Source organism: Talpa europaea, assembly GCF_964194135.1.
Source record: "Talpa europaea genome assembly, chromosome: 5".
NCBI lineage: Eukaryota > Metazoa > Chordata > Mammalia > Eulipotyphla > Talpidae > Talpa > Talpa europaea.
The window spans coordinates 47,237,446-47,298,393 of NC_140071.1; the positions used below are offsets into that span (position 1 = coordinate 47,237,446).

Genomic DNA, 60,948 nt, shown 5'->3' on the forward strand with positions numbered 1-60,948 from the left:
ACTTCAGTAACATTCTTAGTCCTAATCCTGTATTTGGGATCTTGACCCTGGAGAGTCCTTCCACCTCAGGGCTAACTGTGCCTAGAGATATCAAACTCTCCTGCTATGCTTCCTGTCTGTATCTAGGGATATGTGAATTTAAACTTCTTCCTTCATGACAGCCTTTTCAGTGTCTTTGTATTTTACCATACCTGTTTAAAACAAATTGTTGCCACATTTTTTAATACAGTGGTTGATAATGGCTGCTCTCATGAAAACTACATTCTAGAGGTAGAAAAAAAAAAAAAGATGAAGGCAAGGCTAGTAGGTATCCACTTACTATACACCAAAATGCCTCCAAATGTCTTTAATGACTATTACAACCAACACTCATTTTGAATGGTCAATTTCATACCATACCAAGTATTAAAGATTTTGGTTAGCACATCTAGTCAGTAAACCCTAATCCCGTTTTTCTTACCAACAAAATTTCTATAGAGAATAAGAGGTGAGGCAGTATCTAAAATCTTAGTATTGGGATTTAAAATACAGCATTCTTCCTCTTTACGATATAATTCTAAACTACTTCTTAAGCCCTTTTGACTTAGTTCATAATGTCTTATATCTTCCATGGCGATTTCTTTGTTGTCTCCAGGTAAATTTCATTATTTTTTTCTTTTGTGATTTTTTTATTGCATCTATTATAGTATTTATTTCACTTCAAACATATGTCTTATTATCCTCTGGGCTGTTAATGGTCAAGAAGATATTTGTATTGTTATACTCAGTACCTAGCATAGCACTGAACATTAAGGATCTTAGGAAACGTTGAAATGAAATGACTGACTAATTAACAGGAGACTTGTGCAAGGGCTTGCTCTTTGGAACTAAAGTCCTATTTATAACTTTCCTCATAGACTAGTATAAACTTGTATGTATAATAGTAAATGATAATATTTACATTGGCCAGCAAAACAGAGTATAGCATTTTTTAATGTATTCTAAGAAATGGAAAATTGATTAGATGAATCATCTTCAACTTTCTGTAGCTCAGACCTTGGTGATGCAGGGTCATTGTGATTGTGAAATCCTTGAACAAAATTTTGACCATAATTATTCATTCTTGTCAGTACAAATGAAAGAAAAAAATATTCATGGACCCATTTCTCACTTGCACTAAGATGGTCTACATGAGTTGGGCTAGAAAATCCTAGCAAGTGGGTTATACTTCTCATTTTCATAATTTAAACTTCTGCTGTTGAGCCTATAACATAATACTCCATGAGCAGATACAATTTGGTTTTGTTATCAGGAAGCTGTTCATTAATTTTGGTGACTGGTAAAGATGGTACAAATGAGTAGACACTTTGAGTTCAGGATAAAGGGTTGAATCTTGGACCAGCTGTTCCTTTTCCTGTCATGGAGTTGAAAACACTAGTTTTTTTCTGACTCAGGTAACCAGTGCAAAAACCACTTAACTGGTAGGATGTGGCGGAAAATAAAGTCTTTATTACTAGCTGTCTGGACTAGTCATCCCTGCCTCTGAGCTGTGCCTATACAGAGGTTTTTGTGCATAATACAGAGTTCACTGACATCAAAGCAAACAATGCAGTAGCTTTCCAAGAGAGAAAGCTTTATTGTTACCTTAGGGTCCGACATTACTTTTGACATTCTAAATCTCAGTGTTTATGAGAAACATCAATAATAATAACCACCCTTTGCACGGGTATAGCACCTTTCTCCCCAGGCTCTGAGTGTTTCATAAGCATGAAGCGTTCTGTGCAGAAAGGGAAGATGGAGTGGGAGAATCTGGCCCCAGACAATTAGCTGCTAAAATTCTTCTCCACAGTGAGCATAGAACATAAGGGGGACAATTTAGGATAGGAAATGAAGGATGTTGGATCCAGCTGAGACTGTAAGGGGAATTTAGCAAGACAGTAATGACCTGACTCATAGAGTTTGTCCAGCTAAAATTAACCATGACTCTTAAAAAAAAAAAAAACCCTCAGAAATCACTGGATCCATGAATATGTCTGGCATTTGCCCACAAGAGTATTACCAGATCAAGTTGGTTGATATAAACCAGATAAAGATAATCATAACTTTAAAAGTATTTTGTCTCAATTTGCACATTTTACAGAGTCAAAATATTTATTTTTGCTAACAAGTAACAACATTAAAAACACTATTGCTACCACTACCACACGTTATTCCTAGGACCTATTCCTAACTTCATATCAGTATCCCTAGTTCCTAGACAGTGCCTTATCCACATTAAATGAGTAATGTTTTCTTAAATTGAATATTGTAGGTGCTTCATTAAAAACTGTCTTTCATAGTGTCTGATCAGTTACCTTGGTTCTCTATTTTTGTTCATGTAAAAAAAATTTTCCATGTATAATATAGATGCAAATTGTTTTAGAATGTTAGCTGTAATTTTATGTTTTGAATGCAATTTTTCTATAAGACCTATGTAAATTTGAAGATTCTGATCCATAAATGAATGATATACTAATAGTTTATGATATTTTTATTTCTTAAATTGTATTTTGTAGATATTTTTACAACACTGTATATGATTTAGAAAAATAGTCTCACACCTCCTGAGATACATGCCACCATCCACGCTTACCACTGAAGCGCATAGTTGTCCTTTACCGTAGGCCATTGGACCCCTCCTGCTTTGTTCCCATTCCCCTCCCTCTCCCCCTCTGGTGCCTCAAATCTGCAGTGATAATCCTATAGGGTTGGTTTTGGTTAGGTTGTGTCAAGTCCTTTGTTTTGTTTCTCTATATTCCATATATAAGTGAAATCATCTGTTATTTGTCTTTCTGTGAGATGATTCTTTAAAAGCAAAGAATACTGTATTTAATTTTAAAAGCAATAAGTGTGAAGAATTTATTTAAACTTGTATTCTTGGAATAAAATCTTTAAATTCAATTGAAATAGTTGAAATTTTCACTAGAAATGTTACCTTGTATTTTATAGGTTAATATTCATGTAATAACTAATAATCATATGCTTTTGAAAATTGCATATAGATGATAGTTTTAGAGCACATTTCTTTGATGCCCCCTAACAGCTCTACAAATCGATTTGGAAAGAGCCCTCTGTACTGACCTGATGGTTCTGTAAATTAGTAAAAATAACAATATTCACATACTGTCTTGCTCTTTTGTTTCTTCTTTGGACCTCTGAAGAGTGTAGGATTGAGTTAATTATATTTTTCTGTTCATAGCATACTAGCAGCATCATCTAGTCAGGTCTCCTCTTTTATGTTTTTTATCTTTCTGTTCCCTCATCCCATTCTCATTTCTCCTACCTATAGACATTCTTCCTGTTATGTATTTGGTATATGTACATATATATACCAAAATGTATATGATTTTACCTGGGTAAGGATGAAGATTTTTAAAAATGCTGTATATGTGTTTTATATTTGCATAATGGGCATAGATAAAATTTTATTACTTTCCCCACTCATCACTGTTTGAAAAGATCAGTCCACGTTACTATATGCTCCCTTTAGTTGGAAGCTTCTGACTGATACCTATATTTCCTTCATATGCATACCTCAGATTGCACTTATCAGTTCCTCTTTTGAACACTTAGGTTGCCTCCAGTTGCATACTACCAAAAAATAAAAAATGCTGCAAAGAACAGTCTTGTGTCTGTAAGTGAATTTCTCTGGGTAGATAGCCGAAAGTGACATTGCTGGTGACAGGCAGTGTACCTACTCCATTTTATTGGCAATACATGGTGACTTGGAGTGATTGTGGTGGTTTGTACTCTCACTAGCAGTGTATGAGGGTCTTATTTCCTTGCATTCTTGCTACCATGTGTGCACTTTACCTTTAAGACTTTTTAAAATTGCGAAATATGAAATAATACAGGAATGTGCATAACATTAAGTGTAAAAATTAGTTATTGTAACATTAAAAATGTATAGACAGAGGCCTCCCCGGTGGCGCAGCGGTTGAGTGCTGGGTTGCGAAGCTGCCCGTGGCCTCTGCGGCGCTGGTTTGATCCCCGGCTGCTCCCCGGCCACCGGAGGAGGGTCCCACATGGTGCGCAGACCTCTCTTGCCGCCCGCTGCTCCCCTCAGCAGTGTACTTCGGTCCTTCTGCCTGCTCTGTTCCCTGCTCTGGCTCTGGTGAATTCTCTCACCCTCCCCCACTTCTGTTTGTACCCAGTGCATGTATAAACAAACAAACAAACAAACAAACAAATAAATAAAGCATGCCTCTATAAAAAAAAAATGTATAGACATCCAGCTAAAGAAATAGAATGCCCTTCAGTCCCCTGAATGCCTCTTCCCAATCATAATCTTTTCCCTTCTCCCAAGCACAAACACTATCCTGATTTTTATGGCAATCATCTTATGTTTTCTTCTTTCACCTTTACTGCCCAAGTATTCCTCCTTACTCATTATTATTTAGTTTTGCCTGTTTTTGAATTATGTATATATCCTTTTGAGTCTGGATTCTTTTCATTTGATATAATGTTTAGGAGATTCAACCATATTGTGTATTGAGTTAATTCATTTTTACTACTATATAATATTCCATATGATGGTGTATCATAATTTTTCTACTAGTGATGGTAATTTGGGCTTCCAAAATATTTTGGATACTATAAATAAGGTGGTTATGTAACTTTTAAATAACTGTATCTTTTTTTTTTTTTTACTAAGGTAATGTTGGTTTGCCATACTGTCTGTGATTTAGGGGTATAGGTTCACATTTCTTCAGATGTATGTTACCACGCCATACCTAAACATCAAAGCTCCCAGTTGTTATGGAAATTCTTATACATGACTCTTGGTGCTCTTATGTACTCATTTCTGTTGGAATTATACCAATGAGGAAAATTACTGAATCAAAAATAACGTTATAATCAACTGTAGTAGCTGATGCTAAAATTTTCTAGAGTGGTTTATTTACATTTCCAGTAGTCATATTTGTGAGTCCCTATTGTCTAAAGTTGCAGTACATAGGCACATATTATTTTATCATGCTTCACAGAGATATATTTTCACAAAACAAAAGTTTTGGGAAATCCTGCAGTGAGCAAATCTGTCAGTTATCATTTTTCCACAACATGTTATTACTTTGTCTCTGTGTCATATTTGGTAATTCTCACAATATTTCAATCTTTTTCATTATTATTTCTGTTGTGGTGGTCCATGACCATTGATCTTTGTTGTTAATATTGTGGTTGTCTTGGGGTGTCAAAAGCTGCATCCATATAAGATGGCAAACTTAATCGATAAATGTGTATATTCTGATTGCTGCACTGAATGACTTCCCTCATCTCTTTCCCTCTCCTTAGGCCTCCCTATCCCCTAAGACATAACAATAGTGAAATTAGGCCAATTAATAACATTACAATGGCCTCTAAATGTTCAAGTGAAAGGAAGAGTCACAGGCCTCTCACTTTAAATCAATTTAGAAATGATTATGCATAGTGAAGAAGGCATGCCAAAAACTGAAATAGGCCAAAAGCTAGGTCTCGTGTGGCAAAAAGTTAGCTAAGTTGTGAAAGCAAGGGAAAAGTTCTTGAAGGAAATTAAAAGTGCTATTCTATTGAACACATAAATGATTGGAAAGGAAAACAGCTTTATTGCTGAAATAAAGCTTAGTGGTTTGAATAGAAGATCAAACCAGCCGTAACATTCACTCCTTTATGCCAAAATCTAATCCAGAACAAAATCTTCTCTCTCTTTTTAGTTCCAACTCTCTGTAATTTCTCTTCTACTCTGTGAAGGCTGAGAGAGGTTTGGTAGTGAAACTGTCCCTGGACTTTGCTTTTGGGAAACTTTAAATGTTTTCAATTTCCTTGCTTATAATTAGTCTGTTTAGATTTTCCATTTCTTCTGATTCAATCTTGGAAAATTGTATACTTAAAAAATTTGTCCATTTTTTTCAGATTGCCCAGTTTATGGCATAAAGGTGATCCTAGTGGTATCTTGTGATCCTTGGTATTTATGTAATAGCTGTTGTAACTTCTCTTTCATTTCTGATTTGTAATTGCTAGAATTTGTCTCCCTTTTAATTTTTTTTAAGATTTATTTTTATTTATTTACGCATACAAGAACTGGGGTGTAGGCCAGAGGTGTAGGGGGTGAGAAGATTCACCAGAGACAGAGTGGGGAGCAGAACAGGTGGATCCACTGAAATACACTTCTGAGGGGAGCATTGGGAGAGACAGGAGAGGTCTGCTGAGCCATGTGGGTTAGCACCCTGGCCGGGATCCTCATGCTGCAGTGACTGGCAATAACTTGATAGCCCTGAGACTTTAACCCCTTCAACCAGCAGGAAGGCCCTCCCTTTTAAATTTTTTTATGAGTGAGCTAGAGGTTTGCCTATTTTGTTTATTTTTTCAAAAGACCAGTTTTTGGTTTCATTGATCATTTGAATTGCCTTTAAATTTTTATTTTATTTCTGCTCTGATTTTTATTTCCTTCTGTCTATTTTTGATTTCATTTGTTCTTTTTCTTGTTCTTGAAGTTTAAGGTTAGATTATTTATTTGAGATTTTTCTTTTTCTGGATGTTTGGGTAGCTTATGTCTTCATTTTTGTTTGTCTCCGGTATTTTTAAATTTCTCCCTGGATTTTTTTTCATTAATCCATTAACCATTCAGTAATACGTTGTTTAATCTCCACATATTAGAGGCTTTTCCTTTTCTTTGAAGCTGATTTCTAGTTTAATGCTAGAAATATCAAAGAAGATATTTGATAAGTTCTATCGTCATGATTTCTTGTTTTGTGTCCCAATATGTCATCTCTCCTTAAGAATGTTCCATGTTTTTGTGGTTGGATTCTGGAGAATTGGTATTATATTATGATGTATCATATATGTTTCCCATCAATTTATATTACTGATTGCCTTATTTCTACCTCCTTTTCTATAATTTTTGCTTTATATATTTGAAGCCACATCAGGTACATATTAATATAAACTTATCTTCCGTGAGAATTGAAGTGTTTAGTTTGGTGAAGTATCCCTTTCTGTCTCTAATACTGTCTGTTTACCTTAAATACTACCTTGTCTGATAGTATTAATACAAATAGAGTAGCTTCCTTTTTGGGTAGGTATTTGCATGGTATAAGTTTATCTTCCATTACGCCTTAATAGTTTCATATCCTTCTTAACATGTGTATGTGTTGAACAGCACGGTTAAGTTAGTTTTCTTTTAAAATCCATTTTGATAGTCTGTGTTTTTACTAGATCACTTAGCCTACTAATAATTATTTATCACAATTATGAATATCTGTTTTTTGCTTGGAAGACCTAAAGTTAGACTTCTATTAACCTAAGGCTAATGGAGTGCCATTTTGGGGATATTTACTGGACTTACATATTTCATCTGTGTCGTAGGTATCTGAAGAAAAATTCCTTGCTTTAATATACTCTATGAAAAAGGAAGAAGACAGTGGATATGGTTTCAAGCCAAGCTTTATGGAAATTTGGTTCCATAAGGAATAGCTGTTAGAAACACTGGGCAAGAAAGGCTTTATGTCAACTTACAAATATAGCCAAACTAAACCTTTACTTTGGCATGCCTCTGGATCACCTACTGTGTTGTAAACCAATGTTACATCAATTATAAAAACAAACAAGCAAAAAAAGATGTCAGTGGCAGGGGGATCAGGGTGAGGGGGGCTCATTTCATCTGGCTCAGGGTTCATAATCAAAATGTCAAGATAACCCAGGGACAGGAGCTGTGGAACCAATTCAAGAGGCTGGTGATGTTGAAGGCTGGGGGATGAGGGTGTCCCACGGGCATTTACAACAGTGCATCAGCAGAGAGAAAGTCAGTCAATGTTCATCCTGTGGCTCAACTAGCATCAAAATCCATGGGCCATGAACTTGAGAAGGGGAAGTAATAGGAGGCAGTTCAGAAGTTACTGGAATGGTGACAGCAGGCTGTTTTGTTATGCCACCCAGTGCCAAGACTGCTCTTCATTCCCCTGGTTATAACAGTATTTTAATAAAAGAAAATAATACAAAAGAGAGATTACTAAGATAATGTCATTGCACATTTATTAGATATTTTTCAAGTTCTTATGTGTGGATTCTAATTTAGCAAATCTAATTTTATTTAACCAATCCATTCTAATTGGGTCTGGAACCCAGTCAGAGAGTGATCTTATACCATAAGGACAAGATAGATTATTATCCTGGCTTTCTCTTCTGACTGTTCTTTCATTATGCAACTTTTCCTAGTGAGGCACTGCATGCTCTAAAAACAAGTCTAAGTGACTTAAAGGAAAAACTTAGAGCCCTAGAAAGTTTTAGATATTTTTCTTTTACTTATTAATAATACAAAATACTACAATAATACAGACCTTTAATATACTGGAGAAGATTTTTAAAATAATATAATATTTTCTCTGAGTAATCAGAAATTTAGTCTTCTGGAATTTTGAATATCATAGCTTTCCTGAGTGTGTGTGTATGTGAGACATAGCAGAAAAGACTCAATACCTTTTTTTTAAATTTTAAATTTATTTTTTTACATCATTGTTCATTTTTTTTTAATGAACAATGCATACAAGAACTGGGGTATAGACCAGAGGTGTGGGGGAGTGGTGAGAGGATTCACCAGAGACAGAGCGGGGAACAGAACAGGCAGGCTGACGAAATACACTGCTGAGGGGAGCAGCGGGCATCAGGAGAGGTCCGCTGTGCCATATGGGTATCTCCCTGGCCGGGGATCGAAGTCATGTTGTAGTGGCTGTGGGCAGCTTCACAGGTTGCATCTCAACCCCTTGTACCACCAGGGAGGCCCTACATCATTGTTCATTTTTGTGGAATATTTGATTTCTCCCTTCAGGTGTAATTTCCTTAGTTCTTCCACAACCACAGCACGTGTGATCCATCACCACAGTCGCTTGTGCTCTTTTTGACCCCTCTGTCTTCTTCCCCTTTTGTATGCCTCACAGCTCAATGGTGGGTTTGCAAGTTTTCTCTTTTTCATGGCACTTTGTTCAGTTTCCCTATATTCCTCCTGTAAGTGGAAACCATCCAATATTTCTTTTTTCCTTCTGACTTATTTTGCTCAGCATGCTCCCTCCAGCTCCATCCATGTTGCTGCAAATGGCATGAGTTTGCCTTTTTTGATTGCTGATCTGTACTTTTTGTAACCACAAAAGTTGTCAGTAAAACCTCAAGAAAAAATTTAAGTGAATGCTTAGAAATGAAATAATTTTGTCATGAACTTCATATTTAACATAAAATACTGTTTTAGAAATGGTTTTTTATTCAATATTCAAAATGAAATTGAGATTTTTTAAAAAAAATCTGGTTTGAGTATTCACACAATCTATTTTCAAGTTACTTAAATAATTATTTCTTAATCTTAATTTTTTCTCAGTAGATGTAATTTTATTTGAATCAGTACATTAGAGATAATTTGATATTTACAGCAATGAGTAGATTAAATTTGGAAAGGAAAAAGACTGAGTACTTGAAGTTTAATCAAAATCTGAATTTAATTATTTGTTTAGTAAATAAAGTAAATATGAAAATTAAATTCTTATGAAGTCATACTGTAAAATTGATTATGGTATCTACTAATCAAGTATAGTTTTGATAAGTTTGGTATATATTTTCAAAGTAATTTGTAGACAGTTTAGGTGTAAAAAGCATATATATACAAGCAATATATTACTAGATAAGGAAATATACCCAGTAAATATCCAGAAAATATATTACTTGTATATATGCAAGCAATAATTTAAGCAAGTTTATTTTATAAACATAAATAATTGGGTATAAATTTTTGGGTATCACATTGTAACAAATTATTTTCATATTAGTACTCATTGCAGTAATTTAGTTTTGAATTATATCACTTGCCTGCAATGTATATTGAATGTACAAGTTCTGTTATTTATTATTAACTGAAAAGCATGGTATTTATACCTATTCCTAACATTTAGCTTAAGTTCTTAAAAGTTGTTTTCATTTTCATAAATTCAGAGTAATTGTTTTGAATTCAGAGAAACTGTATCTATGAAAATCAACAATTTTTAACAGAGGTCACAAAGAAAAGCAGTGATAATTGGGAAAAAAGCACCCCTTCACTAAGATTATTCATTTGGGATTAAATGTATAATATGCATATATTTATTTAAACATATACTCTTGTTTTTTTTTTTTTAAGGATGATTATTCTTTACCATACTAATAGTGGATTCTTATAATACTTTACCTGAAAAAAATTCACATTTTTCCAGGATATTTTCTTAGGAACTATTTGATTTAGAAAATGTGTTGTCTTATTTTAATCAAAACACATTTCAGATTCATAGGTACTTCAGAATTAATTAAGAGACCTTACTGAAAACAAAGGAGTAAACAGATTAAGAAAATAGTATTTTTCATATTAGTTTTATTATCGGTGTAAAGGAAATTTCATGTTAAAGTAGTTTCTGATCTGTGTGCCATGTGAAAACAAATGAGTTAGAAAAACAAGGCTATAATGCCATCTGGGGGCTTATAGGGACATCACAGTTCACTAGAACTAAAAAGCCTTTGTTGTTTACAGTTACCTCCATTTACCCTTCCAAACAATAATTACCATTTATTTCCCTCTTTTTACCGATTTTATAGTAAGTACACAGAAGGAATAATGACTCAAAATATCATAGCTTCTATAATCTACCTTATAAGATATTTCTTTCCTGTAGCCTGGCAAATTTTTTTCTCTCAAGAGGCAGGATATGTCCAACAATGAAGTGTATAAAATTTTGTATTCATTATGAGATGCAATAGGATTACAAGGTGAAACCAAGAAAGAGCAAGCTTAACAAAAGAGAAGTATTAATAATGCATCTATAGTAGTGAAACTGGTTCCTTTTTGTGTGAGTTTGAGTATGCTAACCTTAAAAACAAATAGAAAGGATGGTCGTACCAACAGAGCCATATTAGACAGGTAACATTTGAGAAGTGGTTCAACACTCATTTTTGAGGGAATTCATTTGCATTTATCAATTTAGTATCTTAACTGAATGCCTGTTGTTTGCTGAATACTGCTGTCAGGATGTAGTGATTATATACAATACACGTGAGATAAAAATATATAGACTGCTAATATCCTTATTAATAATACTTTTTTAAAAACTTTTTTTTAAATTTTCTTAACATCGTTCAGTTTTTCAACAAACTATTTTTTACACTTCTGAAAATGATTTTACCTATCTGACACTTTTTATCTTTCCCATTGGGTGATTTCCAGATCCCTGTTGTTATGTACAATGCCATTTAATTAGAAGCTCATTAATCTAATTTTTAACTTATTCATTTGTATTTGTCTTTCTGCTAACTACTTAGTAATCTGATATACAGTAGATATTCAATACATGTGAATAAAAAGTCAGTATTTTGGAGCTAGCTTTCTGACTGTCCCAACATAAAATAGATATCATAAAAGAAAATGTTGATATTATTTATTTATTTTTAAAAGATTTTATTTATTTATACAAGAACTGGGGTACAGGTCAGAGGCACGGAAAGGTGAGAGAATTCACCAGACAGTGGTTTGCAGAACAGGCAGATGAACTGAGGACACTGCTGAGAGGAGCAGTGGGTGAGGCAGGAGAGGTCTGCCACGCCATGTGGGGGTCTCCCTTGCTGGGCTGGGAAGCGAACCTGCGCTGCAGAGGCTGTGGACAGCTTCACAGTGTGGTGCTCAACCTACTGCACCACCGGGGAGGCCCAAAAGAAAATGTTGAAACAGACAGTGACTGCATTTGTGGTTTGAAGGATTTGGTTCATTGTTTGCAGCCTGACTCTTTGGCTATTTTATGCACATGTTCAGAGTACTTAGAGTCATCTAGCTGTTGAAGAAACATTTAAAATGAGTAGAATAAATTTGCTACAGAATCTGATTTATTTTTTAGTTAGCTAGTCACCATTGTGTCTGGTAAAAGCTCTGATTAAGAGTTGACATTTATTGGAGAGATAGCCCCTGCTCATGGATTGGAAGAATAAACATTATTAAAATGGCCATCCTTCCAAAAGCAATATACAGATTCAATGCTATTCCAATCAAAATTTCAATGTCATTCTTCAAAGAAATAGAACAATTATTGATGAAATTCATATGGAATCACAAAAAACCCCGAATAGCCAAAGCTCTCATGAAAAAAAAAGAAGGGAATGGAGGCATCACACTCCCAGACTTCAAACTATACTACAAAGCCATAATCATCAAAACTGCATGGTATTGGAACAAGAACAGACATACAGACCAATGGAATCGAATAGAAAATCCAGAAATAAACCCACAGATTTATGGTCAACTAATCTTTGACAAAGGAGCAAAGAATATGCATTGGAGCAAAGAAAGTTTGTTCAATAAATGGTGCTGGGAAAACTGGGTCGCTACATGCAAAAGAATGAAGCTTGACCACTACCTCACACCATACACAAAAATCAACTCAAAATGGATTAAAGAACTAGACATAAGACCTGAAACCATAAAATATATAGAAGGAAATATAGGCGAAACACTACGTGATTTGCACATCAAAGACATCTTTACAGACACATCACCCAAAGCAGTGATAGTGAAGGCAAAGATAAACAGCTGGGACTACATCAAATTAAAGAGCTTTTGCACAGCAAAAGAGACAATAACAAAAACAAAGAGAAACCCCACCAACTGGGAGAACATTTTTGCACCCAACACTAATGATAAAGGACTGATCACAAAAATCTGCAAAGAGCTGATGAGACTCAACAACAACAAAGAAAATAATCCAGTCAAAAAATGGGCGGAAGAGCTAAAAAGAAACTTCTCTGAAGAGGAAATGCAAATGGCCAACAGGCATATGCAAAAATGTTCAACATCACTTGTCATCAGGGAAATGCAAATCAAAACTACCATGAGATACCATCTTACACCAGTGAGAATGGCACATATTAAAAGAACTAGGAACAACAAATGTTGGCGAGGGTGTGGAGAAAAAGGAACTCTTCTGCACTGTTGGTGGGAGTGCAAACTGGTCCAACCACTGTGGAAAGCTGTGTGGAGATTTCTGGACCTACTAAACATAGAGCTTCCATATGATCCAGCAATTCCACTCCTAGGTATTTACCCAAAGGACACAGAAACATCAATTCCAAAGAACACCTGCACCCCTATGTTTATAGCAGCACTGTTTACAATAGCTAAGCTTTGGAAACAACCCAAATGCCCAAAAATAGATGACTGGATCAAGAAGATGTGGTACATATATACCATGGAATATTACTCAGCATTCAAAAAAGATAAACACATGCAATTTGCAGCAACATGGATGGCGCTGGAAGGGATCATGCTCAGCGAAATAAGCCAAAAAGAAAAAGAAAAATACCGGATGGTCTCACTCATAGCAGGAATCTAGAAAACTTAAATAAGGGACCAGGAAAATGAATAACTATAAGAAAGTGAAAATCAAAATCAACAAAAAACTATGAACCAGAGACACTTTTAGGGGGGCAGGGGCGGGAGGGGAGGGATTGGGGTCAGAATGGGGGGGCTGCAATTGTATGGGGAATGTAACAATAAAATTTATTAAAAAAAAAAGAAATAAAAAGCAATAATGTGCTGCAAATTAAGGTGACAGGTAAAAAAAAATAAAATTGGGAAATCCTTGTTACTAATAAACAAAAATAAAATAAAATAAAACATTCTTATAAAAAAAAGAGTTGACATTTATGTTTAAAGATGAAGATGTATAAATTATTTGTAGATTATTTGAACTTTATTATGTTATTGTGGTGGATTAACAGTAGTTCCTCAACATACATCTTTGTCCACAGCAATAGAACTTTTATCTGGGCATTTGAATGCCTAAAGTAGAGGCTACATTCCTCAGATTTCCTTGCCTGTTCCCACAATACTAAGTTCTAGCCAGTGCATTGTAAATGTCCCATTTATTTATTTATTTATTTATTTATTTATTTATTTATTTATTTATTTCTGTTGAGTTGTATGAGTTCTTTTTAGGTCTTCCATATCAGCCCCTAGTCGGATATATAGTGTGCAGATATTTTATCAATTCAGTAGGGTGTCTTTTTTTATTTTAGTGACAGTTACTTTCGCTGTATAGAAGCTTTTTAGCTTGATGTAGTCCCAATTGTGTATTCACTTTTGTTTTCCTTGCTGTTGGAGATGAGTCCACAAAGACGTCTCTAAAACCTGTGTCACTGAGTGTTTTGCCAGTTTTCTGCTACATATATCTTGGTTACACATCTTATATCTAAGTCTTTTATTCATTTTGAATTGATTTTTGTGAATGGTGCAAGATAGTGATCTAGTTTCATTCTTTTGCATGTGGATATCCAATTTTCCCAACACTGTTTATTGAAGAGGATTTCCTTCAGTGTATATTCTTGGCTTCTTGGTCTTAGATTGACTGTCTGTATAGGTGTAGGTTTATTTATGGGCTCTCAATTCAATTCCATTGGTCCCTGTGTCTGTTTTTGTTCTAGCACTATGCTGTTTTGATTATGACAGCTTTGTAGTATAGATTGTAGTCTTGGAGTGTAATACTGCCATTAAATCAGGGTTCCTTCAGCTATTTAGGGTCTTTTTTTTGTTCTATATCAATTTCAGTAGTGTTTATTCTATTTCTTTGAAGAGTGCCATTGGAACTTTGATAGGGATTGCATTGAATTGCATGGATAAGATGGTATTGCTTTGGGTAAGATGGTCACTTAACTCTAATCCACGAGCAGGGAATATCTTTCCATTTCTTTGTGTCTTCTGTTTATTTAAAAAAATGTTTTAGTTTTCTTTGTATAGATCTTTCATTTTGTTAAGTTTACTCTCAGGTATTTAATTCTTTTTTATGCTGTTGTAAATGAAATTGTTGTCTTGATTTTTTTTCCTCTTCTGGCTCATTATTTGCATATAGGAAGGCAACTGATTTTTGTGTATTGATTTTGTAACCTGTCACTTTGCTGAATTGATTTGTTGTTTAGGTTAGCTTTTCAGTGGAATTTTTAGGGTTCTCTGTGTATACTATCATGTCATCTGCAAATGATGTTAACTTCTTCCTTCCCCATTTGCATTCCTTTTATTATTATGTTGAGGTAAGTTCTTTCCCCAGTTTTTCATCGTAAGTGGATATTGAATTTTTTTTTTTAATAGAGGCATGTTTTATTTATTTATTTGTTTGTTTGTTTATACATGCACTGGGTACAGTCAGAAGCGCGGGAGGGTGAGAGAATTCACCAGAGCCAGAGCAGGAAGCAGAGCAGGCAGAAGGACCGAAGTACACTGCTGAGGGGAACAGCAGTCGGCAGGAGAGGTCTGCGCGCCATGTGAGGGGAGCAGCGGGCGGCAGGAGAGGTCTGCGTGCTATGTGGGACCCTCCTCTGGTGGCCGGGGCGCAGCCGGGGATCGAACCGGCACCACTGAGGCCCCTGGCAGCTTCGCAACCCAGCGCTCAACCGCTGCGCCACCGGGGAGGCCCAATATTGAATCTTATCAGAGCTTTCTCAGCACCTATTGGTTATATAATTTTTTTGTATTTCCTTTTATTGGAGTGGTGAATTACATTAATTGATATTTGTATCTTGTGTCCCTGTAGTAAATCCCAATTGGTCATGGTGTATGATCCTTTTAATGCATTGCTGAATTCACTTTGCTAGTATTTTGTTGAGGGTTTTTACGTCTATTTTCATCAGGGAGATTGGTCTGCAGTTTTTTCTTTGTGATGTCTTTGTCTGCTTTTGGTATCAGAGTAATGTTAGCTTCATAAAATGTGTTTGCAAGCATTCCTCTTTCTAATTTTTTAGAAGTGTTTGAGAAAGAGGTATTTGCCTTTCAAGATTTGGTAGCACTCACTTGGGAGACTGATAGTGGCCTTTTTGGTGGTGGGCAGGGGAGACTTGATTGTTTCAGTTACTTTAGTTGCAGTTGGAATGCTCAGGTTTTCTATTTCTTTCCAATTCAGTCTCAGATGGTTGCATATTTCTGAGAATTTTCCCATCTCTTATTCAACTTACTGGCATACAAATATTTATAGTAATCTTTTATGACACTCTGAATTTGTTAGATGCTCTGGCCTAGCTAGAGGTTTGTCCCTCTCTTTTGTTCTTTCATATCATGGAGTGTTTTGTGATTGAGGATGTTTTCACTTTTACAGTGCAAGAAAAAAAATTTTGTAAAACAAAATATAGAAATGGTTTGAAGCAAATCATCATTCATAGAGAAAAGCCTTCTGTGGACATGTACAATGGGTGTAAAAATTTGGCTATTCTCACTTTAAGTGTGGAAATATGAAGGTTTTCTACCATTCACAGGATCTTTTGCAGTCAAAGGAGTTAAGAAAATTAATTGGGCACATGAACATTTCAAAAACATACTTAAGATCTGACAAATACGATATGGAAATATTGAACAGGTTTGGGAAATTGTTCTGTTAAACTATTTTTAAGATTCTATGAAGGAAAGAATGGGCAACTTTTTTTTTTTTTTAAAGATTTATATATTTTATACAAGAACCGGGGTACAGGTCAGATGCGCGGGAGGGTGAGAGGATTCACCAGAGACAGAGTGGGGAACAGAACAGGCAGAGTGAGGAAATACACTGCTGAGGGGAGCAGTGGGCGAGACAGGGGAGGTCTGCTTGCCATGTGGACCCTCGCCTGCCGGCCGGGATCGAACTGGCGCTGCAGAGGCTGTGGACAGCTTCACAGTGCTGTGCTCAGCTGCCTGCGCCACCAGGGAGGCCCAGGGCAACTTCTTTATGTCAGTTTAGTATTTGTTCAAGTGACTTTTATACTGTTGCTGAATGCAAGGAGGAAGGAGGCAGATGGATGAATGAGGAATAGTAATTTAGTTCCCAAGGAAACCCTTTTCTAATTAGAAAAAAAGACAGTTTCAAGATTTGTGACTATGGTGATGTAACTAGACAGCTGTGAATTTTTCTGCTGTTATTTTCTAATTTTGAAGAAGAAAGAAATTGTATTACAGTTTTTTTTTTTTAAGTCTACTAATTTAGTTACATGGTGAATGCTGACCAGAAGTAAGATGAGAATGGCAGTGCCACTAAAGAATTCAAGTTAACACTGACAGGCACACAGATCTATGGAATGTCAAGCAGTAATAAGACACTGGAATTTATGAAGTAATTAAGCTCAGGAATCTTTCTAAAATTTCATTAAACTGGTTTTAACAGAAAAGGCCATGTTAAAAAGTACACAGCCATGTAATATACATGTAGTTGCTTAACCAAGAATTGGAACAAATTGGAACAAATCCATAAATGCTCAGAATATGCCAATCATAACCACTGTCACCTCAATAAAAGTGATACAGTTAAAAAAATATGCCAGTCACTTAGCTGTATTTGAGTCTGCATCTATGGAATAAAATCATTATTATTTAAATCCAGCCTTTAGCGTTCACTCAGGTAGGGAAAACATAAGCCTTTTTATTCTCTCTAATCAGACATTTTCCAGTTACTTCCCTGAAGACTTGAAGCATGGGCTGGCATATAGCAAGAATGTTATGTATGAATGTTCAATAAAATAATACATGTGCATATTAATTACTGACTTCTGTTTTCAGAATTTAAAAATCATTCCGTTACTAGGAAAACCAAAGTCCCCAACCCAGTTTTATGTCTAAAAGACTTCTGTTTTTCCCTCACTTCATAATTGCTCCCAACATGCATGCACATGTGCACACACTTTTTGAATTTTTAAAAATGTATTCATCTGTAGTATTAATAATTAGGGTGGCTTCTGAATAAGAATCCAAACTTAACTAATGTTTCTTGGTAACCTAAATGAAGATTTAATATTTAGGGAAGTTTTATTTATGTACCAGAATTACAAATAGGCAAAATGAAAGTAACAATAAAGTAATTAAGCTCATCTATTGCAACTTTCTAGCTGCTGACAGTGAACTAATCTAAGCTGACCTCTACTAATAGAACCGCAGAAAAAATTAGAGAGCTGCCCCATAATCCAGCAATCCCACTTTGGACTACATATACAAAGGAAATTAAATGACTCTCTTGAAGAGGTATCTTCATATTCATTACAGCATTATTCCCAATAGCCAGTATAGAAGCAATCTAAGTGTCCATACATGATGAATGGATGAAGAAATATGATATATAGATATAATGTACTATTAGCCATGGGAAAGAGGAAACCCTGCTTTTGTGAGAACATGGAAGGACCTTGAGAACATTAATGCTAAGTAACGCAGATAGAGACTAGTACTGTATAATGTTAAGTATATGAGGAATTTTTTTAAAATGAGTTTAGGTTTTATTTTTTTAATATTTTATATATTTCTTACATCATTTTTCATTTTTTGCACAATGTATGTATATCAGGAGTTTTTAAAAGGCGAAGTGAGAAACATGGAGTGGTGGTTAATGGTGATTGAGGGTGGGGGAAGTGGGCATGTTGTTCGTAGTTGACAGACTTCCAGTTGTAAGAGGAACAAGTTGCCGGCATTCATGTCCAGCGTGGTGAATCTAGTTAGCAATACTGTATGACATCCTTGAAAGTGGCCAGGATACGAAATCTTCAGTGTTCTCACGTTGTACACACAAAGGTAATTATATTAGGAGATCGATATGATGGAAGCTTACAGTTGAAAATTCAGGGTGGAAATTTTCACAAAGTCAAAAACAAGGTAGGGGCAGAAAGGATTATCAGATTATCAAGCCAACCCACCCCCAAAGTGAAAATTCTTAAAAAGTCTCAATAAAATGATATTATCTAATGATCCTGGATTACAACAGCTGACCAAAAGACCAGAGTGTAACAATATTTACTATACAACTCAAGTTTCTTGGGCCTCCCCTGTGGTGCAGCGGTTGAGCGCTGGGCTTCGAAGCTGCCCGCAGCCTCTGCAGCGCCGGTTTGATCCCAGGATGCCGGGGAGGGTCCCACATGGCGCGCAGACCTCTCCTGCTGCGCCGGCTGCTCCCCTCAGCAGTGTACTTCGCCAGTCTGCCTGTTCTGCTTCCCACTCTGGCTCTGGTGAAGTCTCTCACCCTCCCGCTCTTCTGACTGTACCAGTGCTTGTATAGATAAATAAATTAAAAAATCTTCAAAAAAACCCCCCAACAGTTTCTTTATAAAATGGAAACTGTAGGGTTACTATGGGGATTTACGTTAAAGTCTTAATTAGCACAGCACGTAGTCTACTGGATGCGCAAGGCTGAGCTACACCTCTTACTCCTAGTCCTTAGGAAACCCTGAGAAGGGTGCAGAAACTACCCCAGGGCAAAACTGGGACCCTTGGTAGGCGCTGTTCGCTGGGCGGCGGCGCTACGCGCGTCCTCCACCAGGGGCCGCTCGAGCCCCCAGCTCCGCGCGCCAGCCCGGCACCGCCTCCGCGCGTGCATATTAGGTGTTGCGCGCGCCTGTGCATCCGCGCCGCAGCCCTGGTTTTCGGCGGCTGCTTCCCTGGCGGCAAAGCAAGCCCGCTGCGGCTGGCTACGGGAACTTTTGGGGGACAAAAATCTTCCCCTCCCCATTGGGCTCTGTTTTGTACTGCTCCGTTCTGTGGGAAAACCTGGGGCGGCAAGTATTAGTGACTCCATTGCGCTTTACCCGGGAGGTTGGAGGAGCCGAGCTCGGCGGAGTCCGGCTGATTGAGGCCTGGGCTTGGGAGCCGCTGCCGCTGCCCGGATGTTGCGATGGCTCATCGGGGGAGGCCGAGAACCCCAGGGACTGGCGGAGGTAAACCCCCAGGTGGACCCAGCCTGGCCGGGCAGGGGCCGAGCTTGCCAGGGCAGAGGCTTTCGTCTGAACCTGACCCTGGGACCCGGGCAAGGCGGGGCCTGCTGCAGCCGGCGAGGGCGGGGTCGGGCGGGAGTGGGGGCAGGGCTTCTTTCTGGGGCCACACTTTGCCCGGTGTCCCAAGACCGGGAGAGGTAAATACCCGGCTCAAAGAGGTGAAGAAATTGTGCTCGAAGCGGTTCAAGGATGAGCTCAAGGACACGCAGCTAGTCTTGTGGCTACCGAAGCCAGCCTTCTTTCACTTTCAGAAAGTATCCCACTTAAGAGAAACGAGCAAGTAGTGACTGCAACTTCCCGCTTTTTTGGCTTGTTTAAATTGGTGTCTCTTCCCAGCATCAACTGATGCTTCTTGGGGGAGTATAAAATTAGATTATTTATCCAAGAACAGGAAAGGTTATGGTTATTTTTAAAATAATAATTTGCTTCAAAGTCAAGAAAATGAGTTTCTAATTAACTGCTATTTTGAGTTTGCATAGTCACACTTTCTTCCTAGGCCTAATTGAATAGACTAATAAGATTTACATTTATTTGCAAATAAATCATTTCAGTACTTTAAAGTGTTGAGATCTGGAATTTACTTCATATGCTACGCAAGAATAGAGTTTGTATCCAATTCTTTTTTCTCTTAGAAGTACTTAAAAAAAATTTGGGTTATGGGTAAGGAACCTCACTTCTCAGTTGTAACTTCCTTATATTTTTGCAGTTAAGGCATATGATCTTTTTTAATAATGCATTTCCTATTTCAGATTAGTCTTATTTTAGATAGACTGAAACCCAAAAGATTATGGAATACTGGAAAATTCAGTAGTCCATATATATGTTTTAAATGACAGTTTAAATCCGATTATTTGATTAATCATAGAATTTGATTTTTTCTGCTATGCCTGGCAGAAACTTTCAGTTGAGGGAAGTGGTATAGAGTGCTCAAACTATTCACTGTTCCTTTTCTCATCACAATCAATGCTAGAAGGGAGATGGGATAATTAAAATGTTGCTCTTTTGGGGTGATTTTTTGGAAAACATTCATTTTATACACTTCATTTAAATTCAATTGTGTAATTAACATGAATCTGTACATTATCAGAACTAATGATTTCCCCTAATTATATAAGAACTTAATATCCAGATTTACACTTTAAGCAGTGTTTCTCAGCTCAAATGCATGTACCCCTTTCAGGGTACATTTGGTAATATCTGGAAACATTTTTAATTGTCATGACTTGGCATCTAGTTTGTAGAAGCCAAAGTGCTGCTAAACATTTACAGCACAGGGGGTAACCCTCAACAACAAGTAATTATCTGGTGTCAGAACATCAATATTGTTGTTTGAGAAACTGCAGTTCAGAGGTTAAGAACAAAGGTTTTATCTTGAATTCGTACCAGGGGGCAGAACTGTGTGAGTTCTGTATCATTTGCTTTGCACAGTGTCTGTGGTATTCTGTTAAGTGTTAGCAGTTATCTTTGTCGGTATTGTTGTCCAAAGCTGAATACATTGATTTCCTTAATTCTAAATGATTTCATTGCTTCTTTTACTCATTCAGCAAATATGTATTGAAGGCCTAAACAGTAGGCACTGTTTTAGTCTGTATTATGTTTTACCAGTTTGATCTGTAGTAGTTTCGTTTCTACCGAATATTTATTGAAAAAATCCATTCTAAAATATTGAGTTGGGTTGCCCAATCATTTTTTAGCTCAGGTTTATTGAGATATAATTTCCATAAAATAAAATTCACTTTTTGGGTAAAATTTATGGTGTGAATTTTTGGTAAGAGAATTTTTTGTTAAATCGTTAGTTGATTTTAGGGTAAATAATATGCAGTATTAGAATATGGTAACAGCTTTTAAAATTGTGTATTGTTTAAAGTATACCATGCAATTTTATGCCTGTATGGTCTTTTATCATCAAGTATTTTACTTCTTTTTCTCTTTTGCCCTCTCTGCCTCTCCCATACAAGAAATCTCCTTTACAGACAATAGGTGAAGAACAAACGCAGAACCCCTATACTGAACTGATTGTGCTGAAAGCGCATCATGATATTGTACGATTTTTGGTGCAGTTAGATGACTACAGGTAAGAAACTCTAGTTGTCCAATTGACTTTTGAAAAGTTTTAGGGTATTTTATATTAAAAACAACTCATTGGTGGCTCAGTGGGTCAAGTCTCAGCACTATCAAGCTGTCAGTAGTCATTGCAGCATGAGTTCGATCCCCAGCCAGGGAGCTAACCCACATGATCCAGCAGACCTCTCCTGTCTCGCCCACTGCTCCCCTCAGCGATGCATTTCAGTGGATCCGCCTGTTCTGCTCCCCACTGTGTCTGGTGAATCTTCTTACCCCCCACACCTTTGGCCTGTGCTCCCGTTCTTATATGCATAAATAAGTAAAAAAAGTAAATCTTAAAAAAAAAAAAACTTCAAACTTACTCTAAAAATTTCAAAACTGCTCATTAGTAGTATGTAACAGAATTGAACTCTACATCTTGATGAAATCCATATCTGATGTCTTTTTGCCCAGATCAGGGAATCATATCTGGTGATTTGATGGTTATTCTTGTGTGAGGTTTTTTGGTTTGGTTTTCTGGGTTCTCAGAAATATTCCTGTTGGTTTAGAGGAAATGTATGACTTTAAAATTTTTGTGGGGGTTGTATTAAGGTGAACCTAAATTTGAGAACAAATATGGTAAATGTTTAAACATCAGGTACATACCAGGAGTGTGCTATTTTGGGTAAGGTAAGTATTTTATCTGATTTTTTTGTTATTAATGACACCCTTTTAATTGGCAGTATTCTGTACTTCCTTGCTAGCATGTTTAGTATTGTATTTACTACATTTGTAAATAAAGATAATGGTGTATAAGTTTTAGGACTTATGACCATCCTGTATATTTGTTTATTAAGCCCTCTTCAGCTGTATACCTACCCTTTGTAACATGTCACAGTAACAATTTTGCTATTACCTATATAATATTTGTTTTCCGCTCTGGAATGTAAGCTTCATGAGAGTGGGGCTGTGTTTTTCATAGTCACCATAGTAGCCTTATTACCTGCCCAGTGCCTACTATAGTAGGTATTTCATGAATAGTTTTTGAGTGAATGAATGACTCCCCAGACTATTGTGTAAATACTGCATTTCCTCCTACCTCCTTAATCCCATTTCTGATGTTCCTACCAATTCTTTCATTTTTATCTCTAATTTTCTCTTTTGCTTTTGCTCCCCCCCCCCCTTCATTTTTGACTTCATGGGTGACTGCAAGTATGATTTATTCTTAATTCTGGTAATCACTTCTGATATATATATAAACCTGTCTACTCTTATTTTCCCCCCTCTTTTCTGTAAATCCCCTCCCCCCCCCAACGACTTACGTCTTTGGTATTTAGTTGCTTTTCACATGTGCAGTGCAATTCTGAGGCTAACTACCAGGAGTTAGGTCAGACTTCACAATATTCCCCTCACCTCACTCACCAGCTGCAACCATCAGAGTTCCAGGGCTGTCCACACTATGACTAGCTACAAATTCCCGCTACCACCTCAGTTTGATAATTTGCTAGAATGATTGACGGAACTCAGGAAAGCACTTATGATTACAGTTTGATCATAAATGGTAAGTCAGGACCAACTAAATGAAGAGATGCTTGGAACAAGAATTAGGAGTGTCTGAATGCAAAGCTTTTGTTTCTTCAGGATGTATTTATTATCCTTTCAGCATATCTGTAGTATCACCAAAAGGGAAGTTTACTTGAGCTCTGGTGTCTAGAGTTTTTATTGGGGTTTCATTACGTGGGCATGATTGTTTGACTAATTTGCCACATGGTTGAACCCAGTTTCCAGTTTTTCTTGGTTGGGAGGTGAGGCTCAATACCCCAACACTCTAATAAAAAACATGATTTTTCTTTCCCTCATGGCCAGCCCCCATCCTGAAACTGCCTGGGGCCTACCATGAATTATCTTAGCGTAAACTCAGATGAAGTCTAAGGGCCAGGATCTCTTGCAGAATCCAAGACACATTCCAACCAAATTATTATACGTAACACCATACTCCACTACTTTTTGAAAAGATTAGCCTATCACCACTATTTTCTATTGTGATGTGAATTGATCAAATCATAGCATGTTAATCTATATAGTAATTTTGAGCAATTTTGGTAACAATCATTCTTTCTAGAGACATTTATTTTAATGATCATATCTTTGAAACTAAACATCTCTGGAAAGGTAGGATTCCGGGCAGGTAAAGTTTTATGTAATATGTAATATATAACACTTTACTGAAGTGAGTTACAAGGTAGGTTAAAAAAAAAAAAAACCAGGGCCTCCCCGGTGGCGCAGCGGTTGAGCGCTGGGTTGCGAAGCTGCCTGCGGCCTCTGCGGCACTGGTTCGATCCCCAGCTGCTCCCCGGCCACCAGAGGAGGGTCCCACATGGCGCGCAGACCTCTCCTGCCACCCGCTGCTCCCCTCAGCAGTGTACTTCGGTCCTTCTGCCTGCTCTGCTCCCCGCTCTGGCTCTGGTGAATTCTCTCACCCTCCCGCGCTTCTGACTGTACCCAGTGCATGTATAAGCAAACAAACAAACAAATAAATTAATTAATTAAACATGCCTCTATTAAAAAAAAAAAAAACCAAATAGGTTCTTAGAACATAATCACTAATATTTGGGCCCCAAAGAATCCCTAAATCATTTTGTCTAAGAAAGTTAAATGAAAGAATTGTAGAATACTTTCAGGTTGGGGGGTGGGGTCGATCTTTAAGTATTTTGTAGATTAACTGTTAAGATCCCATGTTCATTGCTTTGTCTTCTGAAATGGCCTCTTGTCTATTCTTATTACAAAGAAGAATCATCTGCAGAAAGGAACATCTTGTAGAATAGTGATCATTGTACAAATGCTGAGAAATACTTCCACAGTGGTTTGGTGATACAGTAAATATTCTGTAAACATTTATTTATTGCTCTGTCAGATAGCACCCTGAATTTGGTGGTTTAAAACAATCATTATTTACCTCACCATTTTGCAGGATGGCAATTTGGAAGAGTTTAGATGGGTGGGTCTTTTTGTCTCTGCAGGATTAGCTGGTCTTGATTAGGTTCACTTATGCATCAGTAGGTAGATCAATAGGTAGATTGAGTCTTGCTATTTCACAGTGGTGCTATTTCGGGGTCTTCTCCATGTGCTTTCTCACATTATTGACTGTGGAATTCTTATGGCAACAAAAGGACAAGTCCCTATATAAGAGCACTTTTCAATTCTCTGAATGATGTTTGCTGCTGTTTTCATTGACCAAAACAAGTTGGGAGCTGGCATGAAATTAGTGAGTGGATAGATATATGAGCTCTATCTCTTGATGGAAGAAGCAACTAAGTCCCATTGCAAATGTATATAGAGGTAAAATAATTTTTAGCCATGTTTACTATTTACTAAAGTGAATCTAAATGTCTATAATAGATGGAAAAAACTACCTTTTGGCTTCTGCAATAAAGTGAAGATATTACTACCTTAATCACATTTAATTCTTTGTACTCATTACTATATCAAATTGTACATGTAATTAGCTATGAAGTTTTTCAGTCATAGACATGTAAAACTTTCAATCTGTGTTTTGTTTTAAAATGTTTAATTCTGTAGTGTACTAAAAATAAGAACTAAATGAATTATTTTTGGTAAAAAGACATTAAAAAATCTACAACCTGTATGATTATATTTATTATAAGTAGAATTAACAGCTCTACATTTCATTCTTAGTAGTTTAAGTTCAGAATTACCTTTGCAGATGTACATTGTTTATGCATTATAGAATTACAGAAATATCCATCTAGTTTTAAAGTAAATATTATAGTTTTTGTTTTCATTTAGTTTTTGTAGACATTACATTCTGGGTTTTTTTGTTTGTTTGTTTGTTTTTTGTCTGTTGTAATCCAGGTTTCATGCTTCAGGTCTTTGGATAATATCATTTTATTGAGAATTTTGCAGAAGGATTTTCTTGTTTTCTTGGTGGCTCAACTAAAATCAGTGAGTGGAAAATTTTCTCAGATTGCTTTTTGAAGATACCAAATAAATCCTGTATCACCTAACAGACAGCTGCCTTTTCTTTTCTTCTTTTGTATTTTTTGAACATGAAGTGAGGGTCATATTGATTGGGAGATCACTAAAGAAGGCTAAGCCTCAGCAAGAGTCTTCCAAAAAATGGACTGTGCTAAAATTGCATTTAATACTCTAGCATTTGACACATTAAACTAAACTGAGTTCATAACACATTTTAAGAATAGTTTTCTCTGTTACTCATTTGATCATTCCTTGCTCCTTGAGGAAACAGACAAGGTTATGTAGGATAGTGATCATGACTGGAAAAGAATCAGGTGACCCATGAAATACCAGACTGGAGAATACAGTATGTCCCTTGATGGCTCTTGGAGCTGTATGTTCACTGGAAAGTAAACAAACTCAGCAGTATGGTAAGATAATTTTCAAATACAAACAGTATATTACACCTTTAAGAAAATAGCATAAACCAGGAATACATTATCTCATTAACAGTAGAAATCAGTCAAGATGATTTAAATCTTTCTGATACCTGGGTTCCCTGGGTAACAGACAATAAAATGGAGTTAAATATACAAAAGGCTTATGCGAGAAAAACACCAGTGAATGGAAAAGGTAGGGAGCAGGATTGCACTAGGGGAGCTACAGCAGATTATGATGCAGATCTGACAGTGTCCGTAGACCACTGGCGAGGTCTGGAGGGAGGAGCCTCCTGCAGACTGTGTTGCATGGAAATAACTAGGGCTTTGTACCCTGTCTTGCTTATTTATTGGCTGAGTGTCTTTTAAGAATGTGCCCACAGCTTGTGCTACTTTACTTCAGTACTAGTGGCTGGGAGCCAGGTAAGATAGTATGACTTTGTCTTCAAAGCTGAAGTAAACCCTAAAGCCTACAGTTGGAGGTAGACAGATAACCACATTCCTCACAGCAGCCCCCTTTTCAGAGGGTATCTGGAGGTGTTTTTGTATCTCCCACAACTTCCATCATTGTACATTGGTCTATTTTATTTTTAAATTGTATGAATGAACTCATTGAGGCTATGCCTTTTGAAGCTTTTGAAGAGGCTTTATGTTAAAAGTTAATGGTTAGTGGTTCTCTCATTTGAAAAAATTAATATAGTTTTCACAGGTATCGAGGCACTTGTATCTGGCAAAGGGTACAAGAAATTCTTTCTATCATGAGTTCTGGAGCTACGGTACTAATTATACAAAGGCACTAAGCAGTTTGCTTAGTGCCTCCATCCAGTCACACTGAATGTAGACATCTTGATTTTATTACGACAGATTTTATTAAAATAAACCTATTGCAAGAAAACTCCCTATTTTGCCAGACTCCTAAATCACTTTCCATGGTGAATTAGTTTAATTTTTGTTGGTTTTGTATAGACTTACAAATCATGTGAAGGAAGAATTGGCAGTGTCAGCTACCATATGCTACCCTTTCTTCTTTTTTCTTATTCTAATTTTGCTCATTTGACTCATTTGAAAATGTAGCTGAGTTTTGTTTGTTGCTAAGCTGTTTTAAAATCTAAGAGGAGTAAGTGGAAAGGTAATTGCTGTTTCATGTAGCAGCATATAATCAAATTTTGTATCAGGGACAGCAAGTGCATAACAGAATTTCAAATTCTGTCACCTTAGTAACCAATTTCTAGGTAAAATCGGGCCTTCTCAGTTATACAGTATCTTTACTAGGCATTAGAAAATTAATTTTTTGAGCATCTTTAAAATGTAAAAAATCATTAACAATTTTAGCGTGGGTATAGTTAGTACCTGCAGTGTCACATGCTTCAGTTCATGAGTTCATGATTGTACTTGAGTCTCTACCTTTGGCAATGTTAGGGAACTAATTATTTTGAAAATTGGTAAATAAAGGGGCAAATTCAGTATATTGTTTTCCCTATACAAACTGTATTTTGGGATCAGTGATAATAAACATGCGCTGTGAAGCTCTCCACAGCCTCTGCAGTGCCAGTTCTATCCCCGCCAGCTGTGGAGGATCCCACATGGCGCTGCAGACCTCTCCTGACTCGCCCGCTGCTCCCCTCCACAGTGTATTTCAGTCAGTCTGCCTGTTCTGTTTCCCGCTCTGTCTCTGGTGAATTTTCTCAACCTCCCGCACATCTGGCCTATACCCTGGTTCTTATATAAATAAATAAAGCTTAAAAAAAAATGGTTCTCATGATTAGGGAAGGAGAGGCTGGAACATTGTAACTCTCCTACAGGTATTCATTAGCCATGACTCTCCTTGTTAAACTTTTTTCATGCATATAATTTTCACTTAGTCATTTGTGTAGTCTCAAAGAGTGTTTTTAATGACTTGGTTTCAAGTTAAGAAAACTTGAACGACAGGTATAAGAATAGGATGGACATTGAAAAACTGAAAGTCATTTTTGTATATAGTGGGATTCTGGGCTGTAAATTTTTCAAATTTCTGCTTTTGTTATAACTGTATTAATACATTACTAAGGATAAAAGGAAAAGTGAGGTTAAATCAAAACTATTAACCTGTTCCACAGAGCCCTTGTAATACTTACTTGCTTATTCACTTGTTTGTTTATTCATTCAGACGTAGAGATTTGTTGGTCCAGAAAGTGCCATATTATACCAGAAAGTACCATTTATTATAAAGATAAATCAATATGGAAATCACTGTATTTTGTTGATCTAAAGTTTGGATACATTGTATAATTGATGGCATCTTTTAATAATGATTGGCAGAATTTTTCCTTAACTAGTTCATGAAACAATATAGAATATCTTGCAAATGCAGATATCATAGATATAATGAAAAAGAATGTTTCTAAGTCATTAAATTTTAAGATCTTGAGGCAAGAATCACATGTCATTGATCTTGGCATATCTTTTCAGTCTTGGCTTTTCCCTAACTGAGCTTGAAATAAGTTTGTGCTAATAAGTACAGAAACATTTCCCCTAACATCTTATCATTAGATACAAATCTTTGGGTTCTGTTAATTTAAAGTGTTTTAAAGATTACTGTATAAATTTTGTGGCAATATGTCAGTATTCTTCCTTCCATTGAATAGCTTAAACCTTACTGATGTTTTAATGATTCCTTTTTTATAGATCATTGTTTCTTTTCAGCAATTAACCTACTATTAAGAATTCTGAGGTTGGGACCTCCCTGGTGGCGCAGCGGTTGAGCGCTGGGTTGCAAAGGTGCCCGCAGCCTCTGCAGCACTGGTTCGATCCCCGGCTGCCGGGCGAGGGTCCCACATGGCGTGCAAACCTCTCCTGCCGCCCGCTGCTCTGGCTCTGGTGAATTCTCTCACCCTCCCGCACCTCTGACTGTACCCAGTGCTTGTATGAATGAATGAATGAATGAATGAATGAATGAATAAATAAATAAATAAATAAATCTATCTTTAAAAAAAAAGAACTTTGAGGTTGAATTTTCACTCCTGATCTGGAGATGGCTGGAGTATGTGCTTGATTGGCTAAGATAAACTGATTTAGTTAAATGATACTGTGCAGCTAGTACCTTTTGATCCATCCTAGTAGTATGAGTAATTGTAAGTGATCTCCCAAACCTTTATTATTTTATGAGAGTTAAGTAACATGTAATAAAAGTTACATTGATTTATGTTTTAAACTTCCATGTTTACTCTTTAGAAGTGGTAATGATATTGAAATGACCAAAATAAAGGCAGCAATAGAATATGTAAGGAAATTGAAAGGCCTGAATAATCCACCAACTAGGTAATTGATCTTTGAGCAGTAAGAAATTGACTTGTGAGTTCATGCATTACTATTGAGATTGTTTAGATTTAACTTTTGTCCACAACTGATTAAATTAAAATTTGAGGTGAAATGTACCATATCTCATTTCTAAACTCAGTTCAGTAATTTCTTATTGTGAACTCATGAGATTCAGACATGATAAAACAATGAGAAGTTAAAAATCAGGATTAAAAAAAATATGTATTTTAAACCCGCTGTCATCTACAGGGAGAAAAGCAATTATAAGAGTTTCAAGAATCAATAGAAATTGATGTTTTATACCAAAGAAAACTTGAGGCCTTGAGTCCTGCGCTCCCCACCATCACTATACAACTAAAAAGAAATCAATAGACCCAGAATAAAAGCTATTAAAGATTTACTTCCAGTAACTATTTTTGAAACTCCAGGAATTGTTGAGTATTCTGATTCAGAAAATATATATAGTTCAGCATAAGAAATTATATATGTATTTTTAGCTTTCACTGAGTATACATTTTTTTCCCAAAGAGCTAAGAGTATTCTTTATTTTCTTTCTCTTTTTTAAGAATTATCTTTTTTTTTTTTTTTTATACAAGCACTGGGTACAGTCAGAAGCGCGGGAGGGTGAGAGAATGCACCAGAGCCAGAGCGGGGAGCAGAGCAGGCAGAAGGACCGAAGTACACTGCTGAGGGGAGCAGCAGGCGGCAGGAGAGGTCTGCGCGCCATGTGGGACCCTCCTCTGGTGGCCTGGGAGCAGCCGGGGATCGAACCGGCGCCACAGAGGCTGCGGGCAGCTTTGCAACCCAGCGCTCAACCACTGTGCCACCGGGGAGGCCCAAGAATTATCTTAAAGAGGTGGTTTTATTTAATATCTTTAAACTGCGGCAACTGGCTTATAATACATATCATTTAGAGGACTAGGTTCATAGCTCCTCAGATATACATCACTATGCCACACCCATCATCAAAGCATCCATAGTTCTTCTCATAGACCATTGGGCCCCCTCCATACTTTGTTCTCACTCTACCTCCTTTTCCTCCTACTGGCTTCAATTCCGCAGGCATATTTCTTGGGTGCGTTTTGGTTTAGTTTTGTCAGTTCCTTTGCTTTGTTTCTCTATAGTCCACATAAGAGTGAAGTCATCCAGTATTGTTTTTCTCCTTCAGATGTATTTTGCTTAGCATAATCCCATTTACTTCTACCTATCTTGTCTCAAATGGCAAGAGTTGACTTTTTTATAGCCAAATAGTATTCCATCATGTATGCACACCACATCATCTTATTTTACTCCTCTGTGATTGGCACTTAAGATTGTCTCCACAATCTGGCTGTTGTAAATAATGCTGCAGTGAACTCAGGAATGCATTCGAATTAGTGATTTTGTGTTCTTTAGGTAGGTAGCAAGAAATTATGTTTTTAATTTAAAAATCATTTTCTTAATCTCTAACTCTTTATTACATTTTGAAATAAGAATAAATATTAGGAAAAAAAAGAATAAATATTAAGGCATGTATTTTAAGATAACTCGTTGTGTGGTTCCTAGTTACCTAAGAAGTTTTAAAGGGCCTTTCCATTAAAAAGATAATTAGTTCCATAGTAAAAAATTAGTAATAGACTTTGTTAGACTGTATTTGATTATCTCCTGCATAATCTCTTAGCTCCACAGTAGGGAACTAATCAAAGGGTTTTGGAATGAGAAAAGGATTTGTCAGTCTGTGAAAACAGTAGTTAAGTATGAGACTTTGAAACTGAGTATGGGAAATTTGAAATTCCATTTGGTGTGTTAAAGTGTTATATGAGTGAAATAGTGAGATTTATTGGTCTCATATGGGGGAAATTCTTTAGAACACAGTATGTGTTAAACTTAAGTAATTTCCATGTCTGTTATATTAGTTCACAATTTTAACCCCAAGGATAGGTATATGACTAACAATGTTTGTCTTAATGAAAACATTTAAGGCATACCCAGATTTTGTGAACCCACTTACAATCATGAAATAGGAGTTAGTTTTCTAAATATTGTACTTGCTAGTAGTGTATCATTTATTAATGATTGTTAACTATAAGGGGCCTGTTAGGTGTATAATTCACAGCTGGCTCTCCATAATACTACTTCTTTTTCTCTTACTCATAAAAGTAAGCCTGAATTCAAATGAATGAAAGTGATATGGGAACAACTGAATCACTGATTAATAAATTATTTACAAACTTGTGTACCACATTAATAAATTACATGTCATACTTATAATGTGATTGTGCATATCAGTGTGTTGGGACACTGTTTGAAAATGGAGCTTTTTTGATCTTTTTATAATGCAGTCGCTATCAATATCGTGTGACAATTTATTTTTCTTGACAGTGTTTGTGGCTTAGTTTTTGCTACTCTAAAAAATATAGACAGTTACCCATTTATATATAGTGAATGGGAGCTAAAAAGAGAGTTCATCTTTTTTATGCCATGAAAAAACTTCCTTCTTTGCATTTTTTCAGGCATTTTCATTAAAAAACAAAATAAAAACTCTCCCTCAAGTCCCAAACCTTCCAAATCAAGAGCATGGTGTAGTCATGCAAAAATCCAAGAGCCGAGAGAACTAAGGGACAGGCCTTGGCTTTAAACTATAGAGTTTCTTTATAGGAAAAATACAGACATAATGAATATATCTAAGGATATGAAATCTTGTTCCACTCCAGAAATATCACTTCCTACAGGTGATGCTGTTTCTCAGCTTGATTTTGTTACTTTTAAGGTAGTGTTTAATCATATACAAATTAAAGACAATATATGGATCTCCCTTTTTTCTAGCAGTTTATTCATTGTAACTATTAATAATCTTGTCTTCATAGCTCAGTACCTAGCACAGTACATAGCAGGTATTCCATAAATATTCGTTAAATTGGCTTAATGAACTTAATCTGTGTTAATAGTATTAAGTCAAAACACCACTAATAAGATCTGATAATTCCTAGTAATTTTAGCAATTAAATGTCATCATTAATATTTTTTCCTTTTTTCCTCTAACCAGATTTGCATCTGCTGGAGATGATGGAATTGTAGTTGTGTGGAATGCCCAGGTGTGTATGATCTGTGTAGATTGTGTAGTAAAAACATGACTGTATAGTTTCTTCAGGGCTTCTTTTCCTGATCCTTTGATATTCGTATTATTCTCTTTTGAAGCATTTATTTGGATTGTTAGCTGGTCTGTCACAGATTCTTAGTTTTCAGTGGTTTTGCCTATAGTTAAAGCAGTTTGTTAGCCATGAGTTTACTCTTGAAATCCTGCAACTTCAAAATATTTGTAATTTATGTTATACTTACTTTGTATCTTTGTGTTTTATTACTTGGGCAATCAATGAGAGACTGATGGATGTAGACACTGGATGAGTGGGAATAAATGTTGGTGTATGAGTAGAGACTTCATGAGTAGGGATTTTATATATATTTACACACATATAAAATATGTATATATGTAATTGTATATATTATCTCCGTCTGTAGCTTATGACTAGAGACTTAGATAACAAATATTTGAATAATAAAGACTCGCTGCTTTTTTCCTGCAGATTAAGTTACTTATTTTTTATACTTAATTTACACAATTATGTCCTTAAACCCATATAGAAAGAATAGTTCTCTAAATTTCATGTAGGAGTATGCTAAACACTATTTTCTATAAGAAAATAATTGAAATTATTTATGGCGACTCTTTTTTTTTTTTTAGACTATTTTTTTTTAAGATTTATTTTTATTTATTTATACAAGCACTGGGTACAGTCAGAAGTGCGGGAGGGTGAGAGAATTCACCAGAGCCAGAGCGGGAAGCAGGGCAGGCAGACTGAAGTACACTGCTGAGGGGAGCAGTGGGCGTCAGGAGAGGTCTGCGCACCATGTGGGACCCTCCTCTGGTGGCCGGGGAGCAGCCGGGGATCAAACTGGCGCTGCAGAGGCTGTGGGCAGCTTCGCAACCCAGCGCTCAACTGCTGTGACAGCGGGGAGGCCCTATTTATGGCTACTCTTTTCGTACCTGTTTAGATTCTGTTTGACTGCTTTAAGTTAAATTATAAATTAATTATAAATTTAAAGGGCCTCCCTGGTGGCAGAGGCAGTTGAGTGCCGCACTGTGAAGCTATTCGCAGCCTCTCTAGCCTGGGTTCAATCCCGGCCAGCCAGCGAGAATCCCACATGGTGCAGCAGACCTCTCCTGTCTTGCCCGCTGCTCCCCTCAGCAGTGTGTTTCATCAGTCTGCCTGTTCTGTTCCCCGCTCTGTCTCTGGTGAATCATCTCACCCTGCTGTGCATCTGGCCTGCACCCTGGTTCTTGTATAAATAAATAAATCTTAAAAAATAAAAGAAAGAAACAAAACCCAACCTTTAAAAAATTTTTTTTAAAAATTATAAATTTAAATTACAAATTGTGAGTAATTTTGAATGGCATGTATGCATTTTCTGCATAGTATTCCTCTTAGCATTGTCATTTAAGAATACTAAATGGTTAGTTATGAGTTTATTAACATTTTTATTGGTATTTCAGACAGGAGAAAAACTTTTGGAACTCAGTGGACACACTCAAAAGATAACAGCTATCATTACATTTCCTTCCTTGGAAGCTTGTGAAGAAAAAAACCAACTAATCTTGACAGCCTCTGCTGATAGAACAGTTATTGTATCCTTGTAATGTATTCCTTATATCTGGAAGAAAGTGAAATAGCAATAGTAACCTGAGGGCTCAGAAGTCTTTAGCTTCTTGAGGCCTGTTGGTAAATTCCTGTTTTAGCAAAAATGATTTTGTTTCAGCTTTCATAAAACATTTCTTTATTAAGTATTTGAAAAGTATTAGATTGGAAAAAGCAGGTTAATGCTTACTCATTAAAACCCTATGACTCAAACTGTTCTTTCAGAGTTACTTTTATATCAAGTTAGATAAAATGGAAGAAATGGGAGAATGTGCACATAAAAATACTGTTTCAGTATTCTGTTCTGCTCCCCACTCTGAAATGATATAAAATGTTTGAAAATCATGTTCCTTGCATCAGACTAACTGTGGACATTTTATGAGAGGTCCTATATTTTAAACATATATACAGGTAGTGGCAATACATATATACACGTAGTAGCAGTATGTTATCTCAGGATAACAGTAATAAATCATGCCATGCACATTGAGGCAGCTTGCAGTAAATATTAATGTGATTATTTTCAGTAAGAACACTTGAATTTCAATATTTGTTAGATTATGGTGAATTATTTTGGAGACTAAATCTTAAAATTTAAACAGTGCAATGCGTAATATCTATACGGATTCATTGTTCAGATTATGCATTCTGCTGGCATTGTGGAATAGTTTAATAGTAAAATTTACCTCAAGTGTATTTTAGATTATATGCCAAGTTGACTATGCTAACACCTGCTATGCTAAGTTGACTAACTGTATGTATGAATTAATATTTATAGTAGTATAACCACTCCATAGTCTATGCTTTATTTAAAGATGTTGTACCTAAATGTGTACTATTTATGATTTAATTATAGCAAAAGTTATCCATAATTAAGATTTTATAATTGTTTAGAAATTTTTTCTTAACATAAATTTAGATATGGGATTGTGATACTGGTAGACAAGTTCAGCAAGTGTCATCCTTCCAGTCCACTGTAAAGGTAAAATCTTAAAACAGATTTGTATGATAATCCTTTTATCTCAGAAGAAATTCTTTAATAAATTAGGTAAAATTAGTTCTATAGTTATTTCCTCCACTAGGTCTCTACTAGGGCTGTATTTTGGGGACCATATCTATTAAGTGCCAGAATATTGAATTTGAAATTATGAGTAAGGAGTGCATCTCTATTGCAAGATAAAGTAAAACATACCTCGTATGCATTGAGTTAGGTAATTTTAGGAAAATGTATTACTTTCAGAATGACTGTGACATAGTCACGGTCAACCTCTTCCTTCTAAAAGATCATAAAGATAAGACTTATCAATTACTTAGTTCCAAGTCAGAATCTTTTGTGTCTATTTGTCTGGTATTTGGTTCATTCATTATACAAAACATATTAACTGGATTTTATTACATAATAGAAACTCTGCTTCATGTTGGGAAACTATCTTGGATAAGACTTAGTTACTCTAATTCCTATAGAGGAAATTACCTTAAATGTTCTCAGAAGGTTCCACTGTTTTTAAATAATGTGAGCGAATTGGGGGAAAGATCCAGTAAAATGAGATGTTTCCTCATTTACTTAAAGACAACCAATTTCTATATGGGAGCTAACCCTTTTTAAATGTAAAGAAAATTGCTGTGTGCCATTAGTCGAGATACCTCACTTTTTTCCTAAAAGCATCGCTAACAGCCACCTAATGCTACTTTACTATTCTAATTATAAATTTAATAAAGTTTCTGAGAAATGCTATTTACTATATGCTTGTATTCAATTCAACAATGGACTGTCTTTGAAGAAGTCATTAAATATTGATTTGATTAAAATCTGTTATAAAAGGATGCCCCTTTTAAGTTACTGAAATAATACTCTTGTTATCTGAAAAACTAACTTGAGGGCACTAGGTTTCATATGAAAACATGAGTTGAAGGAACAGGAAAGGAGGAAAAAAATCGTGTATTTGTGGGAAATTCCCTGGGTGACCAGTTATATAGTCACCTAACTGGTCAATAAAAAGTATCTTACTCCAGTGTGATGAAAGTACTTTATAAATATGTTTTAATATAATGTTAATCAGATAGGTAATTGTTAAAAGTGCATCTACATTTACTTAAGTGGTTCATTTTTGTTGAACAGATAATTTATCAAAGAAATTGAGATTCCTAAGAAATCAGGGAATACTGGTATTTATTTTTTGTACTAGTAAAGTTTTGTAAGGATTGACATTAGCAAAGAGATTGTGAAATTGGCATATTGCTGTTGAATGGCATTCTCTTGGAAGGCAGTTAGGCATTATGAATGAATCAAAATAATGATTACACTAATTAACCTAGTGATTCTATTTCTAGATCTGTTTAATAGAAATAATTGGATGAAAACTTAGGCAGAGATTTATGAACAGAAATGTATATTACAAATATATTTTGTAAGTGGATGACTGGCAGTATACTAAATACCTTATAGGAAAGTAGTTATAATAGACATATGCTAAAAATAGTATTTCAGAAGAATGTGTAGTATGCAAAATGCTAATAAGTAACAAAAGCCATGTAAACCTCAACAAAATACTACCACGCCAAATCTACCAATATATAAAATGGATTATATACCATGAGTAAGAGATATTTATCCCAGGAATAGGAGCTTAGTTCAACATCTAAAAAAAAAAATCTAATATGCCGTAGTAAGAATAAAAGACAAAAGCCTATGAATCATGTCAATAGATGTAGAGAAAGCATTTGTCAGACTCCCGTACTCTCTACTGATAAAAATACTTAACAAACTAGGAATTAGATGAGAACTTCCTCAACTTAATAAGGAGCATCTATGAAACCCCACAGCTAATGTCACATTAATGATGAAAAACTGATGGAATACTATTCTCTTAAATCAAGAACCAGATCAGGATATCTGTTTTTGGTGTTCCTATTCAATATTGTACTGGACCCAGGGCGATTATGTGATAAAAATTAAATAAAAGGTATTGATATTAGGAAGAAATAAAACTATTCACAAATGGTATTGATACAGAAAATTCAAAATCCATACTATTAGAAATGATAATGATTTAGCAAGGCTTCAAGATGCAATGTCAGTATTGAAAAATTAATTGTATTTCTATACACTAGCAGTGAACATTCCAAAAATGAAATTTTAGAATTCCATTTATAATAGCACCCCAAAGAATAAAATACTTAGAATAAATTTAAAGGGAAAATATAATTCTTTTATATACCTAAACTACCACATATTGTTGAAACTAAAGGAAAATGAAATAAATGAAAAGACGTAACATTTTACCTTCTAAAACATTCTACCTTCCCATATTCGTGGATCAGATTTAATATTAAGATTGCAACACTACTGATTGGACTTAAGGACATAATCTCTAGCAAAATCCTAGCAAATTTTTTTTTTAGAAGTTGAAAAGCTGATCCTAAAATTCATGTAGAAGTTCAGGAGACCCCAGAAAAGCCAGAGCAATCTTGAAAAGAAAAAGTTGTTAGACTCATGCTTCAGTTTCAAAATTTACTACAAAGCTCTGTAAGCAAGACAGTGTGGTAGTACATGAGGATAGACAGATAAATAGAATTGAGAGTCCAGAAATAAAACCTCACATATATGGTCAGTTGACTTTTGACAGGGGTACCAAGATCCTTCAATCAAATTAAAAAAAGTTGTATCAATAGATAATTGTTGGGTTCAGCTGGATATCAAAGTACAAAGTACCAAGATCCTTCAATCAAATTAAAAATAGTTGCATCAATAGATAATTGTTGGGTTCAACTGGATATCAAAGTACAAGGTAATGAAATTGGATTCCAATCTCATCCTTATCCAAAAATTAATTCAAAATGGATCAAAGACAAATATAAGAGCTTGAAATTATAAAACTTTTAGAAGAAATAGAGGAGTATATCTTTGTGACCATTGGGGTAGGGATCTTAGATAGGATATTGAAAGCATAGCAACAAAAGAAAAAAAATGATAAGTTGAACTTCATCAAAATGAAAAGATTTATTCTTCAAGGGACACCATTAAGAAGGTGAACAGATAACCCACAGGATGGGAGAAAGTATATGTAAATCGTTTGTCTGATAAGGAGCTTGTATCATTATACACAAAGAACCCTTAAAACTCAATTTAAAAGATAGTAATAGCCCCATTAAAAGTAGACAGAATTTAAAAGATTTCTCCAAAGAAGATACGCAAATAGCCAATAAACACATGAGAAAAAGCTCAAAATTATTAATCATTAGAAAAATGCAAGTCAAAAACTGTAACATAACTATTTCACGTATGCTAGATGGCTGATATCTAGCACATGCACAATAACAAGTGTTGATAAAGGAGATGGAGACATTAGAGTTCTCATGCATTGTTGATGAGAAGGCAAAATGTTACACTCACCATTGAGAACAGCTTGTCAGTTTATCAAAATGTTAAACAGACTTGTATTTGATCTATCTATCTTACTCCTAAGTATTCTCATGAGAAGGGAAAATGTATGTACATGCAAAAACATGTATATGAATGTTCATAACAGCATTGTTTATAACAACCCCAAAGTGGAAATAACTGAAATGTCTATCAACTGATAAATGGATAGCCGATAAGTGGTATATCCAAACAGTGAAATACCATTTGACAATAAGAAGGAATAAAGCACGGATTTTACAGATTTACAGATTAGACAGAGTAGGACCTTTTGTGAGGTCCTATTTTGAATCCTTTTTATTACAGCAGTCTAAAAAGCAACCCCACTCTCAGCCCATGCAACATTACAGAATTTTTTCTTCTTTTTAAAATTCTTTTCTCTTGCCTTTGTACTCATTCAGAACTGATGGGTGTAAATAGTACTATTAAAGGTATAGACTTTAAAGTACTCTTAGAGGACTTCTATAGTTCTTGAAACACTAACTTCAGTCAGTCAAGAATTAGGAAGTATTAATGGTCACAACAGACATTTATTAAGACTTGGTAAAAGCCATATTTTTAGTATATTTTGAAAAACATCTTAATTTAAGCCCTGTGTATTATCTATTACTGAGAAACAAATTACCTCAAAACTTAGTCGTTCACAACAGTAAATATTATCTCATAGTACTTGTGGTCAGAAATAGAGAGCCAGCTTAGCTGGGTGGTTTTGGCTTAGTGTCTCTTATGAGGTCACTGTTATCTGAAGACCTCACTGGAGTTGGAAATTTCTAGGAGCTTGATATTCTTGGCAAGTTATTGCTGTGTTTTGTCCAGAGGCTTTACTTCTGTTTATATGGATCTTTCTCTGTATGGTTGCTGGGTATTTCCCTGCTACAGTAAGTGATCCAATAGAGAGCAAGGAGGAAGCTGCCATGTCTTTTATTACTTAGTTTTATAAGTCATACCATCCTTTCTGCCACATTTATTTGTTAGAAGTTACTTGATTAATAGAATACACATTCAAGGGAAGGAGAATTAAGCTTAAATTCTTGAAGGAAGAAAGGTAGCAAAGAAATTGTGTACATATTTTAAAGCCAATGACTGCTTAAATTTCTAAACTGATAGACATTTTATGTGAATTTTGCAGGTTTTAACTGTTCTTCAGAGACTGGACGTTTGGCTGTCTGGTGGGAATGATCTATGTGTGTGGAACCGAAAATTAGATCTTCTGTGTAAGACTTGTCACCTTTCAGATACAGGTAAAACCCAAATCAAGTAACTGTAAGCCAGGATTGACAGACTCTAGAAGATACAGTGAATTTTCAGAGACTTTTCATGTATACCTCCGTCAATATAGAGGATTTTTCTTTTTAATTCTGAAGATAACACACAGCCATATTTCTCCAGTTCAGGTTAAGGGTTATGTAAAATATATTTCCAAACCAAATTGGAAGAGAAATCTTTCTTCCCCCATCCCTTGTTGGCTTTCTTTCTCTTATGACAATGGTCAGATCGTCAAAAGTGGTCAAGAAATAGCTGTTCATATATCTCATTGGGCCATGTTCCTAAGCTGAGTTTGGTGAGCACATGGCATCTTGAAGTACACCTTTGACTTTATAATAGCATTTTTTTCTTTATTTGTGGGCTCATTGCATTTTGAGTAGATGGTTAAGGATGCCGTCATTTTATAATTGGTTGCTGAAAAGTTTATATATACTTCATAATTATAATTAGCTTATCTGCACATAGATATTATAAAATGTTAGAAAAATAAGATGTGTTAGCAAAACTAAGTTCATACATTATCAGGATTTACAATTTCATCTCATTTCAATATCTGATCACTAATAATCTTATTTAAATCTAGAGTATGTTTTTAAGTTTAATCCTGAGTTTTCTCTCTATATCTCTATGTACATTTTCCTCCCATATTAGCCTCTTATCTATACATTTTATTCTGTGAATTAATAACTGTGTTGTGAAATATTAAAGACAGAGCTAAAAAGCTTTTGTATGTTAATAGAAATAACCACTTATTATTGCAGTCCTTTAGTTTCCAAGTTATCTTTGAGTACTGTATTTTAAGTAATCAAAACATTGCCCTTTTATTGGTTTCTCAAGAGATTGCAGAAACCTTGAAAGAATCTGTTGAAACCTTTGATAAGGCTATATTTTACTAATAGTGAGCTTTCTGTGATTAGGTATTCCCAAATTGCAGGATGCCAGCTTCTTAGAAGTGCTACTAAACCTTTACCTCAAGAAGCTCCTTTTATAGGTCCTACTTCAACTATGGGCTAGCAGGGCTTTAAGGGATAGTTACTCTGTATTTGGAAATAAACAAATATAATCATAGTATCATGTAATGGAAAGAGCCTTGAACTAAAAAAAGGATATATCCTTTACAGTTGTTTTGTGATTCTGTGTATTCAGTTGCTACTTCTGGATTAGTTTCCAGTATTTTTACTTCATACATAATTTACTTGTGAGGTAACATTGGTTTACAACATTTTCTATAATTTGGAGGTATAGGACCATCCCATTTAGGGGTTGTTAGAACACTACACCCATCACTAAGACACACCCATATTCCTTCATTATAGTCCATTATCCTCTCTTCACACTTTGCTCGCCCCTCTCTCCCTCCCCCCTGGTAGACTCATTTCTATAGTCTGATTTCTGGGGTTTGTTACTGGTTTGACTTTATCTCTCTATTTGTTTCTCTGACCTCCACATATAAGCGACACCCTCTGGTATTCATCTTTCTCTTTCATAATCCCTCCATGTCCATCAATGTTGTTGCAATGGCAAGCTTTTTGTTTTTTTACAGCTGAGTAGTATCCCACTGTGTATAATATACCACATCTTACTAGTCCATTCACCTGTCTTTGTGCATGTGGGTTGTTTTCATAACGTGGCTATTGTGAACATAGGAGTGCATATATCCCTTGAATTGGTGTTTTTACAATTCTTTGAGTAGATAACTAGGAGTGGAATGGCTGGGTCATACGATAGATCCGTTTTTAGTAGTTTGAGAAATCTTCATGCTGTTTTCCATAGGGACCAGACCAGTCTTTATTCCCACCAACAGTGTGTGAAGGTTTCTTTTTCTCCATATGTCATTCTCAAAATGACTTACTTCTGGTCATTTTGATTTGGACCACTGTCATAGGTGTCAGATGGAATCTCCTTGTGGTTTTGAGTTGCATTTTCCTGACAGTAAATGACAGTGAACATTTTTTCCCTGTACCTGTTGGCTTTCTGCGTGTCTTCTTTGGAGAAGTGTCTGTTGGACTCTTTTGCACTTGTTTTGATTGGGTTATTTCTTTCCTTTTTGTTAAGTTGTGTGAGTTCTTTATAGATCTTGGATATCAGCTCTTAGTTGAATATATGCTGTGTATATATTTTCTCCCATTCAAAAGGCTGTCTTTTTGTTTTAGTGATAGTTTCTTTCACTGAGGAGTTCCAGTGTTTACAAATTTCTTCAGCTTCTGTTTTTCTGAGAAGACCTTTATTTCTTCCTCATATCTCAGGGAGAACATTGCAGGATAGTATATTCTGGCCATTTTCATCTTTTAAGTATTTTGGATATATCATTCCATTCTCTCCATCCCCATAGTGTTTCCTCAGAGAAGAGTGAGGTAAGCCTTTTTTAATCCTTGCTGAAAAAAGTGATAATTGTAGTGTATCTTATAAAAATTATGGTTGTCCTAAATCATTGTATGATTCAGCTACAGAAAGATATTCAGAACTCAAAAATAAGTGGAATGTGGTGGAATTTCAATCTGATTATTCCAATAACAACAAGAATTTTGTAGGGCCTCCCCTGGTGGTGCAGGCAGTTGAGCATAGCACTGTGAAGCTGTCTGCAACCTTTGCAGTGCGGGTTTGATCCTGGCCGGCCAGCAAGGGTCCCACATGGCACGGCAGATCTCTCCTGTCTCGCCCACTGCTCCTCTCAGCAGTGTATTTCGTCAGCCTGCCTGTTCCCCGCTCTGTCTCTGGTGAATTCTCTCACTCTCCCACACATCTGGCCTATACCCCGGTTCTTGTATAAATAAATAAATAAATATTTAAAAAAAAGAATTTTGTAAATGTATTAGTTTATCATAGTTACAGTATTTGAAGTCTACTTTTTAGTCCTTGACTGTTGGACAATTCATCTACTGACAGCCACATGCTCTTACTAAGTTTACATTGGGGAAACAATGATTTTATGTCTCATTTGAGTTATCCATCTTGGTAATGGTAAAGGTGATTATCTTAAGGAATCCTTGGTAAATAAGTTTACCACATTAGTAGAAATGTTCAAATAGCATATTCTATCCTTAATAAATGAGTAATGTCTTCCAAAGTTCTTACTACTTTTTTCAAAATCAATTTCCATTTTTAAGTGAGTAAGGGATCGTGGTGTAGAAAATTGCGTGTGCTTTATTTTTACTGCCCCCCTTTTGAGAAAGAAACTCACATTAAACCGAGAATGCTTTTGTTTTCAATGAAATCCAAGAAGATAATTATTTGACCCTTGTTTTATATATCTTTGAAGGGGTCAGTGCTTTGATTGAAATACCGAAGAACTGTGTTGTGGCTGCGGTTGGCAAAGAACTGAGTGAGTATGATTCTTTTTCACTTTTTAATTTTAAACTAGGCTGTGTACACATTTTGGAAAGGCGAGATATTTATTGAAAGGACATATGCCCCTGTTTCATTCTTGGCCTCCTGGGATTATTGAAGTGATATTGAGACTTAGACATTTTCTAAGTTTGTTATTGGTCAAAATGTTAGGTTAGGTTTTGTACTACACTTACATCCCCAAGTGGGGCACTGTAACTTCACTTTTTATCATGATGCCAGAGAGGGCCAATTACACTGTACAGTATTCTGCCTTGCTGATTAATACTTATATACTTAGCAAAAAATTTAACCATGTAAATAAAGCATCAGCATTCTGAGATTATACATTTAAATTGTAAGGGTTGGAAAAGGCTTATTTTGGGAATTCACTAAGGTAGTAGCTATGAAATTTTTGTATCAAGAAGCCAGAATGTGGCCCCATTTCTTTGTGGGGCATTCTTTTGACAACCACAGTTTAAACATGAAAGACTTTCAAGATTAAATAACCTATCTGCTTTGAGTGTTTAGGAACTTTGCTAGAGATTTGTTAGTTGGTAAGCCTCCTGTTCAGAGTCATAGAAAGGTAGGTGACATAACGTATTTTCCAAAGAGAAATGTAAGAGAGAGATTTTAATAATTACTGTCACTTGGCAGGAATATGACCTCTGAGAACTGTGCCCTTCTCAGATATTAGTTATCTGATCTGTGACCATCACAGCACTTGATGCAGTGACTTATTACAACACTTAATACATTGATCTAAAGCTTGTTTGTAAGTGTCACTCTTAACTCTAGACTGAATATGTCAGGGCACTGACTGGGCCTGGTACATAGCAGATACTTAGTAAATGTTGGTAGAATCACTCCAGTTGATTTTATTTTGGATTTTCTGTATTGATTAAAGCTAGGACTTATACTAGTTTAATAACTCTAATTGTTAGTTAAATAATGAGTGACATAATATACTAAACATCTGAAGTCAAAAGCACTGTGTGTCACACAAAAATTGTAAGACATATCTACTTAGAGAAGTTATAATTTAATGGTGTATACAAGAAAAGGTAAAATATAAATAAATGAAAGCGACAGCTGAAGTTTTCACTGAGTTAACTATACATTTATGCCTTATTTTATAGCAGTTCTAACTGGCATGGCAACATGAATAGAGAAAACTGATGGTAAAGGTGATTCAGGGATGTGGGCCAGTCACTGACTAAGGCGAGAGAGGCAGGATAACTGGACATGCACGGAGGCCTTATTGAGAAAGGGGGCTTGGAAGAGTCAATGTAGACAAAAGTGTTCTAAGGACACTTGGGATTTCAGTAGATAATTTCAAACATCTCAAGCATTTGGAAGAAATAATGTAGTATAAATCTTTTTGTAGATGAGTTTTTCAGTCCTTTAGGCATTTCTCATTTAATAAAATGCTTGCTTTTTTAGAGAAATAGAATTTTATCTGCTCTGACCATTTCAGAAAATTTACATGTTTTATTTAGTAATTTTCAGGTTAATAGAACCCACAGAAGGATCACTAGCGTGGGATATCTTTGAAGTTAAGCGTCTCCTTGATCACCAGGATAATATTCTCTCATTGGCTAATGTCAATGGTAAGCTCATTGGGTACATGTTTATAAGTGTGTGTGTGTGTGTGTGTGTGTGTTTATTTATATATAAAAACCACCATACTCACCACTAAGACACCCATAGTCCTCCACCATAGTCCATTATGCCTCTCAACCACTGTGTTTTCCCCTCTTCCTCTTACAGCATTGACTCCAGTCAGTTTTCTAGGGTTTTTTTAAATTTTATCTGATCCTTTGTTTCTCTGTGTTTCACATGTAAGTGAAACCATCTGGTATTTGTCTTTTTCCTTCTGACTTATTTCACTTAGCATCATCCCCTCCAGTCCCATCCTTATTATCACATGTGGCAAGAGTTCATCATTTTTTGTAGCTGAGTAGTATTCTGTGTTGTATCTATGCTGTATTTTTCTAATCTCTTCTGTCCTTGAGTGCTTAGGTTATTTCCATAGCTTAGTTATTGTAAATACGGCTGCATTGAACATAAGAGTATACGTATATCTTTTTGTGTTTTGTGTATAGTGTTTTTGCATTCTTCAGATTGACACCTATGAGTGGAATTGCTGAATCATATGCTAGATCTATTTTTAATATTTTAAGAAACCTTCATACTGTTTTCTGTAGGGACTGGTCCTGTCCACATCCCCTCAGTGTATGAGTCCACAAAGACATTACTAAATCCAGTGTAATGGAGTGTTTCACCTATTTCTTCTTCAGTCTGTTTCATCGTTTCAGGTCTTATATGCATGTCTTAATTCATCTTGAGTTAATTTTTGTATAAGGTGTGAGATGGTGGTCTAGGTTCATTCTTTTTCATGTGGCTGTCCAGTTTTCCTGGCACTGTTAGTTGAAGAGACTCTCCTTTCTCCATTGTATACTTTTTAGCTCCTTTGTCGTAAGTTAACTGTGCATAGATGTTGCAGGTTAATTTCTGGGTCCCCCAAGGCTGGAACAAAGAACCCACTGGGCAGGCAGACTGTATTCACTATGGGCACTTGCAGCCTCCTGGGCACCCTGTAAGATGTCCAGAGGTCACAGGGGTGGAGGGGTGCATGGTGGGTGAGAACTCAGACCTTCCAAAGCCAGTGATCTGGTAGATCCTTGCCAACAAGCCTGGAAACGCTATGCCTGGAATCCTGTGCTCTCCCCATTAATAGGGGAGCAAGCAACAGAAATTGCACCAGGTTTGAGCCTGCACCTCTACTGACTTTTTCCAAGGTGGACACACAAAAACACACTCTGGACAGATGAAGTTTCTGTGGGTACTTGGAGCTTCTTTCTGTGCACACTTGGTGCGGGGGTGGAGGTCACATGCAGGGAGAGGCGAGTGTCTTCCCTAGCTCCCCAGCAAGCACAGAAAATACTAGGAGTGCAGAAATCGAGTAGGGGTCAGATGAGTGGTTCTTGCTACTGCTGAATGTGGTTACTGACTGCCTGTGTGCCCCTCACTGAACAGTTGAGCTCTGCTCTGGCTGAGAATTCCGCACTTCGCTTCCTGAGCCGGGACTGTAGGAGAGCCAAGCAACTTCTTGGGGGAAGGGCAGGTATCACTCCTGCTGGATTGGGGACCATTTGATACTTTTTTTTCAGATTTATTTATGTGTATAAGACCTGGGATGTAGGCCAGAAGTGCGGGGAGTGAGAGGATTCACCAGAGACAAAATGGGGAACAGAAAAGGCAGATGTACTAAAATACACTGCTGAGGGGAGCAGTGGGTGAGACAGGAGAGGTCTGCTGCTCCATGTGGGTTAGCTCCCTGGCCAGGGATTGAATTCATGCTGCAGTGGCTTGATAGCGCTGAAACTTTAACCCCTGCACCACCAGGGAGGCCCCAGGACCGTTTCATACTTAATGTTTCTCAGTCTATCCTATCCTTTCCTATGGTTCCTGTTTCCTCCTAGCTAAGATACCAGTCTTCACATTCCCAGCCCTTCATGGATGCAGGTTTGCTCTAAGCAGTCATCCTATTTGACTTCGTAAATTATTTTAATGAGCATATCCTGTGTGTTGAATCTGACCTTAGATGGCTGGATTGGATTACAACCTACAAATGGCTGGGATTTTGCTAGTTCACTTTCAAATATAGTGTTATCATCAGAGCTCTGCTGGATGATGCATATACTGAGGTCAAATGAGAGGACTCCTGGGACTTCAGTTTGATAGTAGGGAAGAGACTGTAAGAAGGCCCTGTAAGGGTGCCATGAGTATGATGTAGGAGGAGGACCAGACTGTGCCCCCTGACCCGAGACCTGGGTTGGCTCACAGATACCAAGTATAACCTTCATTTGTGTGGCACTCGCCACATTTTTGATCTATCAGTGAGAATGTCCCTCCCAAATCTAAAACTTTCCTCCCAAATAGCCATTGTGTTAGTTAGCACAGCTGCAAGTTTTTCACAGGACCAGCTTGTCTATGGTGATAGAAGTTACCATGGTGGGGAGCACCCCTTTATTTTTCTCTAGGGACTCTTTTCCCTCTAGCCATGGATGCAACACAAATGGCAAGTTTATTTGGGTTACCCTCTGGACACTGCGCCATAAGCTCCAAGGCCCTGGAGCTGCTAAGTAAAGCACAATTGTGTTTTGGACCATTTCATTGAAGTTGTCTGATTTTAGTGGTGAAGTGTTGGTACCATTGACCCATACTTTGTTAATGAAGGTGATGGATTGTTTTGAGGTAGCCTTATCATTGTACTTGTTTTATAGTGTAATGTGCAGAAAAATCCTGTAACATTTTAACCAAGCAAGTTATTTTCAAGTATTTCCTTGAAAACTTCTTCAGAGAAAGAAAATGGAAAGCTAAAACAAACAAAAAAACCTGTTAATAAAAATTACAGAAAATTCCTGGTACTTTTTACTTTACAAACTCCATAATTGTGAAATTTTATTAAAGATAATGAATTAGCCAAAAGGCACACTTAGTAATCATACATAGATATGTGATCTTGAAAAATTTGAAAATAATATGCTGAGATTCTTAATCTTGTACCTAAGCATGTCTGCTATGCTGCAGTTTTCAGTGATCCTGAAATGATTAAGTTACACAAATCCCAACTCCACTCTCAGCCCGACTTCTTTGTCCCCACCCATTACCAAGATGTGGCTAGTTCTGGGTTTGAGCCTCACGGGGAAGTATATTTTTAGTGAGGTGGCTCAAGGGCAATCTTAGAATGGTGCCACAAAACTCCCTTATATGTTGATGAGGCATGTAAGTTTACCAAAGCAATCTGAATACCTGGACAGGTTTTTAAAGACAGACAGACACAATAACCTTGCTTGTCTCTTCTGGAAAAAGGCTTTGGGTGCAGCTTCTTTTTTCCCTTTTCTTGTTTTGTGTTGCTAGCACGGTTGTTAATTACAAAGTATTAGTGTTTCTGAGGGATGGTTAGATAGATACCAGTTGGGATTTTCATACTAAATGATAACTTAGAATGAAATCCATCCATTAACATCATTGAGATTATTTGATGTGAAACATTTTGAACTGTTGGGGAATATAAATAATTTACACAGTGGTAAAATGCTTCGATTGAGGTAAATGCTGGTATTCTGTTGTCAGTGAAAAAAATTCAACTGGCAATGATCTTTATTTCTATTACATAAATGAATTATAGACACTGGAGGGCTAAGGGGAGGCAACTGTGTGGTCTCAGTAGGTAAGTTAACTGTATTATGGTGACACGTGCAGAGTCAGAGTCAAGAAAAATTTTCACTCCCTAACTTCTCTGGTTCTTTTGTACTTGGAATAAAATGGGAAGGAGAAAGGTAAGGTGATGGAAAAGGGTATGGCAACTTTTCCACTGTGAAATCTGGAAGCTTGTTTTTCTTCACAGATGAAAAATGAATTTGTTTCTTTACAAAGCAAATTCTATAGAGTATCAATAAACTATAAAAATTTGACTCGGAACCAAGGTGAAATAATGTTTTTAAATGTGATTGCTAGTCATTCATTATTCTAAGAGATTGTTCATTTAGTTATTAAGAAATTTCTTTTGTGGCTTTTTTGATGAATGGAATAATTAAATCATAATTACCCATCTTATATATTCCTGAATTATAAGTAACTGGATGTTTTAATACCACTAATAGGGAATAATATCAGGTGCTCAAAATAATGCCAGGGAATAGGAGATAATGGCTACACGTTTATTATTTAACTTAATTTTTAATGCTATCCTTATTTAATGCCTGACAAATAAAAGATAGAGAAAGGTTAAATGACTTTCTGAAGACTACATGGCTAATAACAGGCAGAACCAAAATTAGGACTTGGGTTTCCAGACTCACAGTATATTGTTCTGTTCTGCTTTATATTAAATACATAAGAATTAAAATAGATAATTTTTAGTCTCAGCAGTTACACATTTTACAGTAAATATAAGTTGTAAAGTTGTCTTAGTTGACCTATTTCATTTTCCTTATGGGCTTTAAAAACTTGTTATTGTACAAGTAATTATAGTCAAAAGAGATAAAATATAAACATAAAAATTTAAAAATATAAATTAAAATCATCCCACCATGCACCATTTAATACTGGCCCATACCTTTCTAGGTATTTTCCTGGGGTGTGTGTGCATGTGGGTGCGTGGGTTTCTTACTGTTTGGTAACAATATATCCTAAATGTATTTCCAAGTAAAATATAAACATTCTTTTTAATTTTGGCAACAGCACTGCTATTTCATTTTGTGAATGTCTTATTTATTTTTTCCTTTTACAACTAGGTTTTTCAGATTTTTATTATTATGGTATATAATCTTGCTATATGTTATCTTTTTTGTAGTTTACTAAGGATTCATTCCTAAGAGTATTGTTGGGTTAATGGGTTTACATTTTTTTTTTTTAAGGTTTTGATAGGTATTATCAAATTTGAAAGAGTATACCAATTTATACCAAGACATTAGTAGATCATGAGTGTGCTGATTCTGTTTGCTTTGCAAGCATTGGGTATTTTCCACTTTTATAATTTTTCCCAATTTGCAAGTCAAGCTAGTATCTGGTTGACTTTTAGGGAAGTTGAACATCTTTTCATAAATTACTGATCATTTGTAGCTGTTCAGGTCCTTCACCCATTTTTTTTTTTTTTTTTTTTTTGCTACTGGAGTATTTATCTTATTCTTACTGAATTTTTTTTTAAACTATTTTTTTTTTAAATAGAGGCATGTTTTATTTATTTATTTATTTGTTTGTTTGTTTGTTTATACATGCACTGGGTACAGTCAGAAGTGCAGGAGGGTGAGAGAATTCACCAGAGCCAGAGCAGGGAGCAGAGCAGGCAGAAGGACCGAAGTACACTGCTGAGGGGAGCAGCGGGGGGCAGCCGGGGATCGAACCGGCGCGGCAGAGGCCGCGGGCAGCTTCGCAACCCAGCCCTCAACCGCTGCGCCACCGGGGAAGCCCCTGAATTGTTTTTTTAAAAGATTTATTTATTTATTCATTTATACAAGCACTGGGTACAGTCAGAAGCACGGGAGGGTGAGAGAATTCACCAGAGCCAGAGCAGGGAGCAGAGCAGGCAGAAGGACCGAAGTACACTGCTGAGGGGAGCAGTGGGTGGCAGGAGAGGTCTGCGCGCCATGTGGGACCCTCCTCCAGTGGCCGGGGAGCAGCCGGGGATTGAACCGGCGCTGCAGAGGCTGCGGGCAGCATCGCAACCCAGCGCTCAACCACTGTGCCACAGGGGAGGCCCATTATTCTTACTGATTTTTAAGAAGTTCTGTGTATCAAGTTAATAGTAAACCTATTTTGACATCAAAGTTGCAAATTTTCCCCAGCTTTTTGTCACTGATGTGTGTGAATTTTTTTTGCAAAACATATTTTCTCAAATCTCTTTCCCCAATCCTGCCTCCTTTAGAGCCTTTTAGAATTTCATATTTATAAAAAAAATTCACCTTTACTTAATCCTTGAATTAATGCTTCAATCTACTTGAAACTTATTTGGGTATATGTGAAATAATATAAAAAATAATATATATTGGTCTCTGCTACCAGTTCGTAACAAGGATCCTAAAATCTTTGAAATTCTCTTGGTGATATGAGTGTCTTTTGTTAATGAGACCATTCGTTCTTGCTGGGCTTCTAAATGGGGCCTAGTCATCAGAAAGACAGAGTCTACAATTAGAAGCCCACAATATTCAGGCTTCTGGCTCCTGGATTCTGTAAAGAGAGAAGAGGGACTAGAAAGGGAGTTAATAGATTGTCCCTCCATGATGAAGCTCCATTAAAAACCCCAGTGGAATGGAGTTTGGAGAACTTCTGGTTGTTGAACATATAAAGGAAGAGTGCTCCAATCAGAGAGGGCATAAAGCTTTGCCCCCCTTTCCACATACTTTGTCCTACATGTCTCTTCCATCTGGATGTTCACCTGTATTCTTTATCACACCATTTTATATAGTAAACTGGTAAATAGTAAATAGTTCTATAGGAAATTGAGCCAGAGGAGGGGGTTATCAAAACTTCTGACTTGCAGCTGATTGATCAGAAGCACAGGTATCACCCTGGACTCATGATTGGCACTTAACATGGAGGAGAAGGGACTAAGCTGTAAGCCTAAGCTTTTGGCCCACGGCATTTGATGCTGTCTCCAGTTAAATTGTAGAATTGAGCTAGTGTTTGAGATTTTCTTGGTGTGGGAAAATCTCCACAGATCTGTTATACTAGTGTGAGAGAGTATATGACAAGCACCAGAGAAGTGTAGGCTTTGTAAACAGTATACCAAGTAAGATGCTTTCATTTTTATTCCCCAAATACTTAATCATATTGCAGCATATGCGGCATGTCTTACTTCACTGAATTGAAATGGAATCATTATTACATACTGAATACATAAATAATCTTGAATCTATTTCTGCTTTTTCTGTTTACGTTAATCTTCCTGTTTGGTTTATTTAGGTACATCATTATTTTAATTATTTTGGTGGTCTAGAGCATTATTACTCAGGCAGTCCATTTTTAATTGTAGCCTAGGTCAAATGATCAACAGTGAGATTAATATGTGCCCTCTCCCTAGATTTGCATTTTGTAACTGGCTCTCATGTTGGAGAGCTGATTGTCTGGGATGTCCTGGACTGGACCGTGCAGGCTTGTGAACGCAACTTCTGGGACCCATCTCCACAGCTGGACACCCAGCAAGAAATAAAACTCTGTCAAAAATCAAATGACATTTCTATTCATCATTTCACATGGGATGAAGAGGTAAAAAAAAAAGTCTAAAAATATCTGTAAACTTGCCTTTTAAAGTAAAACCCATTTAGTAACATTTAAAATGTAATCTTGAAGGATATACAAATGTCATTCCCCATGTTCAAGTTAAGCTTTAAAATGTGATATTTTTCAAAGATTGCACCACTTGCATTATAAAACCATTTTAATCTTTTATTCTTGAGATAAGTGATTTTAAATGGTCACAGATGTGAAAGCTCTGTTGAAATTTTGGGTTGGATTAAATAATCCATAGGATTTGCGGATAGTGCTTAAGAAACACTGCAGGAGAGTCCTTTTGAAGATAATGGTGCACTTCTTAGAAGGGTAAAAGAAATGAAAAATGTCAGGAATATTTTTCTTAGTATATTACCCTAGGGCAAGAAGATTTTGAGATAATTCCTGTGTTCTAGGCCTTTTGGTCTTGAAGCACTTCACATCTGTGATGCAGGAAGAGGTTAGTACCCAGTAAGATTACTGAATCCTGGCTCTGATCTGAACATACCTTCTTTTAGTTTCAGGGTCTCAGAAAATGTGTTTAAGTGGGAGGTTACTTTTCTGAATGTAATCACAGACATGTTTAAGGAGCGGGGGTCCCTTTGAGGAGTGGTGTTGGGGGAAGCTTTTATCTCACTTTATCTTGTGCCTTTCTAAACTGTTTAAGTTTTCTAATTGTATGCCTGCTACTATTTTATTTAAAATTTGCTATAATAGTGTTCTTGATGGGGGAGTGTGGTCCTTTTTTTTTTTTTCCTCTTCACCTCTCTTTAAAAAATAAAACAATAGTATAAGAAAAGGATACAGAACACATACCTAACAATTTTCTGTATATCTCAACTTTGGAAAACAGATATATCTGATAAAAACAATAAGGTATCTGAAAAACTGGATACCATACATCTGCATTGAGTTTGGAGCCTTTGAAGCCACAAGAGAAGGGTTCTCTGGTGCAAATAGGGAGGCAGTGTGTAGGAATTTTTAAAAGGTCTGCCTCATGGGGATGATGGGATACCTGTTGAATAAGAATGAATGATTCTAAGACAAGTACTACCAAAAGTGTGAGTTGCAAAATAATTTTAGAAGCTAGGTGATGTAGTATGCGGAAAGAGCAAGGGACTGGAGTAACATGACCTTTATTCTAATATTGACTCCATGTGTTAATTTTTTGTGTGACTTCAATGTTAAATTTTAACTTGCTCATCTGGAAAATGGAAATAATACTTGTTTTTTCTACTTTAATAAGGTATCTTATTAAGGTGAAGTTGAAATAAGATAAATATTGGGGAGAGTATTTTCAAAAGATAATTAGTTAAAAAAGGGGAAGTATTAACATTCCATTTGGAAAATGTTTTTGTGACGCTTTTAGAGCATCTTGGGATAGTGTCATTCCAGCATATGCTTTTTTGTGTCTTACAGATCTTTCGATTGCTGGAGATGGGGAAGTACAAGTAATTTTGCTCACATTTTCCAGGCAAAAGCAGCTCAGTAATTTTCCCAAGGAAATAGTATTTTATGTGAATGAAAACCTAGGTTATACCTCAGCAGCTGTGTGCCAGAGCCAGCCCACGGGCCAGAACTCCTTTCTCTAGCTTTCATTTTAGTGAGGGAGAAAATGATGCTAAGGGGTGTGATACACAGAACTGCATTATCGGTTGCCTCCTTCTGCCTTGCAGAAGCATTGAGCTTTCCTTGGTGCTTTATATTTTTGGATTTCAGAGGGCAGTACAGTCATGTGGACTGAAGGCTAGGAATAAGAAAGGTTACATTGGCTTTCTGATAACACTCCAGTGCTGAAAATCTATTACACCAGGTAGTGGTTAGTCCTAGTCTTACGCTCACTTTTGAATTTTTCCCCCAGAACATATTTGCTGCAGTTGGAAGGGGTTTATACGTGTATAACCTTCAAATGAAGCGTGTGATTGCCTCCCAGAAAACTGCACATGACTCCAATGTCCTACACATTGCCATACTACCAAACAGGTAAAGTTTCCATCTGTTCTGCAGCAGATGAAAGAAATTCAAAGTCCCTTAGGCCACCAGTATAATATTGCAAGTGTCAAAGCTACCTGGCTCCATGGCTTGACCTGCTATGTTCTTTTGAAAATAGGGAATACCCAATGGCTGTCTATAATAGAAAAATTTGTGGCAATGTATTACAAAATTTACAAGAAGCAGGGTTCAATGAAATGAATTATGTTGAATTTTGTTACTAGAAAAGATAGTTTAGTCTCCCTGGTGGTGCAGGTGGTTGAGTGCCACGCTCTGAAGCTATCCACAGCCTCTGCAGTGCGGGTTCCATCTCGGTCAGCCGGTGAGAATCCCACATGGTGAGCAGACCTCTCCTGTCTCGCCCGCTGCTCCCTTCATCAGTGTGTTTTGTCAGTCTGCCTGTTCTGTTCCCCGCTCTGTCTCTGGTGAATCCTCTCACCCTCCCGCAAATCTGGCCTGTACCCTGATTCTTGTATAAATAAATCTTTGAAGAAAAAAAAAAAAGGCTATTTTAAAATTTGGTATTTATCTAAAAAAGTAAACTTTTGCACACTTAGTAGGTACTAATTTTTCTTTTTATATTTCCCAATGGACCCACCTTTTTATTGATGTCTTTTAGTGGCTAGAATCAAATGATAGTCTCCTTGTTGTCCACAGCTTTCCTCTCTGGGTAAATTTGGCTGCTGAGTTTCTAAGGATGAAATTACATGAAGGGAATAAGTGTATTTTTCTCTTAGGATACTTTGAGAATGAGAGGCACCCTGAGAATTTAATACAGTAAGAAGACGAAAGGGGACTGCTCAGGATACCATGAAAGTGTAATTCATATTCTGCTTTTCTGAATGAATTTATTTATTTTTAAAGAGGCATGTATTTTATTTATTTGTTTGTTTTGTTTGTACATGCACTGGGTACAGTCAGAAGCGCAGGAGGGTGAGAGAATTCACCAGAGCGGGGAGCAGAGCAGGCAGAAGGACAGAAGTACACTGCTGAGGGGAGCAGCGGGCAGCAGGAAAGGTCTGCGGGCCATGTGGGACCCTCCTCCAGTGGCCGGGGAGCAGCCGGGGATCGAACCGGTGCTGCAGAGGCCGCGGGCAGCTTCGTAACCCAGCGCTCAACCGCCGCGCCACCGGGGAGGCCCCCTGAATGAATTTTTTTAATGGAGATATTATTTATAACATTTAAGCCACTGTAATATAGTATAATGTGGGCATTTCCTAAAGAGTGCTTTTACTTTGCATTGCAAAATCATGGTAAATTGAGATTTTTTTTATCAGCTGCTAAGAGCTGAATGAAAGCAGTTGAAGGCTCCACTGATATCTTTCACTGCAAATTTCACATTGGCTCTCCATGGTGCTCTTTTTTTTAATCATTTTTCTGTTTTGACAGGCAGTTAATCTCATGCTCAGAAGATGGCAGTGTACGCATTTGGGAGTTACGAGAAAAACAGCAGCTTACAGCCGAACCTGTACCAACAGGTGTGTCTTTTCTCAAAAGCTGGTCTCTTCCTTTCTCATATGAAAGGAATGTTTAACCACAGGAATGACATACAATATGCTCCAAATAGGCAACAGTGTTTACAGGAAGCATATGGTAGGATATTGGGATCTAAGATTCACCTCTTAATATTGCCTTAATGCAGAACTACGTATTTATTTCCATTCCTGTCAACTGGGATTTTGTTGTGAAGGGAAACTCTTTGTTTTCTGTAATCTGACCCAATAACCTAATGAAGTTCATTCTGCTTTTATATTGTCTTATCCTGCCTGATAACAAATGGAATTTATACTGTTAGATGCCAAGCTACAATGTTTTTTCTGTCATGAAGCATTATCATTAACATTGAGCTCAGTGTATGGAAAAATACATTTGTCTGTCATAATTTCATGAAATCTGGGCTTTCAGGTGTTTGGGGAAGCAAAATCCCAGTTGTCAACCTTTGTATAAGAAATCAGATGCTGACCTCTGGAGTATTAATTTTGACACTCAATTTGCTATTTCTTTACCCTTCATTGATAGATAATGACTTGTGACCTTTTTTCTCCCCTTTCTGACACTGCCATTCAGGCCTTTGACTTCTCATGTTTTATTCCCAGAACGCAATCATAGTTACATACTTTCACAGGTGTGAGTAGGAGCAATAAAAAGAGAGGAGGAACAAATCTGGTTAACCAAGAAAGATGTAATAAAGTAACATGTTTGAATCTAGTATAGAGTTGTATAACCTAACCCTGGACTAAAAATTTTGTTCTTCTGATTTCATAATACTGTCATAGGTAATGAACAGAGTAATTTTGAAATGATTGACATTATTGTTTCTCTAGGTTTTTTTAATATGTGGGGATTTGGAAGAGTGAGCAAACAAGCCAGTCAGCCTGTTAAAAAACAAGAAAGTGTCACCTCAAGCTCACTGGAGCTTATTGGAGATTTGATTGGACACTCATCTTCTGTGGAGGTATTATTTCCAGTAGGCATGTAAATGTCCAGGGAGCTCTGCTTTTGCATCTCACTGCTCTTCATTCAGCTGGTGTCATAGACTTAATACATCTCTTATGTGTGGGTTTTTGCTGAATTTAAATATGGATTAGGATAGGTTATATTGTATACAAACAGGATCTCCCTTGGACGCAAGGCATACGTTTGCTTCTAAAAAATGGACTTATTCACTATTGCTGAAGAAATGGAGATAGCTGATGAAAAAGACAATGTGAATCGTGTTGATTCTATAATACTAGTAAGTAGAGGTTGATTGAGGGTTGTGTAGCGTTTGTCTTATAGAATCTAATTCTAGGGGCCTTTATTAAATTCATGAACAGAGTGCTACTACTTTCACCTCCCTTTGAAGAATAGTTACCTTTAGTAAAACAGTGTCTTATCATTATGCATGTATGAATTAGCTGAGAATTATAAGATGCATACAATTTTAACTTGCAAAATCCAAATACATTAATATTTACTATAGCACCATTGTCTGTGGTGAAGGGTAAGAACAGTAGTGATAAAGGGATCACTGGAAGTGGTGATAGTATGATGATGATGACAGTGTAAGAGTGAATTTCTTAAATGATTCTTTGATTGTATAGCCAAGGAAGAACAATTCATTTAAAATTGAATTTATGCTTAGAAGTATCAGCACCACAATTGCTACTGAGCAGTAGATTCGACATTGGAGTTTACAAAAATGCAATCCTTGCCTTCATGGATCTCATACTGTAGTAGAGAGGAGGGATACAGATCTAATAAGCTATTAACCTGAAATGTTTATGGTGACCTCAGGTGAGTAGCAGACAGTGACTACTTGATGCTGATTCACTGTTTTACTCATCTTTGCTTTTCTCTAACAGGTAGCCCAGTTGTTTGCATTTTGTTTTAACTTTTTGTGTTTGCTTAGGTGGTTATAAGTGTACTTTTAGAGTGGTGAGCATGGACTATCAGAGAAGAGCAAAGATAGAAGCATATTGAACACGGGGTTCCTGTGAACAGACATTAGAAGGAATTAAAACCTGGGCAAGTAGGCTTGGGTCAGATTATGAATGTCCTGTAATCTGAGGAGCTTGGACTTTTTTAAAATAGTAGGAACCCATTAAAAGTTTTTAAATGGTGGGGGAAACCTTCAGAGTGGTCTATTTGTCATAATGTAAATGTGTCAGAGTCTAGGAACTTTTCCTTGGTGAAAGTATTCATGCTCAAGCATTGTTTAAAACTTATTTCTCTGGTTTTATTGAGAAAAATCTAAGCTAACTCCTGAAACCTCTCATTCTTACCCTTTAGCCCAGCTCCTCTACTGTGCACTGAATTGTCTTTTTGTCCCTTCATCCTATATCATCTGCTGAGGCTATATCCTGCTATCTTCAGAAATGTGAAAGTTCTTTCCAAGAAAATTCTCCTTCTGATGTTCTGTTTCTCACCTTTATTTCACTCTGCTTTGAGGAGCTCATTCTTTCCATGACTTCATTTCCTTCTACTACCAACTCTTTACTGGGCAAAGGGTTTTTGCCTTTTATAAAGATTTGCTTAATAATTTCATTTACTTTTTATTTTCTTATACCTTTTCTAAATTTCCGTGGCAAATCATACTCTGTACTACATTATTTAATGCCTGATTACAGTCTTGGGTATCTTAATTGTTTTAACTGAAGCAGAACCTTCTTGAGTGTAGCGACCTTCAGCATATAGATGACATTCAAGTAGATGCTCCTGGAGTTCTGTATCTCCTTTTATCTTGAAGAATTCAGATATTTTATTAGTAATCATTTGTACTTGCCTCATTATTTATGCTCAGATGACTAAGTAAAGCAAGACTGGCAGGACCTATCCTGACCACCTTAAAACTAATACTTGAATTACATTATGCTAACACTCAGGAGATATTTTTGGACTTCACATATCTTATAAAAATAACTTACATGTAATTCTGTGTTTCGGCACAACAAAGTTTTGATTTTTTTTTAAATAATTTTTTTTTTAACATCACTGTTCATTTTTAAATAGTATTTGCTTCCCCTCACCTCCTCAGGTGTAGTCCCCATAAAATTTCCTTCCCCAGTGCACCCATGCACCATCACCTCAGTCCACTGTGCTCCTCTCTCCCCCCCCCCCCTCCGATTCCCCTGCAGAAGTTCTGATTTTTAAAATACTAGTTATATTTTTTAGTACTTGTGACTATTAGTTAAAAATCTCATGAAAAAGGAATTCAGGTCCAAAGAAGTCTCCAAGGTTACATATCTTACTAGCACATGTTTTTCTATTAACCTGTTCTCCTCGAAGTTCCTAGAATTAGTATTTTTCAATTTCTTTACAGATGTTTCTATACTTTGAAGACCATGGGCTAGTGACATGCTCTGCCGATCATCTCATCATTTTGTGGAAAAATGGAGAACGAGAATCTGGATTGCGCAGTTTAAGATTATTTCAAAAATTAGAGGAGAATGGCAACTTGTATCTTGCTGTCTAGTTTAAGGAATTAGATACTTGTGCATGAATCTTGACCATCAAATATACTGGGTAATTCTCTGAACACCATTAACCTATTTGTCACTTAAATTTGTAACAATTTTTTGTCATTCCATAAAATTCTGTTAGTTTGAATTCTTATTTGTTGGCCTGTAAACCAGCATCAAGTTGTCTTTCAAGTTAGCCCATCACTAAAGAATATACGATGACTCTTTTATTGGACTTTTCTATAGCAGTAAGCTGAAAGCTGAAACCACTGAGGAAACAGCTCTAATTTTACCAGTGAGGTTTCAGACCAAAGCACAAATATCTGTTGATAGAAAATGAAATTATGGGTTATCCTTAATTATTTTTATTCTATAAAGAAATTCTACACCAGAAATTGAATGAACTTAAATTTAATAAGATTAGTACTTAAAACTTCTATTTAGTATAATTTTATTGTCTCTAGTTAAAGATACTTTATTCATAATTTAGGTTTTTAAAAAGTTACACGTACTTTCTTCCATGTTGCCTTTTGGAGTTTGAAATACTTTTGTTTTCCAAGATGAATATTTTAATTATACCTGTTCTTTCCTTTAAAAAGTTATGAAATATACCTGATAATTATGGAAGGTATTTGGGGAGAAAAATGAAAACCTCACTGAAAAACAGGTAGGATGTAGTGTGTCTTAAACTGATCCAGTTGGAAATGAAGATTGCATAGTAATCTCAGTGCTGGTGTTGATGAAGTGGGTGCTATGTTTTGAGCTTCTCTAGTTTAAACCTAAACCTTGTGAGGAGGTAGAAATAAGAGTTAATAGTAAAGTTAAGGCACTTATTAGTTTTTTTTTTCCCAAATCACCCCAGTATTTGATAACATATATCACTGTTCTGTGGAGCAAAATGGAATCTCTCACTGTTTAACTGCAACTTTTTTTTTGGGGGGGGGGGGGAGGTTGTTTCCCATTGATTTTTTTGTTTTTAGTTCTGGGTACTGAAATCCCTATAAACTTAATCTTATGAGTATGTATTTTTTTTTTCTCTAGTATGAATTGGTCTGAACAGTTTTCTTGATAAGTATTAAATCAGCAACTGCCCCTCATATGTGACAGGGATGAGAGATGGTAAACTGTTGCCGAAGTGCCTGATTCACTTTACCTTTGACTCAAATGTGAAATGCTTAAGAAAGCTTCACTTGGGTAGTTTCTTATAGTGACCAATCATCTTCATCACCCACTGGCCTTAGAGGATACTTTCTTTCTCCCTATTGGTAGTACTGAATAAATCATAAAAAATAGTGTCCATACATTGAAAAATAGGTGGGTTTAATTATGGAGTTAAATTACTGATAAAAATCTTACTAAAGCAAAGCGCAGGGTGACTGATATATTAGAGGACTAGTTATCACCTACATACCCTTAATGGAATCTTTATAAAATGTTACTTTCATTAATTTTACCTTCGATAGGAGCTTCCACAGCTACATACAAAGACTGGAAGAGCTAAAGTCATCTTGGCTAGACCATTGCCATAATGTTATAACTGAGGCCCAGTTCAGGTAAGGTTTTGCAATGTTAGTTTTATAGTGCCCATATCATCACTGAGTTAAGAAACAGGTATTGAAGAGGACTGAAATGAGAGCTAAAGATTTAGATAAGTTCCACTCTATATATGAAGAAAACCAAGTAGTGTTCAGTCATTATTTCTACTTTAATTAGTAGTGAAAATTTCATGGAGGCCTATATTAAAACTTATGGTACTTCCATTTATAGAAGAACATGAATAGGAAAATCAACATTGCCTTTAGGCAACAAACTGCTATCATGGTGTTTTTGAGGGGTTACACAGAGGCTGATTTCTAATCTTTTGAAATTGGAGCATGAGGTAGTATATTCTTAAACTAGGCAGACATTCAGTCTGAGTGTTTCAGGCTTTATGGTTTTCTTTATAAATGAGCTCTACCCCATTGTTTGCTACCTTTTTTGAAAATTCTCTATTATTGGATCATGGGTTTGTAAGGTCTTCTTGAATTATTCCCTAATCTGTTCTGGGCTAGTTT

The 60,948-nt window shown here is 36.3% G+C and overlaps 1 protein-coding gene across 1 annotated transcript; it reads left to right on the top strand.

The window, feature by feature from the left end:
* Positions 1 to 19,641: 19,641 nt before the first annotated feature.
* WDR41 (WD repeat domain 41) lies at positions 19,642 to 58,908 on the top strand (the record flags this gene model as incomplete). The annotated part of the gene is made up of 13 exons (XM_084233268.1): positions 19,642 to 19,692; positions 21,708 to 21,823; positions 32,527 to 32,575; positions 34,033 to 34,164; positions 35,094 to 35,156; positions 39,724 to 39,835; positions 43,120 to 43,182; positions 44,684 to 44,794; positions 51,775 to 51,959; positions 53,824 to 53,945; positions 55,344 to 55,432; positions 56,279 to 56,409; positions 58,756 to 58,908. The coding sequence occupies 13 exons, from the start codon at positions 19,642 to 19,644 to the stop codon at positions 58,906 to 58,908; spliced, it is 1,377 nt and encodes a 458-aa protein (XP_084089394.1).
* Between the last annotated feature and the right edge of the window lie 2,040 nt (positions 58,909 to 60,948).